Raw genomic sequence first — 56,655 nt, 5'->3', positions numbered from 1 at the left:
CAATATGACTCAGGCCACTCCAAGGGGAGAGAAGCAGGCACGTACTGGGGCACCCGAGGACACTGCCATCAGAGATGTACCAACCACACACCCATGTGACTTATCAGGGCTGATTACTCCAGAGGCGTACTCCTGCGCCTGGGCTCGATGTGCCCAGCTCTTAAGACAGCCCCAGCTGCTGAAAGCCAGTAAGAGCCCTACAAGTGAACATGTCCCTCTTTGACTTGCTCTGAAATGGGTGGGTTTGTTCTTTCTCTCACTATTCCCCCCAGGGGTACACCAGGGCATTGGTTTGTCTTTCTGCTCACCCATTATTATTTCTTTTTTTAAGATTTTATTTATTTATTTTTAGAGAGAGGGGAGGGGAGGGAGAAAGAGAGGGAGAGAAACATCAATGTGCGGTTGCCTCTCACACGCCCACTTCTGGGAACCTGGCTTGCAACCCAGGCATGTGCCCTGACTAGGAATCGGACCAGCAACATTTTGGTTTGAAGGCCGGCACTCAATCCACTGAGCCACACCAGCCAGGCCCATGGTTATTTCTTGAGCTTTTTACTCTGGCCCGGGTGCTCTTCTAATTGTATATGGATTATCTCATTTAATCCTTTCAGTAGCTTTATGATGACCATTTTACAGATGAGGATAACTGAGGCACATGGCAAACCATATACATCCCCCACGGCAGAAAACCCTGAAGCAGAGTGCCCCCCAACTCCACTCCCCACTTAAACAGGGCCAGGAAGCAGCGCAGGATTGTGTGGTGCCTGGAAAATGACCCAGGTGATCGGAGGAAAGGGAGAGATTCAGGCCTGTGTTGGGACTGACCAACATCATCATCATTATCATCATCGGCAGCAGCAGCAGCGTAAGGAGAGGCAGTCCGTGTAGTTAACAGCTCTCGGTGCCTCAGCTCGCTCAGCTGTAAAATGGGGTCAAGAACAGCACTGTAGTGGGCATAAAATGAGTATTTGCAAGGCACGTGGACACAGAATATATACTGAAGTGTTAGGTGACTGCTCTCTCAGAGGCCAGTCTTATCCCTTTGGGGTGCCGGATTTTTCCTGGAAAACTTTGCAGGGGACACTCTCGGCATGTTGACTGACTAAGATAGTCCTTGCTGCTGATGCGGGCAGTAGCACAGGGACTTTACCCGCACACCAGGGGTGGGCCCGAAGAGTGTTAACTAGGATAGACTAAGGCTGCGAACGCCCTGAAGGGGAAACGCAGCCGTTACTGGTCTCGTGGCGACTGAAAGCCACTGGACGTGCAAGGCTGGACGAGAGATCTGCGCCGCGCTGCAGCCGCAGTGAACCCTCGTCCCTGTGCTCCCGGTGGCTTCAGGTTTCCTCTCTCCTCCGCCTTGGGGCTGCTGCCTGTGCTGCTGGGAGTACTACACCTTCCAAGCAGACTCCTCTCCCTCCGAGCCACCCACCGCAGCCAAGAAGCCTGCTCTGACCACTGCAGCCACTCCTTGTCCTCCACCCCTAAAGCCTCATCCTCATTTGCATGAGTTAACACTTAACTATGTGCTGACTGGTTCCCTAAATGTATGAATATATTGGATGTCTTGGCTCCACAAAACATTCATTTCCCACTCCCCCCCCCCCATCACACAGGGCCCCCTGACACATACAGCCACATTTCGAGTTTCCAGCAAACACTTGACTTGCCTCTATGGGGTCTCCCTGTACGCACTCCCAAAGGAGACTCTCAGGGGCCTTCCTGTCACAGAGCCCAGAGATACCAGTAGTGGCGCCTAGTAGGATGCCTGAGTGGCTTCAATTGCCGTTTTGAGCCTTTCCCTAAGCGGGTAGGCTAGGTATAGCCCACCTTTGGAGGCAATGCCTTGGTGCAGAGGAAACCCATCTGCAGGGAAGCCCACTGATATGGAAAAGTTTTCTGAACCCCAACTTCGGTGCAGAGCTCTGTGCTGGGCACCCAGAACACAGAGAGGGGTAGACACAGGGCTCTGGCCCTCATGGGAAGAATCGCGGGAAAATGGAGGAAACGAGATTTAGAGTCAGAAAATTCCACCACACTAGCTGTGTGAGCTTGGGCACACTACGGCACCTCTCTGAGCCTCAGTTTCCTCATCTGCATCTCTGAGGGGATCTGGGGTGGTGTGGGTTAGGGGTGGTCAAAGAATACCACAGACAGATCTATAATGTTTTCACTGCCATGAGAAGAATGTATTCACCTCCTAAGTAATTTAAATTACATTTTCAAGTGATAATCAGGCGATAAAATATGTATGAAAGCTCTCTTTTTTTTTTAACTCAAAGGTGCTCCGCAAAGGTTTCTTACTTTTCCCATTGCTAAAATACGTAACAGGCATTCAGGAAGTGTTTCTTGAGGAGAATGACAAATGTTTCCTGAGTGATGAGGTGAACAGTCAATTTAAGGTGAAAGGATCATATATAACTTGAAAGTCAAGGATACAGGAATGTCATCTGCCAAATGCTTGTCCAGACCACTGAGTTGTCCAGATGGCAAGTGTTGAACAACTTCAGAAGGGAGCAGGCGGAGGGCAGGTGGAGGCTCCATCATGGAGTCCAGCCCTGAAATGAACCTCAAGGACTGGATTGGATTTTGGTTAGCGAGGCATACGAAAGGCCATCTAGTCAGAGGGCATGGCATTGACAGTACAGAGGAAGGAAGGAAGGAAGGAAGGAAGGAAGGAAGGAAGGAAGGAAGGAAGGAAGGAAGGAAGGAAGGAAGGAAGGAAGGAAGGAAGGAAGGAAGGAAGGAAGGAAGGAAGGAAGGAAGGAGGGAAGGAAAAGGAAGGAAGGAAGGAAGGAAGGAAGGAAGGAAGGAAGGAAGGAAGGAAGGAAGGAAGGAAGGAAGGAAGGAAGGAAGGAAGGAAGGAAAGGAGAGGAGGAAGGGTTGGGAACTGCAAATGCTGGAGGGCAGGAACCTCTGCTTTTGCCGACTTGTATCCCCAGTGACTAGTACAGTACTTGGCACATAGTGAGCTATCAGTAACTGTTTATGGAAGGAAGGAAAAAAGGAAGGAGGAAGAGAGGGACGAATTCTGCCAAGTTGAAATCAAAGCTTCCCGCAAGTCATGTGAGTCAGGACAAGTATACAAACAGAAACCAGCGTGCTGATGCTTGAACTGAAAACATGGTCTCCCCCACCAGATTGGAAATTCTAAGAAGGGGGGACAGAGCCATACATGGCTGGTTCACCCCATGTTCTCAGTACCAAGAGTAGTAACCAGCATGCAGAAAAAGGCTCTATGAATGTTCACTGAAGTGAGCGAGTGGATGAATGTGGCAGTTTGTGGAAAAGGCATTTGAGTCCTGCCTCTGCCACTCATTGCCTAGGTGACTGCAGGCAAATTGCCTAACATCTCTGAGACTCGTTTTCCATTCTGATGATAATACCCACCTCACAGGGTTGTCCTGAAGACTCAGTGGTATATGTGTATGAAGTGCCTGCTGCCACCCACAAGGACACTTGGTAGCCACCCTTTGGTTGGAGCAGATTTTTTTAAAAATTTTTTTGATTATGCTGTTACAGTTGTTCTATTCCCCCTTTCATTCCCCTCCACCCTACCCCCCATTCCCACCATTACCCCCCCTTTAGTTTATGATCATGTGTCTCAAGTCCTTTAGATTCTATATTTCCCATGCTATTCTTGCCCCCCCATCTATTTTCAACAAACTCACAGTTATTAACAACCACATCTAAAACAAAAGCAAACTAAAAGGACAGCTAGATCAGGAGTGGAAACATAGAAATGAAGATCTCAAGGAGGGTTAGCAACAGGGGAGTGGGACAAGGAGAAGGGGGGAGAAGGTTCAGAAAAAAAATGGTTGGAGCAGATTTAAAAGGAGTACTTTGTATACCGTAGACCATCAGTAAGTATTTTTGGCTGAGAGGAAGGTTGGGGACCTTGAACTTTTTGCCCTGTAATCAGTGGGAAGCCTCATATGCAAAGTGCGGTGTTGGCTGATTGGCATGGATGTGGTGTGAGGCATGGGCTGCAGGGGAAGAGGGGGGGAGGCGCTGGTGTGGAGGCTGTTGTAATTGTGAGGGGATTAGGATTAGGGTGATGGCAACCGAGATGGAAAGAAAGGGATGTTGGGAAAAGGAGGACCAAGGGGATTTGTTAGTTTGAAAGGAGACGGGCGGCAGATGACTGCAAACTAAAAGGGGAGACAGGTATGAGCTCAGAAAGGTGCAGACAACTGCCAAGTGGGTTTTACTGCCGAAGAGCAAGCAGCTATGCGCTGTCTGGAGACCCAGTCAAAGAGCGGAAGAACCCAGAAGACTCATGAGAGGTTCTATCCCTGGTCAATGAAAGTCACAGTGCCCAATTCCCAGAACCTGAAAGATTTTCAGGCAATGGGTTTTTTTTTGTTTTTTTTTTTGAGGAATGTTAGAGTCAGTGTACTTCCTTTTTCTCTTCTCCCAAAATGTCAGAAAAGCACGGTCCACAAGGGGGCAGTGATATCTGAGTCCAATTTCCATGTAATAATAGTACCTTAAAAGGCAGTCTTCCTTCATTGATGATCCTGCTGTCCAAACAATATTGGTGCCATTCATGTCCCCTGCCTGATTAGCAGGAGCACCACTGCCAGGGGTGTGCAAGTTGTGATGTGGCCATGAGGTGAACACTGTGAAGCCGCAGAGCCCTTGCCTTGACTACATGAGACATTGCTCTTTGCTCAGACTTGGAGCTGTCTTCTGCTTCTAGCTCCTGGCCACCTCAATGTTTGCATCTCCCTAACAGGGCCAGGGAACAGCAGGGACTCATGCCCAGCGGGCCTGATGGTGTGAGCAGAGCTCCTGCAAACTGAGATCAACGGAGCAAGTACCCACGCCAAGCAGAGCCCCGTGCTGGGTGTCAGGAGGTGGAAATTCAGAAGAAATGGAAGATTCCTTTAAGGAACCAAATCTAATGGAAGAGAAAAGACAGATTCATACTGGTTCAGAGAGTGGCTCTGGGATGAGAAAAGCCACTTCTTAGCTCTCTGTCCTAGGTGACGCCTCTGAACCTCCCTGAGCTTCAGTTTCCTCATCCAGAAAATGGGGAGAGTAATAACAGCACCCCTCTCACAGGGTGGCTGTGGGGTTTCAATGAGATAATGTGTAAATGAGATAGTACCTGGCAAACAACATTCAATAAATAGTATCCGAAATCCTTGTTACTGTTAGGAGTCACAATAAAGCAATATGGTATATCTCGAACACAGAAAAAACTTGGAGGACATGGTGGCAGGTGAGTAGGAGGTGAGTTTTAGCCTGAGCCGTTGAAGGTGAAGAGGTAGGAGTCGTGAGGGAAGATTGGGAAGCGCATTCCAGGCGGAGCGAAAGAGGGAGTGTCTTCAGGCCCGGCAGGTGATATCACTCAGCTGGCCCGCAGGGTCTGCATTGTCAAGGACAGAAGCTCCTTCAAGGGGGCTGAACAGCTACAGGTCCTGCAAGGCTAGACAGAAAAGACTGCTTAGCTCCTCCTCTCAGCACTGAGAAGCTAGGGCAGTGATCTGAGGGGGCGAGTATCTCAGGCAACTACTGTCTGAGCAGTCTCTTGGTCTCCAGTCTCAGCATTTTAGAGGAGGAGGGCAAGTCCATGAGAGCAAGTGCATTAATCAAATTTCTCCTTAGAAGCAGAACCAATAGGAGATATGAATGTTTATAGATTTATTATAGGAATTGCCTATGTGATTATGGACACTAACGTCCGCCATCAGCAAGCCGGAGACCCAGGAAAGCTGGTGGTGTAAGTCTGAGCTGAAAGGCCTGAGAGCCCAGAGAGGCCGATGTCCAATGGCAGGAGAAGATAGATGTCCCAACACAAGCAGAAAGAGTAAATTCACCCTTCCTCTGCCTTTTGCTCTATTCGGGCCCTGAGGACATTGGATGACACCCACCACCCACATTGGTGAGAGCGATCTTCTTTACTCAGTCTACCAATTCAAACACTAATTCTTCCAGAGATACCGACACAGATATACCCAGAACAAGGTTTTACCAGTTGTCTGGGCCTCCCTTTCCCTAGTTGCCACGTAAAGTTAACCACCACAGCAAGCTCAGGGAGATAAGAGCCCTAGTGCTCTCTGCAGCTGCAAACCCAGGGGGAATGAACGAAAATACAGCATAAGGAAGTCGGAAAGTTCCTTTGTTCTGGGTCTCACACTGGAATTCCAAGAATTGGAATTCCAAGATGAGACCCAATGGGACCTAGAAGTGAGCTTCTACACACAACACCCTCAGCTACCAGCTGCAAAAAGCTCATCCTCAGGCCAGTGACCTCACCATCCCCCACCCCAGGGCAGTAAACTGGGAGGAGGTTCTTGGTGTTTTTAATCCCAGATCCTGGTCTAAAGTTTTAATTACCCTGCTGATTTTATATGCTTAATTTCCCTGTTAGCAGTTTGTTTTAGGGCTTTGACTCAGGGGCAGCAGAGCTGGGCTTATTTCCTGAATGGTAGGCGCCCATATAACCTTTGGTTATACAGGGCCCTCGGCCCTTGAAGAGAAACCTTGGCATAAATAACCCCAAACAAGAGATAATAGAAAAGCCTTTTATATTTAGCTTCAGGATACTCTAAGTGATTTTATTGGCTGTGCATTTCCCTTATTAGTGTTGGATTAGGCTAATATTAAAATTAACTTTATGAGAGGCAGTCCAGCAGAGCGGTTAAAAGCCCTTTATAGCAACAGTGATTATGGACTCATAACTACACTGGCTTCCAGTCCAGTCACCGCCACTTACTAGCTGTTTCTCAGGCTGAGATAACTAGCTGCAATCTCTCTGAGGCTAAGTTTCTTCATCTGTAAGACAGAGATAGCTAAGGTCCCTTCCTCCTTGGGTGTTTATAAAGCGCTTGGCCCAATGCGTGGCCCCTGGAAGCATTCCATAAAGGGGAGTGATCCTGATTATCGTCACATTGTTAATGATTTTAAAGGAAGTCTGAAGGCAGCCCACAGGGGGAGGCACGTGAGGGCAAGTCAAACCACGATTGAAAAATGTCAGCATACAATCCAGAAAAATCACCTCATGCTAGAAAACTGAGGTGTTTACTTGTTATTCTGCTTTCTCGATTCTTGTTATCAGGCCTGTGCTGTTTCCTCAGCAGGTTTAGGTTAGAGTGAACAGGAGGCTTTGGCCTGTGGCCAGTTGGACCCAAAGCTTGTTGGGGAAACACCTCTCTGTGCTGGGGGCAGGTCTGGCTGGGGACAGGTGTGTGTTTGCAAGGTGAATGGTTGTTACCATGAAGTCACCCTTGTCCATGAAGTGGGGGAGCAGGAGGCCATTGCTGCATTGGGCAGGGCCTACCTGCCTCCACATTCTCGCTAAGTGATCAATTTGTGCATGTGATGGTTTGGAAAAAAAGACTAAAAAATACACAGTGTTTTTTTTCCAGCTAGGACATGGTAAAAGGACCTCTGGGAAGTAAGTGTCATGGCTTTAGCCTCAACTCTGTCCCATGCCAGGAAAACAGATTGGTAAGTTCAGTCTTTATGTCCTGGTTCCTCCATTGTTGTCAAGAACCCTAGCACTGTGAACATGCCCTTGTGAGATTTTTATACTGCTGTTTACATCCCCATCTACACAAGTACATATTTGTCTCTCCCTCTTACCTCATTTGTAATTGTTATGTTTTAATTATCACCAGAGGATATGCTTATTGATTTTTGGGAAAGAGGAACTGGGAGGGAGAGAGAGAGAGATCAATGTGAGAGAGAAACATTAATCAATCACCTGCTGTGTGCACCTCCACTGGTGATTGAACTTGAAACCTAGGTATGTGCCCTGACCAGGAATCAAACCGACAACCTTATAACATACGAGATGATGCTCCAAGCAGTTGAGCCACCCAGCCAGGGCTATGTCATTTATTTTTTGTGTAGGTAATATGTACCTCTGATACCAAATCCACAAAGCCTGAAGGATCTGCTGTGACAATTTAGTCTCCTTACTACTGCTGTCCCCTAACTACCCACAGGTAATGTTAGCACATTCTGCTGCTCCCCTCCAGAGATAATCTATGCATATGCAAACATATATTATGTTAGCACAAATGGTAGCATTCTTATGCATATTGGTATCCCTAGTACCCAGCAGAGTGCCAAAAACATAGGCCTTCAAAAAAAGTTGGGTGGTTGAATGTTTGCTCTCAAGTTTGTGGTTCTCTTTCCAACTCTGCGTGTCTGCACTGTCCAGTTGATATTTCCACAGGTGCGTCAATATGTTACCAGTTTGTACTCGCAGCTCTGGCTTTACTTTCTTAGGACTGAGATTTACAGAGAGGCCACTGGGGCCTTGCTTACTATAAACAATTCATTATCTTTCATAAGACAACTTGCAACGATACCCTGATGCACTCATTTCTTCCCTGCTCTGTTCAGTGTCAACCCAAAGCTTAGCTCTGGCTGTGCTTCAGTGCTGATGTTTGCCTAAACATGTGGTTAAAGAGATGTGGATACCATGGTCATCTTTGAGGAATCTCTAAACACACCCAGCTCAGAATGTTGACTCAGGAAATAAAATGTAGGAATTTCTGAACCACTGCGGTATGCTTCAGCCCCTGCCAGAGCTGCCTTTTCCAGAAGTACCCAAGCATCCAGAAAGTTTCTCTCTCTCTCTCCCTCTCTCTCCCTCTCTCTCTCTCTCTCTCTCTCTCTCTCTCTGCTGCTAAACTGGGAGAAGCACTCACCATCCCCAAAGATGTGTATGCTGTTATGGTAATAGGCCTCAGCCCTTGAGGGAGCTACAGAGCAAGATAAGAGCCTAGAATCCAGGTCCAGTCTCAGCAGTTATTAGAGGTCATTCTGCCAAATCAGCAGGCTGTGCTCCAGACAACAGAGGTGCTCTATGCTCCTCAGAGGGCTGGGTTGTCAGCCCAGCTCTTCCTAGGCCTTCTCTCCAGGCCTCTGCTGTTTCCGCATTATCCTGACACAAGAGCTTGCCTTCCCAAGTGTCCAAGCCCCAGAGAGACTTCCCGAGTCTGCTTACTGAGGCCAAGCGTCTAGCTCTGCCAGGAGATTCTGGGGAGATCCCATGGGAGGAGCCAGAAGCTGTCACCTAGGAGAACTTCAGAGCCTCAGGGTGAGTCCTGGATAGCTCTCGATTGCCCTCAGAGATCACTCAGGTTTTGGCACCTCTCAGTGAGAGGAACCCTAATAACCCTGACCCGTACACCTGCATTCCCTGTGCCATGGGCTCAGGCAAGGCTGGACCCAGCTGTGCCGGAACAGCAAGAGTTCAAAGGGTGCACCACCTGGTTCCCAGGTGTTTCTCATAGAGACTTTAGTGCAATTCTATGGAAGGGGGAAAAGGCATATCCTTAATTAGTATACACCTCCAGACTCATTCAGCAAACCTTTGTTTAGTGCCTGTTATGAACAAAGCCCTGTGCCAAGTACTGAGAGGAGGGGAAGAGGTAGATACAAAGATGAACTAAGTGTGGTCCTTGCCCTTAAGGACTTTGTCCCATACCAGGCAAGCTAGCCATATGTGTAAGTAGCTATAATGAGACTGAACCCATTCACTGATTTGACATTTGCTAAATAAATATTCTGGGTGGGGCATGGCAGGGAGAGAAAAAGTCCTATCCTTAAGGAGCTTATAACCTAATGAGGAAGGCAAAGAAGAAGACAATTACAATATACAGAGACTCCTTGACTTAGAATAAACCCATTGTAAGTTGAAAAGTATTGTAAGTTGAAATGCATTTAATACACCTAACATAGCAAATATGATAGCATAGCATAGTCTACCTTAAACATGCTCAAAATACTTATACTAGCCTGCTGTTGGGCAACTATCTTGAGTTCTATCTCAAGAGTAATTAATTGCCTTCTTTTTATTCTTCTCACCAGAGGCAGAAGACACAGTTCTGTAGACATGACAGCACGTAAAATCACAAAACACAATATCAGAAAAGCACCAGTAAAATACTATCCTATATAGAGTATTGGTTTTTTATCCTCATGACCATGTGGATGACTGGGAGATACAGCTCATTGCCACTGCCCAGTATCATGAGAGGGTATCATACCACATATCACTAACAAGGAAAAAGCAAAATTCAAGATTTGATATATACTTTCTATTGAATGCAAATACTGCTTTCACACCAATGTAAAGTAGAATAGTTGTAAGTCATAGCATCAGAAGTCGGAGACTGTAGTGACAAAGATGCGATAGTTGTCAGCAGACGGAGCTTTGGGAGTGAAGAGCAGGAATACCTAATGGACACTTGGAGGATCTGGAAACGCTTGTGAGAGGAAGTTCTATTTAAACCAAAACTCACAGCTGCCACTTGGCACGGCTACAATGTGAGTAGTGCCCCTGGGAGTGGTGCACTGCGTTTTGTGGCAATTTGCGCTGACGGATGAATAGGAGTTAGCCAAGAGTATTTAGCAGCCCTGGCTGGTGTAGCTCAGTGGATTGAGCACGGGCCTGCGAACCAGACAATCACGGTTCGATTCCCAGTCAGGGCACATGCCGGGGTTGCAGGCCGGTTCCCTGCAGGCCACTTCCCAGCAGGGGATGCGTGAAAGGCAACCATACATTGATGTTTCTCTCCCTCTCTCCTTCCCTTCCCCTCTAAAGATAAATAAATAAAATCTTTAAAAAAAAAGAGTATTTAGCAGATGTGACGAACCAAAGTGGCTCAGAATGGATAGAGTGCAAGGGCCACGTGGTAAATGTAGATGGAGGGAATGTGGGAGTTAAAAACTCATTTTGCGGCAAACAATGTAAACACTAAATTGGACAAGAATTATTTATGGATGCTACGTCTAGGGAAGAGTTTAATGAGAAGTGGTGTATTTGCATGGTCTTCAAGTGTGTCTCCACAGATTGCGTATTATAGGCAAGGGACAAACAGAGTAGGTAGAATAGAGAAATCAGGCACCACTTTAAACTGGTGATCAAAATGAACAACACCAATGAGAGACAGATGTACATTTGAGTGCCTCTAGGTCAGACACTATATTACCCACCTACTGTACATATCTAACGTGATGAAATGTCAGGCAAACACAACATGAGGAGCATTCTGTAAAAAACGGTTAGCAGGAGGGGAAACTATATTCTTAAAAAATAGCAAGGTCACAAAAGCCCCCCCCCCCAAAAAAAAATGCTGTGGAATGCTCTAGATTAAAGAAAGCTAGCCCCAGCTGCTGTGGCTCAGTGGATTGAGTGCTGGCCTGTGAACCATAGGGTTGCTGGTTCAGTTCCCAGTCAGGGCACATACCTGGGTTGCAGGCCAGGTCCCCAGTAGGGGGTGTGCAAGAGGCAGCCACACACTGATACTTCTCTTCCTCTCTTTCTCTCTCCCTTCTGCTTACTAAAATAAATAAATAAAATATTTTTTTTAAAAAAAAGAAAGCTAAATAGCATGAACAATCCAATGCAATGCCTGGCCCTAGATTAGCTCCTATACTGGAGGGGAAGAAATGTTCTGAAGGACATCGGTGTGTCAACTGACGAAAGTGCCTATGGATGGCAGATTAGAAAAAAGTATTGTGACACTGTTAGATTTATGAGACTGAGAGTTACACTGTGGCTGTGGAAGAAAGTACAGACTGATGCAGGGAGAGGTGGGGAGAAAATACGGACAACTGTAACTGAACAGCAATAAAATAATTTCAATTAAAAAGAAAAAAAAAGTACAGACCAAAGTGTAGGGATAAAGGGTCATGATGTATACAACTTACTCTCAAATATCTCAGAAAAAGACTGTGTGTGTGTGTACAAAACAGATAAACATTAAACAATTAAAATAGGTAAACATAATGTGTATGTAGTTAATATATATATAATGTGTGCAAATATGTGTATGTGTGTGAGTATATATGTGTATCTATCTATCTATATATATATATATCTAGTCCTCACTATATGGATACAAAGCTATATTGCCATGTGCAGTGTGTGTGTGCATTAGAGAGAGAACCCAAAGGATAAAAGAAATAGGATAAAATGTCAATAATAGGTGAATCTGGGTAAAGGGTACACAAGTGTCTCTTGTACTATTATTTTTGCACTGCTTTATAAATTTGAAACTAGTTCCAAATAAATACTTTAAAAACTTATGACCAAGTGTCAGGTACAAAGGGTTGGAAGGTGGAGGAATGGGCAGACCTCCCCCCCCCAGTTTTAATGAGATATAATTGACATATAACATTGTGTACGTTTTTAAAGTTTTTATTTATTTATTTATTTTAGAGAGAAGGAATGGAGGGACAGAACATTGATTGGTTGCCTCTCACACACCCCCATCCAGGGACCTGGCCTGCAACCCAGGCATCTGCCCTGACTGGGAAGCAAACCAGTGACCTTTCAGTTTACAGGCTGATGTGTAATCCACTGAGCCATACCAGCCAGGGCAACATTGTGTAAGTTTTAGATATACAACGTGATCGTTAGGGTGGTCAGTGACGTGGGCTGTGAAAGAATTCACAAAGGAAAAAAAAAGAATGCACAAAGAGAAGAAAATGTAGAGAATAAAGTTTTCATTTGCTCTCCAAGAAAAGGAGGGGCATGGTGTGGAGAGATACACCAGCATTGAGAGGTGGGGGCTTAGAGCTTTTATTAGATCACGATTGGATTAAAAATGGGTGGGGGGTTGCTGCTGTGGGGCCCCTGGGCTGTGTGAGCATTGTAACGTGAGGCTGCAGTTTGTTCTGATGTTATCTTCTGCCTGTGGCTACAGGGAGTGGTTAGTTCTGTTCTTGCTTCCAGTAATTTCCATTCCTGGGGACGTAAACTCAGAAGAGTAAAAGGGCAGTCATATTTAACAAGGTCACAGGCCTGCTAGGCAAATAATGCCATGATAGCAAATAGGGCTGGTTGTGTCCTTTCAGTGATGATTTGATGCACTTACGTGTTGCAAAATGATTACCACTGTATGTGAGCTAACACCTTCATCACATGACATAATTATTTCTTTTTTGTGCTGAGAATAGAGAGGCACTGTTAGCAACTTGTAAGTATATAACACAGTATTATTAATCGTAATCACCAGGCTGTACATCAGGTACCCAGAATGTCTCATCTTATAACTGGAAGTCTGTTCCCTTTGACCAACATCTCCACATTTCCCAGCAACCAGATCTTGAAGAGACTTGCATATCATGGTTGGAATCTGAACTTTATTCTGAGGGTGAGGTATATGCAATAGAAATACTTAGGAAAAAAAGAACTTGCACCACAGTGTTGACTCATGTTTTGTTTCCTAATTTGTACCTTCTGGTAGTTCACATGTTTGAGACCATCACCACATGCAGTGCATTACATAGCCAGAAGGGGGCAGCAAAAGGACAAAGTGCAAGGACAAAGAAAAGATTGCCACGTTGCAGACCAAGCAGAGAGAGGTGTAGGGGTCATTTTCTCAGTGCCTGTCAAACTTAGCGGGCACTTCACACTGGGGATACAAAGATAAATGAGATAAAGTAGTCTCTTCCCGAGAAATCTGGTGGCGTGACTGTCCTGGAGGACTAGTGGGATGGTGTCTGGGATTTGTCAGGGGCAGCCATGAGGGTTTGGGCTTCCACCTGGCCTTGTGGAACTGTGGAGCTGAAGCTGGCAGGACTCTAGCTACAGGGGGGCTCTCTTTCAGCTGGACTAGAGGATGGGGTTAGGGGAGAAAGACTTATGTTTTGTAAAGAATGACCACATAAAGGAAAAACTCTCCTTCAGGCTCTGAGGAGGATCGGAATGCACCCACCCACCCAGGGCAGAAATATGGGGCTCTGTCATTTCTTTAGGTCAGAGGCCTCAGGTGAGAAGAAACGAGGCTGGTTCTCCAGCCTCACCAATTTCCTCTCCCCCGTTTCTCCCTTCCTTCTGGAAGGAAGCCCAGACCTCATTTTGGAAGATCTTAGCACTCTCCTTGTGGGAAACCTTCGCCGGGAGGGAATTACAGTCGCCTAGGCATCAGCTAAGCTGGCTGGCTGAGACCTCCTCTCCCTTCCCCAGAGCTTTGCCTTCCTCAGTGCAGTCTTTTCTGGGCGGTCCCTTCAGGATACAGTCCACTCCTTTTCTGGAAGCCACTTCCTCCAATTCCTGGGAATCCCCTCTGGCCCTGTAGACACACCCATTACCCTACTCAGGGCCTTCCCCAGACTTCCTCATGAGAATCAAAACTTCCTTTTCACTTTACATTCCTTCCCTTCTGCCAAGGAAAATTCAATGCCAATAGCATAAATCAGATAAGCTAGGTTCTGCTTAAAGGTGAGCTAACTAACCTACTAGCACACTTCCCCAGAATTGACCAAAATAAGGGGAACTTCAGGCACCTACAAACTGGGGAGAAAGACATGTTGGGTCAGGCAGGCCTTCTTCCTGCTGCCTGGGTCAGCATCATTCAGGACTGGTTTATGGACAGGGTGGAGAAGGGAGTGGGAGTGGGGTAGGGATGATGGGGGAATTGCAGGCAAGAAAGCTCATCACGAGGCTCTTGCTGTACTTCAAGAAGACAGCAGTCTGAACTAATCTTGACAGGGTATGCAGGGCCAGGCTGACGAAGTGAAAATATGTAGGATAGAATGGGTCTGAACAGGTGACTGAACATATGGAGATGTGGGGTAAGGGACTGCCCAGGTTTCCTGCTTGTCTTAAGTAGGTGAGTGGTAGTGCCATTAATTGAGAAAGAGATCATTCAGCAGGGCAGACTGTGGGTTTGAGAAGGAAGGAAAAGATGATAAACGTAGTTGGGTATATTCATTTGAGTCACTTGTGGGACATCCAAGTGGGGCTGTCCAAGAGGCACTTGGATGGGAGTGGAGGTACGGAGCACAGGAGCAAAGTCTGGCCTGGAAACAGAAAGTTTTAATATTGTACCACACAGACACACACACACACACACACACACACACACACACACACACACACACAGGTAGGAGACCATTCTGTGTACTGTGGGCCCAGTTCCCACTGGGAGATTCAGAGGACCTGTGCCCACGGAGAGATTTTCCCGTGGGGAATCAGGCCTGCATTGTACCTAGACTGCTGTGAGACTTGCTTTTGCTAAAACTCCCTCACCCTGAATTGAGACAGCAACTGCTTACTGTAACTTCCTAAAAATCCATGCTAGAACTCCCCAGTATGGAGTGTCACCAGTTCGACCACTTTTCCCTTTGCATTTGCAAATATCCTTCTGTGCTGTGATTAGCAGCAGCATCTCCTTTGTCTTCTGTAAAAGGTAACCACCTAAAGTGAACCCGTGCGTAGTACATAAAGACCATCATGTAATGTGCCCAGAAAAAAAATAAAGGCCCATAGAGTCGGGGGCCGAGGCTTTTTCTCCTCGTGAGAGAAAAGCCATGCTGTCCCTTTTACTCCACAGGACTTGGTAGTCCATGTGAATTGCTCGTGCCTCATACACAATGTGGCAAACCCCACGAGCTGAGGTCCACATCGCACACAGACATCAAAACTTATTCCCTCACAGGGTCATTCAGCTCAGGGCATGTTGGCAAAAGAAGGCGTGCACATCTTCCTTGGAGATGAGAGTGTAGAGTTCCTGCACCGTGGTTTCACAATCCCTCCTTAACAGTCACCATGCATAATCATAAGGATGACAGTCACGAGCTGATTGACTATTGAACCTCCAAGAGTCATGCTTCCATGCAGACTTCATAGTAGGCCTCCCTTCCCTTCCAAGCCTGTATGAAGACTGTTGTTAGAGGCATTTGCTAGAGGATGTGTGGGATGTTGGTATGTGCATTGGGTTGGCAGGGGTGGGCAGGGGCGGGCAGGGGCGGCAGGGGGGCGGCGCTTGGCAGAGAGTGGAACACTTGTAAATCTGTAGAGTGTGATCCTGCCCTTTTCAGAGTGGATTGAGCCCTTAGTGTCTGTGCCCTCACCCTGGTCAGTCCCCATCCTGTGTACTAACAGGAGGGCGGCACCACACTCTCAGCCTCACAGGATGTCCTCAGGCTCATGTCAGGAGCAAATCAGTCCCAGTCACCACTTCCGGCAGCCTTATAGGCACCAGGTGGAGCAGTGTGCGTGGCGGTGGGGGCCAGAGGTGACTTTTCTCGTAGGTTGGAAGAAAAACAACTGCTGTCTGAACTTCCTAGTTACAGAACATCTGACTAGTAAAAACCTGCACGTGCATGGGGTGGAGACCAGGGAGTGCCCCTCCCCTGAGTGTTATCAATACTAAAGGACACTCCTCTTACAAGATGACTAGAGAGGAGAGCTCTCAGACAGGACTCCACACTGGGCTTCTGTTTCACCACGAAGAAATCCTGAGTGTCGGCCAGGCCTGTATTCATTGATTCATTCAGTCACTGAGGACTTGGTTTTTGTATTTAATGCTGGGTGGGGCAAGGCTGAAGACTGTGCCCTTGGAGTGCTGCCAGCCTAGGTGCTCACTTGTGCAGTGACATCAGAGCAGTGTATCCCAACAAGGCCCCAACCGGATCAGAGCAGTTGTGCCAGATAACTTTCCCGGGGTGACCCAGTGAGTGCAGACAAGTGCAAGTGGCTGGGAAGGGTTCATTCAAAGCCTATATGCAGAGGATGGCCCAGAATGGTGGACAGGCTTTCCACCAGAACGGGGTATATTCCAAAGCAGAGTAATTCAGTCAGCAAGAGGGCCAACCACAGACCCAAAGTCCTACTGCCACTCTATCCTGCAGAAAAGGAAATGGGGCACAAAATGCAGGCTCCAAGGGTGGACACCAGGCCACCCCGAGGAGTAGCTTCCAGGGCTCCAGCTCACATCTGAGAGGCAAGAGATGAGGGTCTGGCCACTCTCCTTAACCTATAGTCTCCAGTGTCACCAGCCTTTCTGATGACAATAAATGACAGCTTAGCCAGGATCACTGCCAAGTAGACAGAGGGCTTGAGCCAGAGCTCCCCTCCCCTCACTTGTTCGCCCTCTTCCACTCAGGCCTGAGTGATTGCCTAATGCGCCTTCCAGAGTTGCTACGATTATCCCTGGCTCTCTGCCACCTCTGCTTTTTTTCTTTTCTTTCTTTTTTCTTTTGGCAGAGGGAGGCCACCAACTCATGGAAAAGCATTGCCAATCTCTCCCCAGTGCCCTCATTCAAGGTGGCAGCTAGGGCTGGTTCTGGAGTTCCCATCCATGGTGGTGGGCTGGGGGTCCCGAATTAACAAAGGAGAGCGGGAGCAGAGATGAGGGTTGTTCAGGACCTGGAAATACACTCAGGCCCAAGGGTGTGCTGGGGCTGGCTAATTCCGGCACCTGAGAGCCAAATGCTACATGTTCAGAAATGCTGCAAGCTGGTTGTTAAAGACAACATCTGTTTAAAAATATACATGGTTGCGATGAACTAAATTCTATTAAAAATGAAGGCAGTAAAGACCTCAAAAACTGTCACTTCCTAATCACTTTACTGTATTTTACTATTATCTGTGCACTTGACATTATTTATTTCCTATGATACCTGTATGGTTGAAATACTGTATAATTGCTTGCAATTGGCAACTATAGTTTGCAAGCTGCCAATCTCAAGTATTCTCCTAAGATTGGCAGCTTGAAATCAGCCACATGGGAGAATTTACAACTCAGAAATCAGTAAATGCTGCAAATCAGGGCTTGGTTTGTTTTGTTGATTACCTGAACCTAAGAAAGTGCTGGGAAAAATGTTAATAATGCAGATTAAAGTCACCTGTGTGCCGCCATGTAACTGTTACATTGTGGATCATACCAAAAAAAATGAGGAAATAATCTTCTAGTGTTTGAAAACCACTATCTTATTCAGCAGTCACTTACATTTCTGAAGAATTAATGAATGTTCTGACATGTCTTTGTTGTTTCACACAGAAATTAAAATATCAACCCACATTCATGTTAAAACATTTGTTCATCCATTGTAAACCACAGATCAGCTACAAACACAAGACTCTGGCAAAAATCAATGGAAGCACTCTGTGAGAACCAGTTGGTTAGTGAGTAATAAATAATATTAACATTTGTAATATTATTTATTCATGTTAATGATGATAATATTATCATACTAATATTGTCTGTTTTGTTATGTTTAATTGGTGTGCTATGCATCCTTTATATCAGTAAAATTCATAGTTAACTTCTGTACATGTATGCATTCATACACTTTCTCCCAGAGAATCAGTTGTTAAACATTTACCATCACACTGCTGGCTAAGCCCAAGGTTCAGTACTCCTTTGGCACCACAAACACAAGGTTCAAAAGTCCATAAGGTACTGCAATCCTGAACAAAATCGGGTACAGGACAGACACGTGAATGAAAAAGTCTATGTCTTTTTTTTTAATCCTCACTCAAGGATATGTTTATTGCTTTGAGAGACAGAGAGAGAGAGAGAGAGAGAGAGAGAGGAATATCCATGTGAGAGAGAAACATCAATCAGTTGCTTCCCCTTTGCACCCCAACAAGAGATTGACTTCAAAACCTACATATGTGCCCTGACCAGTAATTGAACATGCAACCTTTTTAAAAAAGATTTATTTAGTTAGTTAGTTTGAGAGAGAGAGAAGGGAGGGAGAAAGAAAGGGGGAGAAACATTGATGTGCAAGAGATACATCAGTGAGTTGCCTCTCATATGCCCCCAAGCAGAGACCTGGCCCGCAACCCAGCCATGTGCTATGACTGGCTGGCACTCAGTCCACTGAGCCACACCAGCCTGGGCACAGCATTTTGGTGTAGGGGATGACACTCCAACCAGCTGAGACACCAGGCCAAGGCTATGTCTAAAAAAAACAAACAAATAGAAACCTTCAAAAAATTCTCACTAACTCCACAAAACTAGAGACTTTGCCTCTTTCAGTTCATAGTGATATCCTTGGCACTTAGTCAGTACCTGGCACGTAAAAGGTGTCCAATCAATTCTTCTAAAGAAATGAATGGTTCTTCTATGTCAACTAAGTCTGATCTAGCTTCTTCTTAATACCACCCAGAGACGGCCATGACTGGAGAGCCAGGCCTGTACGCCTTACCCTAGAAATTCCCCTATCCACAGGTTCCTTGCTTCACCCTCAGTCTGGCTCTGAGAGGACTCCCCCTCCAGCATGTCACATTGGTGCCTGACAGGAAGTCCACTGTTCTACTTCCTGCATGCTGGCTCTCTAGAAGTTGGCCTGGACTAGCCTAGTGCCTCCACACCTAATAAACCACTTTGGTCTAGCTGTCCACTGTGCCTATATACGTGCTGGAAGGAGGGCACCGCTTGGAGCTTGGGAGAGATGTGCTTTTAAGAAAAGAATTTATCTTCAGGAGGAAGCAGAAGCGTGTGGAAAATAGGCTGAAAACAAACACTGCAGCTTCCAAAAGGCTTAGGTCAATTCATGGCTGATAGTTCACTAGACTCAAGGACCACATTTGGGTGTTACTATGCCCTGACGCCCTTGCCTGAGTCAGAGGAATCAAGGCCTCACCCACGTATTAAAATGTGACATTTTTATTCTCTTGGCTTTTCGTGTCCTTCAAATGCCCCGGCTCAAGTCCTCGCCACCACCGCTGCTGCTGCTGCTGCATATGCATGCCCACACCTTTTTCCCACATCCTGAGACCGATGGCCAAAGAGAGGCAAAGTGATCTGCAAAATACAGTCTGGCAGCTTCCAGGGAGTAAACAGGAGGCTTCTTCTCAATTCTTCCTCCCCCATGTTGCATCCTATCCCCAGCTACAATGTCGGCTCAAGCCCCGATCAGTGTCAGCCCTTGACCTCTTGTTCTGACTGCATTTTCCGATACTTAGAAAACACTGTGGAAACAGTAAGGTCGGCATTTTCCAGTCCTGCCTCCACAGTGCATCAGATATGAGTGGAGCCTTCCCTAACAGTGCTTTCCTCCTGCGAATCTTCTGTTCCCAGTGCCTTCAAGTGCCTGCTATTTTTGCATGTAAATTCAGGGCCTGACATTCAAAGAGAAGTTATTAACTTGGCACTTCCTTTGTGCCAGGCATTGAATCTAAGCCTTATATGCCAGAACGTATGTACTGGAAAGTCCAGGATGGGCCCTCTGCTATTTGTAAAATGAATAAGTGACTAACAACCCTTTTGAGAGCAACCCCGAAAAGCAGGCATTAATATTCCCCATTCTACCAATTGGGAGACTAAGGCTTAGGGGAGTTAAGTAACTTGCCCAAGGTCATGGTTAATAAGAGAAAGAGTCAGGGTTCAAACCCAGGTCTGTCAGAATCTAAAATTAATTTTGGAGATGCTATGTAGTGTATATGTCTCAAGTCTCCCCCATCCTCAACCTCCCTCACCCAGGAAGGTTCTGGATTAGCAGACACAGTCCTGTGATATTTTTGGTTCCAGTTATTCGTGCAGCTATGGCTGCAGCCCTCCAGGCAGAGGGCATATATGCGGGCTTCCCCATCTACAGGGGACTGCATGCCTCAACTGACTCATACTCCAAAGATTGGCCATATAATAAGGTGGCTGCCCCTGGAAACTTCCACAGCCTTACTGGGAGGAGCTCACCCTTGGCCAGTCACCACCTCTGGTACATCAGTGGAGGAGGCACTTCCTGAAAGTTCTAGTGGTGGAGGATTTCCTTTTAGGGACCTGCTGTGCCGACAGGAACCACTGCTGCTATCACCAAGGGCAGGACGGCTCCACCGGTTCCACCTTAGCTCCACCTTAGCTCCACCTTCCACAGCGTGGGCTGCTTCTAAGAACCCTGCTCTGTTCCTGTGGCACTTACTGACCTCTAGTGGGCAGAGTGGAAATGCACTGAGGCTGGACAGCCTGCGAGGGCTTGGGCCTCCCTCAGCCTGAGGTCCTTCCAAGAGCTGTGCTCCCACATTTTACTGTTCATTGGAAGCCACCCAACTCCTATCCAGTTTGATCTGTCTCTGACTCCTCTAGAGGACAGGTCTCCACCTTGTCGCACTTCCATTTCTTCATCTGTAAAACAGGGGTAAACAATACTCCCTACCATATCCTAAAACCTGAGAAAAAGCTTTAACTGGGGGAGAAATGTGTAAGTAGATTCAAGATGCTAAGGCTCCAGGGCAGTGCTCATGAAATTCTTGAGACCTGACCAGAATTCTTGGATATAAATGAACAACGTTAATTAACTTTTTTTACATCACAGCACACGCAGAAAATATTTGTCTAGCACACTGGGGTAAAAGGAAGTGGTCAGCGCTGTCTCAGACTTGGCCCAACTACCCCAAAGGTCAAGGGCATGACATCTCAGCCTGCCTAGAATCCTTTAAAAGGACTATTTCAAAGTACTCACAGAAGCAGTGGTGAGCCACACGAGGATTCTCTTTCCCTCTTTCATATAAGTCAGCCAGCAAAGGGTTCAGGTGAGTGGTCTTGCCTCTCAGAGACCTGCAGTGACCATAGACACAGGTGGGGATTGTCACTGAGCAGCAGGTCAGGGTCATATATGCCTGCCCTGGCCACGCGGCAGAGTTCTGCCATCTTGGACTCATTTGTGCTCCTTGCTTAATGCAGAAAGGTGGGGACATTGATCACAGCCACCCCACAGACCTCCGGGCAAAAGCATGTTGCATTTTAGGACAGTCTCAGTCTGTTGAACACCAAAGACAGAGTGTCTATCCAAAACAAAATTGTGAAACAGGCACATGGGTCTTCTGTCTGCCTTTGAGCCATTTGTTCCCTTTTCTCCTCCTGTTACCCACTTAAGCCTCATTGATGCACTCATTTAACAAGCCTTTGAAGAGTGGAGACCAATTGCCAAAGTCCATGCCAGGTACTGGGATTACCAGTTGAACCCATTGGCTTCAAGGAACTCAGTCTTGTAGAAAGAAAGACACAAAAACAGAGAAGCCGGCCCTGGCTGGTGTGACTCAGTGGACTGAACACGGGCCTGCAAACCAAAGGGTTGCCAGTTCCATTTCCAGTCAGGGCACATGCCTGGGTTGCAGGCCGCGTCCCCGGTGCAGGGTGAGCAAGAGGCAACACACATTGCTGTTTCTCTCCCCCTCTCTCCAACCTTTCCCCTCTGTCTAAAAATAAATACATAAAATCTTTTAAAAAGAGAGAGAGAGAGAGAGAGAGAGAGAGGACCCATGTAGGTGTGTGATTAGTCCAGTGGTGTCCATAAAGAGGAGGGAAAGTGCAAGGGCCTAAGGCAAGCTCAGAGTCAGGAAAGTTTGCAAAGACACTTGAAGAACAAAGAGGGGTTGGGGGAGGAAGGAGTAACTGGGACGTGACAAGGCAGCTGTCCAGAGGGGACAGGTACAAAGGAAGCATGAGACGTGGGAGGATGAAGGATGTTCGAAGTACTTCAAGTTGTTGCTCAGTTGTGCTAGAATATAATGTGCTAGATGGGAGTGGGCAGGGGGTGATGAAGCCAGGCAGGCAGCAGGCATATTCTAGAGCTGCCAGTTAGATGAGCTTTTGCAAGCAGGTTGTCCAAACTTTTGGCATCTCTGGGCCACACTGGAAGAAGAAGAGGTGTCTTGGCCACGCATTAAATACATTGCAACACAGAATCACACAAAAAAAAACAACTCATAATGTTTTAAGTAAATTTACATTTTGTGTTGGGCCGCATTCACAGCTATCCTGACCTGCATGCGGCCCACAGGCCACAGGTTGGACACCCCTGTATCTAAAGGCAACAGCAGGTCACCGGGGCATTTTGAACAGGCGAGCGCCATATCCAAATAACTTTTAAGAAATATTGCTCTGGTGGCAGAGAGAAGGACAGGTTTTCAAGGCAGGGAGACCAGTGAGGAGGCTGTTGCTGTCATTTCAGTTATATAAATTCAAAGCCCAAACTAGGATATCGTCGGGGGGGGGCAGGATTCAACAGTAAAGGAGGGATTTGAGAATCCTTAAATGAACAGGATCAACAGAATGTGGTGGTTGATGGGAAGCAGGTGATCACAGAGAGAAGTCGTGCCAAGGGAAGTGCCAGTTTTCTGGCTTGAGTAACTGGGCACATAATTGTGCCACTCAGTGAGTTCCAGATCACAGGGAGGACCTGGGCTGGGGCCAGGATTGGAGACGAAGGTCAGTGTGGATGTGTTGGGTTTGGGGAGCCTGTGGGACACAGGTGTGGATGTCTAATAGCTGCCTGTATATAAAAGTGTTATCACTCAGCGGCAGAGGGCTGGGGCTCGTCGAAGCTGCAGCTATGAACAAGATGATGTATAAGAAGAGAAGAGGGCAAAGAGTGGAACTCTGAAGTGCACACGCATCTAAGGAATGTAAAAAAAGTGGGAGAGAGACAGGTGTCCTAGAAATGAAGGTAAGAGAGAATGGCCATCAGGGCCAGATGCATAAGAGAAGCCATATAAGTTAGGGTTGGACAAGGAGTTGCACTATTTCAGCAGAGGAGGCAGAATCCAGACTGCAGTGGGCTGGTTGCAGAAGTTTAGACTGTGGAGGGGAAGAAACAATGAAAGCTAGGAGGGGGCTCTGTGTCAAAGGCTTCTGTTGCATGTATTGGTTTATATTTCCACATGGAGGAGAAGAGAGCGGGGCGGGGGGGGGGCGGGGGAGGTTGAAGTTACAGGGAACAGAGAGGACAGAAGTGAGGGAACAATAAGCAATATGGTTCCTGGGAAAGCCCCGAGGGGAGGGGAGGGGAACGGGACCTAAGCACACAGAGGAAGAGGGTCTCAGTCATGGGCAGGAGGAGAAAGCTTGGGGGTAGAAGAAGAGGATGCTGCAGATTGGGTTTGCTGAGAAGCCAACTATGAGATGAAGATCGGCTTGCAGGATGTTTATTAGAGAGAGGTCATGGGTTCACCCACCATGAAAGAGAAGGAATTGGAGGAGGGAGATGCTGAGCTGCAATGCAGGTTTGACAAAGACCTCAGCCAGCACCATGGGACCTCTGAAGGAAGCTACAAGTTGAGATTAAGGGGGCCTGGGCTTTATACCCCACATCAGTCATTCTCTGGATGTAGACTGCCCTGGGAAGGGGGTATGACCTTGGGCAAAGCAGCTCTCTTCATCTGAGGCAAACCTCAAAGGGGTCTGACAGCTAAAGGATGTCTGCGGCAGGCCTGAGTCCTTCAGCCCTGAAGGGGTTCAGGGAAGCACGTACGATGTCCACTACAGAAAGGAAGGGGGCGCTATTGCATTTGAGTTGAATCTGTGGGCCGCTTAGTAATAGAGGCTGAAGGAGTTCGGATTTCATACCGTCAGCCTGAATTTTTGCTCTGTGGAAATGGAAACGAGCCCTTCTGCTGAAAAGGGGCACTGATCAGGGCTGGGGGCTGAAGTAAAGTGAAATGGCTGTGGTATGGCTGCGTCAGGACACTGAGGACGAGCCGACTAGGGATATATCATAGGATTGCCAAGTGATGTTGGGGTCTGAATTGAAACCAGAGAAGGAACCATTTTGGCAGGCCCCAATAGTGTTTAGATTCCAAGGTTTTAGTTAGTTTGTATCAGGTGGCGTCTATATTCTTTAGAGAAGAACATATTAAGACACTGTGTTCCTTTCTACCTTTCAAAGACTTTAAAAAATGTTTATTGATTTTAGACAAAGAGGAAGTGGAGAGAGAAACATCGATGTGACACAGAAGCATCCATTGGTTGCCTTGCATGCACACGTGCCCTGACTGCGTGCGGATCAGCTGGCAACCCAGGTGTGTGCCCTGACCAGGAATGGAGCCCCTGACCTTTTGGTGTATAGGATGATGCTCCAAGCAACTAAACCACACCAGCAAGGGCTACCTTGTGCCAACTTTTTGTCTATTTCCTAAATTCACAAACTTTTTACCTAAAGTAATTCCTAAACAAGACCTACATACAAGGACTTCAGTAGATAACTATTGTTTTCGTTACAATAATAGTTACTTATGCTTATGACAACGATCTGGCTAAAGACAAATAAAACTATATAGATATAAAAATATTATAGACCAATCAGAAAATGTATTTCAGAGTTGACAATAAAGAAAAGAAACACTTGTGTATGAGCAGACAAAAATGACAGGAGTCAGGATCAAACCTAATTAGCAGACAAATACAAAATGTAGAAAATTACAAAGGAAAACTAATTTTGAACTACAAAGAAAAAACCACTGCTATAATGGTGAAATATAGAACAGGTTGACCCACCAGGTACTCAAGTGACAAAAGATAAGTATACTGGCCACCTAAAAGGGCTTTTAAAATTCACCCGGTAATTACAAGAGTAATCATTCAAAAAACGGTGCCTTGCTGTTCTGAGAAGAAAGGGTCCCCGCATGGGGGAGAATGGTTAGAATAGGAACTCACTCAGCTCAAAGCACGGGCTAGGTAGCCCACTATGATTACCTCAACTTATCATCTATGAGTAACTATGATCGAGTAGCAGCACCTTTTATTAAAAATTGATTTGAGAGAGAGAGAGAGGAAAGGGAGGAAAGAGAGACATAGATTTGTCGTTCCACATATTTATGCATTCATTGGTTGATTCTTGTATGTGCCCTCACTGGGAATCAAACTCACAACCTAGATAAATCGGGATGACGCTCTAACCAACTGTCCTAGATGGCCAGGGCAGCACCGACTTTTATAACTGGCAGTAGTAAAATGGTTCTTAGGGGGAAAAAGAAATATCCAATTTGAGAACAAAGTCAGCCTCTGTGATGGGGCCCCACCCTGCTTCCCTGCACAGAGTTGCCAGTGAGCATTCATTTTAACGAGGACTTTGTTGCCTAAGCTATGACTCTATGTGTGGAAATTTTAGGACACAGAGAAAAGCAAACCTATAGAGTTGCTATTTAGGAGGTATTACCTTGATACACCCAAAGTTATTCCAAATAACAAGGTGAGTCGCTTCTGCTTCCAGCTCTACCTTAGAGGAGAGATAGGGCTCCTCACAGGCTCCAGGGGCTGATCACTCCCAGGAACTATCATCTTATAGCTCTTTCCACTCACCTGCCTGACCAGTTGGCACGATTTCTGGGAACTCCAATTACTGTTTCCCATGCCCTCCTCCCTAGTCTTAGAACACACATGCACACACATAAAGTACAGATGGTCTTAAATTTTTAAAAATTTTTCAATGACAGTTTACATTTAATGTAATTTTGTATTCGTTTCTCATTTGTATGAGTTTCATTTTGTATTAATTGTATTAATTGTATTAATTTTGTATTAGTTTCAGTCATACAGCATAGTGGTTAGACAACCATAAACATCATAGATGGAGTGCCAGACAATAAAATCTGGCACAAAAATATATAGGGCTTTAGGGGGAAGCAAGGAAGGAAGATAGGAGGTGTGGGTAGGTGATACCAAATTTGGATAGAATGGATAGCAAAGAAGTTTCTGAGGGAATGACATTTACCATATTTTGGACCATAAGACGCACCTAGGTTTTAGAGGCGGAAAATTTTTTTTTGAGCAAAAAATGTGGTAAAATATTTAATAACATAAAGAACATAATATTTCACCAATGTAAATGTAAACAGAACTCAACATCAGCATTAATAACCATTCTTCGTCCCAAATTTTGGGGGGGGGAAGTGTGCCTAATAGCTTGAAAAAATAAGTAAAGACCTGAAGCAGGTGAGGGAGCAGGGCACATAGATATCTGAGGGAAGAGTGTTCTCAGGAGAGGGAACAGCAAATGCAAAGGCCACAGTGTTGGGAGTGTGCCTGGCATGTTTGAGGGCCTGGGAAGAGACTCCTGGAGCTGGAGGGGAGTGAGCTGGGGAAAACCGTAGTAGGGGTTGAGGTCAGAATGAATGTATAAGTAGTAGACACTTTGGTGCCTGGGAGCAGGGGAACTAGGCTGGTCCCCAAATGGGAAGCCTGCCCGGGCTGGTGTGGCTCAGTGGACTGAGTGTCTACGTGTGAACCAAAAGCTCTCCAGCTTGTCAGGGCACATGCCTGGGTGTCCACCTGGGGCCCCACCCAGTTGGGGGCACATGAGAGGCAACTGATTGATGGATCCCTCTCACATTGATGTTTCTCTTTCTCCCTTTCTTCCCTTCTCTCTAAAAATAAACACATAAAATGTTTTTAAAAAATGGGAAGCCCTCCAAATCTTGCTGGGACTCAGGAGGGAGAGGGAAGGCCCCACAGGAATGCCTATTAATAACTCACTGTCTCCAGCTCCATTCCAAAGGCATGACTGGATCCTCATGACTAAACTCCCTACACCACTCCCAACCCTCAGCCACCCGAGGGGATAGGCGGGGCTTCCTTGAGTCTCCTCCTCCTATGCTTAGAGCTAAACCTGCAGGAGCAGACTGAGATTATGAATTGACCTTTAGCATTTCAACGATCCATCCTTTTACTTGCAGAGACTACTCATTTGTCCTTTGAGATAATGAAAGCATGATGGCATTGTGGCCACTTATTTCCTCCAGTGCTTCTGACAGAAAATAAAAAAACTCCCAAGTAGGGTCTTTAGACAGCAAATTCTTTCAAAGTCCCACTTTCCCACCTGCATCCCTCACATTGGCTCTACCTTGGAAGGGAAAAAGAGAAATAAGTGGCCCTCCCCTCCTTCTGGGATCCGTATGCCTGAGTCCTATGGCTTGCAGTGTTCCTGAGAGTCTAAGGTCTAACCATCTATTATCTGAAAGATGATTTCTAGTTATTTAGATATTTGGATATGGGCTTTATACTTTTCTATATTACAAATATCTTTACCCACTCTGGCTTGCTTTTTCACTCTCTTATTAGTGCTTTTTTTTTAATGTTACTTTATTTTTTTAAAGATTTTATTTATTTATCTTTAGAGGGGAAGGGGGAAAGGAGAGAGGGAGAGAAACATCAATGTATGGTTGTCTTTTGTGCATCCCCTGCTGGGAACTGGCCTGCAGGGAACCGGCCTGCAACCCAGGCATGTGCCCTGACTGGGAATCGAACCGCGATCCTGTGGTTCGCAGGCCCGAGCTCAATCCTTATTAGTGCTTTTTGATTACCAGAAATTCTTAATTTTAATGTAGTGAAATGTATCCATCTTTTCTTTTATATTAGTGCTTTTCTTGTTTTACGAGATCTTCAATGAAACTATTTTGCCATATTGTATTTTCTAGAAGTATTATTATCTTACCTTGCACATTTAGATCTATGATTTGCCTGGAATGAGTTTTGTGGATGATATTAGGTGGTGGTCAAGTTTTCTTTTTGCCATATGGATAGACAATTGTCCTAGAAAAAAATCATTGAAAAAAATCCTTTCTCTGCTGAAGAGCAGTGGCACCTTTGCCGTATATCTGTTATATCTGTGTGGGTCTGTTTCTGGGCTGTCCGTTGTGGTCCATTGGTCTATTGTTGATCATTGGGCCAATATTACATTGTTTTCATTACTTTCACTGTATAAGAGGACAACATCTAATAGGACAAGACTTCCCACCTAGTTCTTCAAGAATGCCTTGGCTATTCTTGGACTTTTTCATTTCCATATAATTTAGTCAAATCTCCTCCAGATGCACACACACACACAACTGTTGGGACTGTAATGGGGTCTCATTGAGTCTATAAGTCAGTTTGTGGAGAATGGACACCTTAAAGCTACCAAGTCTTCCAATCCATAAACATGGTATATCACTCCATTTATTTAAGTGGTAATTTTTCTCAAGAATCTTTTATCATTTTCTATGTAAAGGCCTCGCACATGTTTTCCTATATTTATCCTTAGGTATTTTTAGGTTATTGTAATGACTTAATACTTATTTTTTAAGTTTTCAACTGCTTGTTGTTTATATACAGAAAACAATCAATTTTCAATATTGACCACATGCCCAGCAACCTTTCTAAGTTTACTTGTTATTTCAAATGTTTACCCTTCAATTCTTTTGGGTATTCTACATACACATTTGTGGGGTTTTTTGTTTTTTTTAAATATATATTTTATTGATTTTGCTATTATAGTTGACTCAAATTTTCCCCTTTTTGCCCCCTCTGCCAAGTACCCACCTTCCCTCCTACAATCCTCCCCTTAGTTCATGTCCATTGGTCATGCATATAAGTTATTTGGCTTCTCCATGGCCTATACTACACCCCCCTGTATATTTTGTACCTTCAAATTATGCTTCTTTTTTGAAAAGATTTCATTTATTTATCTTTAGAGGGGAAGGAGAGAGGGAGAGAAACATCAATGTATGGTTGCCTTTTGTGCATCCCCTGCTGGGAACTGGCCTGCAGGGAACCTGCCTGCAACCCAGGCATGTGCCCTGACTGGGAATCGAACCGCGATTGTCTGGTTCTTAGGCCCACACATTAGTGTTTTTTTACAAAGATGGCAGTGTTATTTCTTTTCTCCAAATCTTCAAACTTTCTTTAAAAAACATTATATTTATTTATTTTTAGAGAGTGAGGAAGGGAGGGAGAAGGAGAGGAAGAGAAGCATCAATGTGAGAAACACTGATCGGTTCCTTGACCAGGAATCGGTTCCTTGAACCCACAACCCAGGCATATGTTCTGACCAGGAATCAAACTGGTGATGTTTTGCTTTGCAGGACAACACCCAACCAACTGAGCCACACCAGCCAGGGCACAATGCTGTTTTGATTACTGTAGCCTTTAGTATAGTTTGACATCAGGTAGCATGGTACCTCCAACTTTGTCCTTCTTTCTCAGACCAGAACAAGGTAGACACGCCAACTCACCTCACATGCACATTTTTGGGATGAGGGAGGAAACCAGAGTACCCACAGCAAATCCACACCATCCTGGAGAGAATGTGCAAACTCCACAGACAGTGGCCCTGGCTGGGAATCTATTTTTTTCTCATCAAAATTATAATCAAATGACATTGAACGAAACAACATTATTCAAGGACCTGCTGTATCTAGCACATAATAAATACTTAATACGTATCAGTCAATTGAATAAAAGATAGCAGGTTAACTTTGACCAGGAATAGGGTCCACTTCTTCCTGTGAGAGTGAAAGGAGAAAAGGATGGGAGCTGATACAAATAAGCATGCCTCTATGTTCTTGGTACTTTGGGGAGGAAAGTCATCCACTGAGAGAGAGTTTGTAGGCAGAGAGATTTGAAGAAAGTGGTGGGTGAAGGCTCGAAGTTGTTTCTGAGTGAAACAGGAGACTTGCTGACACATAGTAAAAGGGTTGACTAGCTGTAGGAAGAACCCATCTGATACTGGAACCATAAATTCACAATGTCAAACTCCACTCATCTGCAAGATATGGACACTCATCCACTTGGGTAGAAGATCAGAGAAAGGAGATTGTAGGACTGATTCTAAATAGGGAGCTTTATTTTTTTCAATTAAGGATGGCTGCTGTGATAGAATCAGGTCGGTGTCGATCAAAATATTTAATAATTGGGAATGATTGCCAGCGGCTTAAAATATTCAGGCAGAAGATTATTACCCTACATACTTGAATAAATTTTTAAAAAAGATTTTACCTCACTGGTGTAGCTCAGTGGATTAAGTGCAGGCTTGCGAACCAAACGATCACAGTTCAATTCCCAGTCAGGGCACATGCCTGGGTTGCAGGCCAGTTCCCAGCAGGGGACGCATGAGAGGCAACCACACATTGATATTTCTCTCCCTCTCTCCTTCCCTTCCCCTCTAAAGATAAATAAATAAATAAATAAATAAATAAATAAATAAATAAATAAATAAATAAATAAAAAGAATCACTTAAAAAAAGATTTTAAAAAGATTTAAGACCTGGCCTGTGTATACCTCGCTCTAATTGTTGTCACTATAACAAAGCATTGCTGCCTCTCACCCACTTCCCAGACCTGTTGCAATTCCAAACTGGTTTACCTAGAGACCTTTGAATCAAGAAATAGTGCATGCCCTTGACGCTGCCGTAAGTATGTAACATAAAATTTCTTTATGACTTTCTCCCAAAGGTCCTGCAGTCATTATCCAGAGTTCTGTCAACTAGAAAGGGGCACTACCCAGACAGTGGCTCTGGAGAGTCAGAATACCGCTGTGTGACACATCAGACTGGGAGCTTAGGGCTCGGGGTGGGGAGATCGATGGAATTTCAGCTTGAGTTCATATCACAATAGGCCTAGTGAGTTTGAGAATACACCGTGAGTTTATTTCCTTGTTTAAAAAGGGGTAAGGTGCCCTGGCTGGTGTAGCTCTGTGGATTGTGCACAGGCCTGCGAACCAAAAGATCGCGGTTCGATTCCCCGTCAGGGCACATGCCTGGGTTGCAGGCCAGTTCCCAGGAGGGGCCAGTTCCCAGCAGGGGACTCATAAGAGGCAACCATACACTGACATTTCTCTCCCTCTCCCCTTCCCTTCCCCTCTAAAGATAAATAAATAAATAATTAAAAAGAAAACCACAATAAAAAAAAGGGGTAAGGCAAGGTTTACAATAGCAGCAGAAAAAATGAAGTACTTAGGTATAAATGTAAGCAAAATATTTGTAGGATCTGTACATTGAAAAGTATAAGATACTGATGAAAGCAATCAAAGATCTAAATAAATGGGGGTATAGTGTATTCATGGGATAGAAGACACAATTTTATTAACATGTTAATTATCTACAACTTGATCTTTAGATTTTACAAAATTCCAATCAATTCCAGCAAGAATTTTGGAGATACCAATAAGCTGATTCTAAAATTTATATGGAAAGTCAAAGGAACTAGAATAAGCCAAAAATTCTTACAAAGAAAAAAATTAGGAGACTCATACAACCTCATTTCAAGACTTACTATAGCCCTGACTGGTATGGCTCACTGGGTTGGGCATCGTTCCTCAAACGAACAGGTCATTGGTTTGATTCCCAGTCAGGACACATGCCTGGGTAATGGGTCAGGTGCCCGGTTGGGGGCGTGCATTAGATAACTGATCGATGTTTCTCTTCCTCTCTTTCTCCCTCCTTTTTCCTCTCTCTAAAAATAAATAAAACCTTTTAAAAAAGACTTATTATAAAGTATAATAATTAAATCAAGATAGTGTGGTATTTGTGCAAAAATAGACGACAGACAGAAGAAAAAGCCCCAAAATACAGTCAACTGATTTTTGACAAAGGTACAAAGGCAACTGAATGGAGAAAAGAAAGTCTTTTTAACAAATACTGCTGGAAAGCTGGACATCTATATACAAGAAAAGAACCTTTACACATGCCTCCAACCTTTTGCAAAAATTAAAGTGAATTATATATCCAATTATAAAGTATATGATAGAAGAAAATCTGCATAATCTGGCATCATAAAGGTATCACACTATTAAGAGAATAAAAAAGACAACTCACAGACTGGGAGATGTTGCAAATCACATATGTGATAAAAGACATAACCAGAGTAGAGTTCTTACAACACATCAGTTTTTTTTAAAGTTTAAAGGCAAAAGATCTCAACAAACTCTTCACAAAGAAGTTATACAAAAGTTAGCAAATATGTTCACAATAAAACAATCAAATAACCCAATTAAAAATAGGTAAAGGATTTGAATAGACATTTCTCCAAAGAAAATATACAAATGGACAACAAATATATAAAAAGTTGCCCAATGTCACTTAATCGTTAGAGAAATGTGTGTCAAAACCATAAAATATCACCTCACACTTATTTGGAAACTGTCATAGATGAGAAAAGACTTAAAGAGACATGACAGCTAAATGCAATATGGAATCCTGAAACAGAAAGAGGACATAGCAGATCAACTGATGAAATCCAAATGAAGTCTGTAGTTTAATGTTATTGTACCAATGTTCATTTCTTAGTTTTGACCAATATAATACGGCTTTTTACAGGGTGAGGCAAAAGTAGGTTTATAGCTGTGAGTGTACAAAAGTTTATTCTTGTATTATTGTTTATTTCAGTATTATTTTCCAAATAAACAACTGTAAACTTCCTCTTGCCCTACCATACATATATTAGTCTGCTAGGGCTGCTATAACAAAGTACCACAGACTGGGTGGCTCAAACAATAGACATCTATTTCTCACAGTTCTGGATACTGGGGAGTCCAAGATTAAGGTGCTGGCTGATTTGGTGAGAGCTCTCTTCTGAGAGAGAGAGAGAGACAGACACACACACGCAGAGAGAGAATGGTTGAGAGAGTCAGACACAGAGAGACACAGACATACAGAGCTAGAGACAGAAAAGGAGAGACAGGGACACAGACAATGCCCTCTTATGAAGGTGCTATTCCCGTCATGAGGGTACCACCCTCATCACATCTAAACCTAACAACTCCCAAAGGCCCGTCACCAAATACTGTTACAGTGGGGGTTATGGCTTCAACATATGAATTATGAAAGGGGGTACAATTCAGCCCATAGCACTATATAAGACGTTAATGTTAGGGGAACTGGAGTGAAGAATATACAGGAACTTGCTGTACTATCTTTGGAGCTTTTCTATAAATCTAAAATTATTCAAAGGTTGTTTTAAGTGAAAAAAATCAAGGTAAGAAGACTTAAAGGTGCTGGTGAGGATACTTCAGATCATCAATCACAGGATAAAGCTGGGTTAAAAGGGAGATGATGCCTGGCTGGTGTAGCTCAGTGGATTGAGCGTGGGCCTGAGAACCAAAGGACCATGGGTTTGATTCCCAGTCAGGGCACATGCCTGAGTTGCAGGCCAGTTCCCAGCAGGGGACACACGAGAGGCAACCACACATTGATGTTTCTCTCCCACTCTCCTTCCCTTCCCCTCTAAAGATAAATAAATAAATCTTTTTTAAAAAGGGAGATGGTGATGGAATTGCAATGCTGGGAAAAACAGGATCAAGGTTCAATGAAGCTTAAAAACAGGTTTAGTTCACCATCAGTGATATTTTTATTTCCCTTAAGGAATATAGAATATTAAAAGCTTAAGTACAATGGAGTGTCCTTCGTTAAAATTGAGTAAAGAAGAGGAGTAGTCTGGTGAGGAAGTAGAATAAAATGTCAGAGGAGTAAAAAAGGGAAGATTTTTCCTTGAGAAAGGGAGGTGGTCCAACGCTAGTGGTCGACACCAGCTAGTTTTTTCAAAGCTTCTCAATTTCTCTTAAACAATAAAATTATACTCCCAAATGTCAGTAGAAACATTTTATAACATTTTATTAGTCAGTCATTTAAAAGCCAAAAAATAGAATAAGACTGAAATTTCTATGTGTCTTTATACTAACATGAAGCACTGTAATTGCTGCCAAAATACAAAATACAAGCAAATAAAGACAACAGAGAAACCATGTCGTGTTATTTTAATAACGATTTCAATAGGAAGAAAACATAATGAAGAACACATGTCTCCTTGCAATTGTCTTTACATTGCACTTTACTTGGTTTCTCAAAATGAATGGCAATCTGTTCTCAATAACATATTTACATTTTAAATCCCACATGAGAAGTAGTTCAGCATACTTGCATAGTTGGATTTCTGGCTTTGTCACTTGCTGGCTATGGGAACTTGGGAAACTCAAACTCTCAGGGCCTCAAAGTACACATTTATAACATTATAATGATGGACAGTACAGTAGCCCTCCCCCTCCCCAGCCTTTATCTGTGCTTTTGCTTTCTGTGGCTTCAGTTACCCACGGTCAACCATAGTCTGAAAATATTAAATGGAAAATTCCAGAAATAAAGAATTCAAAAGTCTTACATTGCATGCTGTGCTGAGTAGTGCCCTATGATCTTATGTCTGGGATGTGAACCAACCCTTTGTCTATCCACAGTGTAAATACTCCTCACCTATCAGTCTCTTTGTAGCTGTCTCAGTTATCACGTCGACTGGCAGGGTATCACAGTGCTTATGTTCAAGTAACCCTTATTTTACTTACTAATTGCCCCAAAACACGAGAGTAGTGATGATGAAAATTTGGATATGGAAATACAAGCCAAAAAGTGTATGTATGCACAGGAAAAGACATAGCGTGTGTGTGTGTGTGTGTGTGTGTGTGTGTGTGTGTGTGTGTGTAGTGCAGACATACACTGGGGATCTTGGAATATGTCCCCGACAGATAAGGAGTACAGCTACTATACTTAACCTCTCTTATGAGATTATCTTCATGTTTAAATTAAAGTAATACCCATAAGAGTGCTTTCCATGGCACCTGACACATAGTAAGTACTCGATAAAAAATAGCTAGTATTAGTATCATTAGTACTATTTTTTATTATTACTACTAATAAAATAATCAAGATAATTACCCTTCAAATCTAAAAACAAACCAGTTTTAGCAGAAGTGGGAGTACCAGACTAGCAATGATAGCAGGCTGAGGGGAAAGAATAGAGCACTGTATTTCAGAGGCGGCTAAGATGAAACCCAGCCTGTGGGCATGGCACTTTGTGGCTAAAGTGGCGTGAAGGTGAAGGTCATTGTTGGCAATTGAGGTCAAGAAATTGTGCAGAGGTTACTGTTGGTTATTAGGCACGTGATGCCTAATTATCTCTTAGAATGAGGACAGAAACTGAGGTGGGTGACTCAGTTGCAGAGATATGACTAGATGCAGGCGATACCTGGTAATATGGGTGAACAGATGAAATCTGGATACAAACACTACATATTGATATTGCTGAAGCGGTGTAATATTAAATATTTATATCTATAAGATTATTCCACAAATAGCAAATGTGAAATAAAATACCCAACATATACTGTTTTCAACCTCAGCATCAATCTCACTCTATAATTTCTCCCTCCCACATGCCACTGCCCCCACACATGGCAGCAGTACTCTTAGCTACTTGACAGGATGGTAGCTCCCCTGGGTTGCTTACTGAGATTCCATTTTTTAAATGTATTTTATTGATTATGCCATTATAGTTGTCCTATTCCCCCCTTCATTTCCCTCCCCCACCATTCCCCCCTTTAGTTTATGTCCATGTGTCACAAGTTCTTTAGATTCTATATTTCCCATACTATTCTTGCCCTCTCCCCTATTTTCTACCTACTGTCTATACTGCTTATTCTCTGTACCTTCTCCCCCCTTCTCCTCCTCCCACTCCCCTGTTGCTAACCCTCCATGTGCTCTCCATTTCTATGGTTCTGCTCCTGATCTAGCTGTCCTCTTAGTTTGCTTTTGTTTTAGGTGTGGTTGTCAATAACTGATTTTGCTGTCCTTTCACTGTTCATCTTTTTCATCTTCTTTTTCTTAGGTAAGTCCCTTTAACATTTCATATAATAAGGGCTTGGTGATGATGAACTCCTTGAATTTGACCTTATCTGAAAAGCATTTCATCTGCCCTCCCATTCTAAATGAAAGCTTTGCTGGATAGAGCAATCTTGGATGTAGGTCTTTGGATTTCATGACTTGGAATACTTCTTTCCAGCCACTTCTGGCCTCTTTTGAGAAATCTGCTGACAGTCTGATGGGAACTCCTTTGTAGGTGACTGTCCCCTTAGCTCTTGCTGCTTCTAGGATTCTCTCCTTCATTTTCATCTTGGCTAATGTAATTATGATGTGCCTTGGTGTGTTTCTTCTTGGGTCCAACTTCTTTGGGACTCTCTGAGCTTCCTGGATTTCCTGGAAGTCTATTTCCTTTGCCAGAATGGGGAAGTTCTCCTTTATTATTTGTTCAAATAAGGTTTCCACTTGTTCTTCCTCTTCCCCTTCTGGTACCCCTATGATTCAGAGATGTTAGAACATTTAAAGAGGTCCTGGAGGTTCCTAAGCCTCTCCTCATTTTTTGGAATTCTTGTTTCTTCATTCTTTTCTATTTGGTCTTTTTTTTCTTCCTTCTGGTCCACTCCATTGACTTAAGTCCCAGTTTCCTTTCCATCACTATTGGTTTCCTGTGCATTTCCCTTCATTTCACTTAATGTAGCCTTCATTTGTTCCTCTAATTTGTGACTAAAATCAACCAGTTCTGTGAGCATCCTGATCACCAGCGTTTTGAACTGTGCATTTGGTAGGTTGGCTATCCTTTGGTGGCTTAGAAGTATTGGTTCTGGAGCTGTTCTTGAGCCATAATGTTTTGGTCTGTTCCCGCCTGTTACATATGAGGGGCGGAGCCTTAAGTGTTCACCAGGGTGGGGCGACCCAGTCACTGGATTGTGACACTATATGTGGAGGTGGGGTCAGAGAGGAGCAATGGCGCTAGTTCCACACTGCCAGATTTTGGTCCCCTCTGCTGCTTCCCCCAAGCAAATTGGGCCCTTCTGGTGTTGGTTCCTGGGTGTGTGGGCCTGTGCACCCTCCAAGATCCTGTGGGTCTCTCCAACAAACTCTCTGTGAGCCTGGGAGCCTCTCCCGGCACCTCGACCCAAAAGTCCTTCCAATTGGTGTTTTCAGGCTCTAATTCCTATCACTGGGGCCCTAGCCTGAGCAGTCTGTCTCACTGCTCGCTCCTTAGCTTGGTTTATCTGCACTCGAATGTGTGACTGCAGTCAGCCAGCCGTCTTGCGCCCTCAGTGGGTCCACCCGTTGCCACCTGGGCTCCTGGGTCAGTCCGGCTGCTTTTTCCTGCCCGACCCCACTCTGCTACTGGCTCCGCCCCTCTTACTGGTCTGGCTGAACGGTTCATTGTTGTTGGACTTCCATACAGTTCAATTTTCTGTGTTTTGGTTGCGTTTTTGTTACTAAAACTTTGTTGTCTTTAAACTTGGTTGTGTGAGGAGGCACAATGTTTCCACCTACGCATCCATCTTGGCCAGAAGTCCTCCATTTGCATTCAGATCTCAGCTACCCTAACCCCTCATGCAATCTGGCTTTTGCTTCTTTAAGTGCAAAGTCTGATAAGGGATGGCTCACTTACAGCTTTCATATTTGAAGTAAAGGAAGCTTTATACAGAGTCTGACTTTTATCGATTTTCTGTGATAGAATAAGAGATTCAAACCATAGCTGATACCTGCCAAGACCTCAAGGGATCTGACTGGCTGTGCTTTTAAATCTAATTACACGCCACTTTTTTCTATGGCAACTTATAATTTTTTTTCAAAAATCTTTGAACATATTATTAAAGACCAGCTACTTTAAAAATTAGAGATAGTTAAGCACTGATCTATTCATAGAGTTCCTATACAGCTAAGAATGTTTATATCAAATGAAAAAAAAAAAACAGTACAGAAGAGCCATATATAGAAAGATTAAAAAAACCCAACTCTAGAAAGCAGGTCAGATGGACTCAAAGACCTCAATGAATGTAGGAGCAACATAAAGCCTTCTGCTGGGGAGCAAAGGTAGGAAGCAGTGCACGCCGTCAAGAACAAGGTCTTTTGCCGTCTGGCCTAAATGCTTGCCTCTAGTCTGGGTTCAGAGAAAGGTCCTGATCATTTGAACTGGTTGTCAATCAAAGTCCCTTTCATTTTTGCCTTCTTGGCTTCCAGTTCAGCCTGGGGAGGAAGAAAAGGTGTATGTCATGATACATGATATGAAATTCTTGTTTTCCTTCTTTATCACTACCTGCCCAAACACTCTCCGTCCATGCCCATTTAGTATACAAACTAGAATAGTAGTTCTACGCTCCTTATGAATCTCTAGCAACTGCTTTCTGACCTTTCTGCTGGTACGGCACACAGAAAATGATGACGCACAAGGCTGCGGTCAACGGTGGTCAGCACAGGCATCCCCCAGCCCCACGACTCCCAGAGGGCTGACATAATCAGTTGATATCACGGTGTACCAGTATCTTATTGTTGGTACAACAGGAAGAAAAACACTGTTCTAGAACAGCGCTACTTAGAGTTGTGTGGCCCAAGACCTGCTTCTTACTGGTGCATGCAAAATCCACACAAACATGGACAGTCAATATTCAGAGACTTTTACAGCCATTTGACAGAGTAATAATAAAATAAAATAATTTAATAAAAATAACTGAGACAAATCCATTTCATTGTATTTGATAAATTACAAATCTGCTCTTACAAATTGGAAATTAAAAAAATAATAATAAAGCACTAACCTTCACCTCAGAAAACTTGAGAAGCACTGCTCTAAAAACCACCACGGCAAAGTGAAGCGGCTCCCAAGACCTACCAGCTGTCACCGAAAAATCCTCCACAGTCACTGGGGCAGATTGGTATAGCTTTTAATAAGGCACTAACAAAATGCTGTCTAATTTTACAGAAATATCATAAGTAAATTATTATCAAGAAAACAAACATGTAGACACCATCACCTATGGGTGTGCACACTCTATGAGGAGCCCATGAAAAATGCAGGAACGGGTGGTGGAGTCAGGGCTTTAAGGAGCAACAAGCAGCCCCAGTGCTGGGCCTACCCATGGAGCACCGTGGTGTGCCATCACACCCTGGGAAAGAGCCCATAAACTTTGATCTGTAACTCCTGACCAAAAGTAGCAGATGAAAATAGCATTCTAGTTAGGACTGGCTAACAAGTACCATCATTTAGGGGCTGGATCCTGTGGTAACTACTCCAAAGCATGGTACGCCAAGAGTCACAGCCCAGGGCTAAACACCTGGCAGCTAAATATACTGGTAACCCCTGATGGATGTCCTAAAGATGTCCCTGACTACTGGAGGATCTTTCAGACCAAGCAATCCAAACAGTCCAGCCCAGCACCTTGCTACCACATGCCACTCACCAGCTCTTGCAGCCGCCTTTTGCTCATGCCTTTGCGCTCCAACTGTTTTTCAATTACTTTGGCATTCTGTGCATACGAGTCAGCAACTTCCCTCTGAGGGGAAAAAAGAAGTGTCATTAAACCAGCAGTCACACCAATGGGTAACAACAGAGACCGTAAGTACCAATTTGTACCAGTTAAATTATGAAATTATTACTAAAACGGCAGGGCTGTTCCCTTTCAACTCTGCAGCTTTTCAGTAATCCAGGAGAGGTCAGGTTTCAACTGAAATCATTTTAAAAGTCACAGATAACAGCCCTGGCTAGTGCGACTCAGTGGACTGAGTGTGGACTGCAACCCAAAGGGTCACCATTTCCATTCCCAGTCAGGGCACATGCCTGGGTTGCAGGCCAGGTCCTCAGTGAGAGGCATGCAAGAGGCAACCACACATTGATGTTTCTCTCCCTCTCTTTCTCCTCCCTTCCCTTCTCTAAAAATAAATAAAATGTTTAAAAACTAACCGATAACAGCTCTGTCAACATTATTATACTGAAGAACCATAAACATAATTGCCGCTACTGCTTAGGGCAGATTCATAAACCATCAGAGCCAGACAGGAAGGGACCTGAAATCGTTGAGCCCAGGAGTATTTAAACTAAAGAGGGATGAGGGATTTGACCCCTAAGATCTCTCAAAAACACAGAGTGACAGAAATAGCACTGATGAAGTGAAACTCCCTGGTTCTCATTTTATAGATGGTCCTGCGATTCGGGGACACAGGAACTAGCCAGTCTCATAGTTTCTTACCGGCAGAGCAAGGTTTACAAGCAGTCTCTGATTATTCCGCTGCTTGGATGCTCTCATTCTAGAGCCTTGTTCCTTTCACACCAACTCCCCCCCCCCACAGTTCAATTCCCTTGAGAGCAGAAGCACTTACAGCCTCAATCTCCTCTTCCTCTTCATCAATAGTTGACACAGTGACAGAGCTGAACTTGCCCATGTCTTTAGTCCGTTTGGTCATCATCACCTGGAGTCGCAGAAGAGGAGGAATCAGTCTAGACACAGCAAGAGGCTCTGTGAGCCCTGTGTGCATGTGAGCAGGTGCGCACATGCCTGGGTGCTGGGAAAGGTAGCCGTTGGGGGTGGACAGCCACCTCTTTGGGATAGGCTGGCCTATCTAAAAGTGCTAATACTTTTATTTGCTTTAGATTGTCCTAACATTGTCCATTAAGGTTTTTTAAAGTACATCTGAAAATTAGCCTGATTCATTCCATTTTAAATCTGGAAAAAGAAGAAATTTGAAAGGAAGTAAATGTGAATAAAAACCATACATTTCCGCCCTGGTGGGTGTGGCTCAGTGATTGAGCACTGGCTTGCAAACCAAAGGGTTACCCATTCCATTCCCAGTCAGGGCACACTCCTGGGTTGCGGGCCAGGTCCCCAGTAGCAGGTGCGTAAGAGGCAACCACACATAGATGTTTATCTCCCTCTCTTTCTCCCTCCCTTCCCTTCTCTATAAAAATAAGTAAACTCTTCAAAAAATACAGTTTCTAACTTTACTCATAGGGAAGCTGGAAGAAAGAAAAAACCAACACATTATTACATAAAAATGACATTCTCTTAATAAAGAATGTATTTATTCATAAAGGACAGTTTCTTATGCACTATAATCTTATTTTAAAATTTAGGGCAACATCTGTAGGTGTATTAACCAGTCTGTCTCTTTCAATGACAATTACCTTCTTAGGAGGCTCTTGCTTCTGAGTATATATATTCGTTTTTCCGAAACCCTGCCCAAACTTGACTACTGCTCCATCCACAATGAAGGTCACAGGAGCATTCTTCGGCTGGGACTGGTAGAAGAGTGGCAATCCACACCTGAGAAGCAGCAGCGTGAGTCACTGGGAAGTCTCAGAATGTAGATCCCCTAAGCGGGGATTTGTCAAATGTGCTGAGATTCCAGGAATATTTTTCTGTGTGGCATAAACTAAGGATGTGTTCCTTCCAATGTCTCCCCAAACTACTCAGTAAGAATCACTGAGGGTGCTTGTTCAAACTACTGATCAGATGCCTTCGCCCCACCCCCAGAAGGTCCTGATTCAGCAAATCTGGGGCGGAGGCGGGTAGCCTTAGTCTCTGTCATTTTCCTCAGCATCTCAAGTGATTCTTACCATCAGACAGATTTGGTAAATGCTGGCTCCTGCTACTGACTGCTTCCTGGTCAAAACTGCTGCCATTCTTCCCAGGTGCCTGGGTGACTAGTTTGCGGGTTTCATCTCGTTCTGTTTTGTTTCCACAGTGCTAAGAGGGAGTGTAAAGGCTCCGCTGCAGTGGTTGGCGCACAAATTCCTGTAGTAATCGTCCTACTTTCTTTGGCTGGTCATTCTTATACTTTTTCAGCTAAATGCGGGAGACTCGTAAGATCAGATAAAACCAATTTAATGAATCCAGTGTGGCTGTGAACTAAAAATACCTTCTTGGCCCTCTCCCTGCTTTACCCCTCCTTCTCTGAGTCTTCTGAGAGCCAAGATGTAACTGTTAATTATTGAAACAAGATTAAACTTACTATTGTTTAATATTCTATTAATCTAAAGCTAGAATATGTGTGTGTGTGTGTATTGCATTAAATAAACTTTCAGGTTTTATAAGTGGGCCTAGATTAAATTACACTATGTTACATTTACCATATGACCCAGTAACCTCACTCCAAGAGAAAACACATGTTCCCATCAAGATTTATACCAGAATGTTCATAGCAGCTCTATTTGTAATAGCCAAAACCATCAACAACTCAACTGCCCTTCAACGAGTGAATGCTGAACAAACTGGTGGAGCAGTATGCTTCTCAGCAATAGGGAGGAAGAAATTACTGATACACACAATAACTTGGATGATTCCCAAAAGCATTATGCTAAGTGAAAGAAACCAGATGTAACAGATTCAGGCTGTACAATATATAGTAAAACACATTTTGTAGAACTTACATAAAATTTTATAAAAGGCAAAACCACAGTTAACAGAAGGCAGATCAGTGATTGCCAGGGGAGGGGGTGAGGCAGGGGAGTAACCGCCAAGAGCTCATGGGGTACTAAGGATGTTCTGTATCACGGTAGTGGTGCTATTACATGACTGCAAGCTTTTGTCAAGACCCATCAAATGGTACACCGAAGAAGGGCAAATTTAGTTACGTATAAATTACACCTCGACTTTCAAAACTAATACTATATTTAAAACCCTATTTTTCTAGCCAGCTGGTCAGAGATGTTAACTTTGACTTGTCTCTTCCAGAAGCATATTGTTATTTGTGTAGAGATTATAAGGATAAAGATACAACAAAGGCCCTGGCTGGTGTGGCTCAGTGACTTGAGCACCAGCCTGAGAACCAAAGGGTCACCAGTTTGATTCCCAGTCAGGGCATGTACCTGAGTTACAGGCCAGGTCCCCAGTAGGGGGCATGCAAGAGGCAACTGATTGATGTTTCTTTCCCTCTCTTTCTCCCTCTCTTCCCCTCTGTTTAAAACTAAATAAATAAAATCTTTTTTAAAAAAGATACAACAGAGAATTGTATCCAAATAATTCTATTCCTGACACATTCTTGCCTCTAGTTGCTTACGTGCAGAGAAACCCACACTGTTCATACTTACTTTGCACACTTCTTCCTGTACTGTCGTTCGATGCCTTCAGGCCTGCACCCAAAACAACAGAAGTTAAAGCAAAAAGATATGAGCAAATCTCATAACCTACTAACATCACTATTTCATTTCTTCAAACGCTAAAAGTGTCTTTCGAAATTTGTCATCTGCTAGATCAACTGCTTATTAAACCCGTATTCATTTTAAAGCACCCGTTCCCTCTCCCAAACACTGACTAAGCCCCTAACAGGGGTCAGGCATCTCCCTGGCAAAGGAAGAGGAGGCGCAGTATTACAGTCCTAGCAGCCACCTTAGTTGCAGTAACAACAATAACAACAACAATAGAGGTAACTGATTATACAGCTTTTACTACGTGCCAGCAATTGTTCTAAAGTGTACATGTATTAACTCTGTTAATCGTTACAACAACCCTGTGAGGTAGGTCATGTCATCACTCCCATTTTACAGATGAGGGCTCCTAAGCACAAAGCAAATAAATGATTTGCCCAAGCTCACACAATGAGGAACTAGAATAGGTTGAATTCAAGCCCAGGCTATCAGATGCAGCAGCTCACAGAACACTGCCTTAGAGTGCTCCTTATCTAGGAGTTTCTTAGATAACCAACTCTTCCACCCATCCAGTTACTTAACAGAAACCCGGGACACATCCTGGATTCTGCACTTTCCCTTATCTCCCACACCCCTGCATGTGCAAATCCTGTGGCTTTTATCTCCAAATTAAAAAAAAAAAACCCTTAAACCAACAAGTTCTCCACCTTTCTTTCAGCACCTCAGCCCAGACCACCAGTATCTGTTCCCAGGACTATGGTCACAGCTTTCTGACTGGTCTCCCCACTTCCCCCACACATTGGTTTAAATATTTTTAAAAGCATTTATTTATTTTTAGAGAGAGGGGGATAGAGAAAGAGGAAGAGAGAAATGATGTGTGAAGATCAGTTGCCTCTCTCATGGCCCCCACTGGGAACCTGGCCCACAACCCGGGCCTGTGCCCTGACTGGGAATTGAATCAGTGACCCTTTGGTTCACAGGCCAGCGCTCAATCTATTGAGCCAGAGCAGCCAGGGCTATTTAAATTTCTTTCTTTTTTTTTATTTTTAGAGAGAGGGGAAGGGAAGGAGAGAGGGAAAGAAACATCAATGTGTGGTTGCCTCTCACACCCCGCTGCTGGGGACCTGGCCCACAACCCAGGTATGTGCCCTGACTGGGGATTGAACCAGTGATGCTTTGGTTCACAGGCCCATGCTCAATCCACTGAACTACACCAGCCAGGGCTAAATTTCTTAATAGACAATATGTGCACATGGTCTATACAGAGTATAAAATGAGAAGTAAATCTCCACCCACCCAGTTTTATTCCCCAGAAGTAAATACTGTTTCTGGTTTCTTCCATTGCTCTCAGAGATAGTGGATGATACAAACAAAGAATCCTCATTGACACATAGAGAAAATAGTTTTCTTTTGCTTTTTGGACAAGTGTAGCATACCTTATACTATCCTCTACCTCTTTGTTCAGTTAAAAATGTATCTTGGGCCCTGGCTGGTGTGGCTCAGTGGACTGAGTGCCAGCCTGTGAACCCAAGGCTTGCCAGTTTGGTCTGCAGTCAGGGCACACGCCTGGGTTGTGGGCTGGGTCCCCCAGTAGGGGGCACGTGAGAATCAACCACACATTGATGTTTCTCTCCCTCTCTTTCTCCCTCCCTTCCCCTCTCTCTAAAAGTGAATAAAATCTTTAAAAATGTATCTTGCCTAAAAAATATACACGTGATCCTTCCCCATCATTGATAAAGAACTGCTTCATTCTTTATAAGGTCTGTACTGTATTCCTTTGTATGGATGAACCAAATGTCTTTTACTTGTTGGATAAATTCCTAGAAGTGTATCCACTTTAAATTCTGATAGACACCACCAAATTACTCTGTAGAGAAGCTGAACCATTCACACTCCCGTCACCAATGTGAGACTTCCTGTGTCCCCACAGTCAACACAGTATGTTATTAAAGTACACTACTGCCAATCTTGCATGTGAAAAATGTGATCTCGTAACTTGTAATTCTTTGTTTTAAAAGAATGAAACAAGGCATTTTTCATATACTTGATAGGCATTTGTATTTTCTTTTTTGGGGGGTGAACTGTCAGGTCCTACCCTTTGTCTGTTGAGTCGTCTTTTTATTGTATATTAAGGAGACGTGCAAATGTTAAGGGGCTTTGCAAACATTTCTTCCCCAGTTTGTATTTGTCTTTGATTTTTTCCCCCCACGTGGAAATTTTAGATTTTTGTGTGATCAAAGAGATAGTGTGTGTATGTATGTTTGTATGTGTGTGTGTATGAGAGTGAGAGAGAGACAGAGACAGACAGACAGACAGTTAGGCCTTCCCTACTCTAAATTCATATCTAAAATAAAAATTCTGACTGCTTATTCTAGAATCTGCTTCCACTACTGTCTCACTCCAAATCATTCTGTAAATAAAGTCAACAGTGGCTTCCCTGCCCCGGTCAGGTGGCTCAGTTGGTTGGAGCATCGTTCCACACACCAAAAGGTCACGGGTTTGATTCCAGTCAGGGCACGTACCTAGGTCGTGGGCTGGTCGAGGCAGGTGTGGGAGGCAACTGATCAATGTTTCTCCCTTACCTTGATGTTTCTCTCTGTCTCTCTCCCTTCTCCTCTCTCTAAAATCACTGGGTGAGGATTTTTAAAAAAATTAAAGAGTGACATCCCGAGACACCCAGAATAAAATCCCAACTCCTTACCATGGCCTAGCAGACAGCAACTGAGCCCATAATCAGGCCCCTGCCTCATCTCATACATTCCCTCTCTCTCTTCCTATTGCACTAGCCACACAAGTCTTCCTTTTGTTCTTTAAAGCAACAGTGCTTTCCCACATCTCACCTTTCACACAGGCCCTTCTCTCTGCCTGGAGTGCTCTTCTTGCCATGCACTACAGCTGTGCCATTCTCATCTTTTTTGGTCTCAGTTCAGGTATCACCTACCCATAGAGGCTTTCTCTGACCACCTTTTCTAAGGGGTTCTCATGTGATTCTAGGTATGAGCCCTTTGTTTCATTCATATGACCTTTCATAATCATAATTACTCTATCTTTCCATCATCCCATTACATTGTAAGGTCCATGAGATAAAGAAATCAGTGGAGACCTTGCCTGTCTGTCTCACCGCTCTATCCCCAGAGCAGAACAAAGTACTGGAAACAAAATAGACATGCAGTAAATAATGGTTGAATTAATTATTTTAAGAATTCAGTTTAGTGAGGAAAAATATAATCATGGAAGTTCTTAAATAGAGGAATGCACGCAGTGTAATGGGGACACAGAGGTCGGAGCTGCCAATCTGTCCGAGGTAAGCATGGAAGGCTTCTTGAGGAGGTGATGTGTAAGCTGCCAGTCCTGATAGAATGTGGTGTTTTAGGCAAAACAGCACAGAATATTCAGAGAATTACAGTCTGTTACTAGCCCTTAAAAAAGGTGAAAGGAGTACTACATACCTCAAAGACAAAAAGATTTCAAGATTACAGTATGAACAACTGTACACCAACTAATTACATAACTGAGATGAAATGGACAAATCCTAGAACAGGATGACACAAACTACCAAAACTCACAGAGAAAGAAACAGAAAATCTAAATAAAACACAAGCAATCATAGAATAGATAAATGGCACCTGATTAAAATAAAAAACATTTGTGTTTCCAGGAATACTGTGAAGAAAGTGAAAAAGCAACCCCCAGAATGAGAAAAGATACAGTGGTGCTGCTTGGGGTATAACTGCGATGCTGCTGATCCCCACCATCTTTTTTTTTTTTTAAGATTTTATTTATTTATCTTTAGAGGGGAAGGGAAGGAGAGAGGGAGAGAAACATCAATGTATGGTTGCCTTTCATGCGTCCCCTGCTGGGAACTGGCCTGCAGGGAACTGGTCTGCAACCCAGGCATGTGCCCTGACTGGGAATCGAACCGCGATTGTCTGGTTCGCAGGCCTGTGCTCAATCCACTGAGCTACACCATGATCCCCACCATCTTTAACACTTTGCCCCTCTGCTGACAAGTATTACTTATGTTGCGTGTGCTCCCATTTGCTGACATCACTGGACTAGGGCACTAGCAATATTTTTCATTTTGTGTACCCCACCTGGTTCCCACTGGCATTCTAAACTCAACCTCAGCCTGAAGGAAAAGAGTCAGCATGTAACTGACTTCTAGAACCCTAAAGGCAGCCAATCTTGTAAGCTGGAGCTTTCAAAGCACAGGAATATCAAAGGGGGCCGGACATTTCTCAGTGAGTTGATCTTCAAGCACCTATGACGAATGGGATGTTGTCAAATTCATAAAAATTGATCAAGTATAAGGCAGGTTCTTGCTCTCAAAAAATTCAACTTTTTGATATATATTGAGGCTCTAATGTAAATGAGACAAGGCTTTTAAGTGCTATGATTATTAAAAAGTGATTAATGAGCCAAATATTTAAACTAATTGTCCTTGGTTGTCTTTCTTACCTTTCATCACTAGGAATATATGCAATAGGGAAGGCCAAAAACAAAACCAAATGTTCTTCCTGGTTGTGGTAGACAACCTCTAGGTTGGCCCCCAATGACCTTTGCACCCTGGTATTGCTACCCTTGTAGTTTCTTCCCACAATGAACTGGGCTGATGTGTGAACCAATAGGACACTGCAGAAATCATAGTGTCTGAGTTCTGAGTCTTAGACATAAAAGACACTGCAGTTTCTGCCGTGCTCTCACTTAGATTACTCACACTGTGGGAAGCCAGCTGCTGTGTCATGAGGATGCTCAAGCTGCCCTCTCTGGAAGATCCCTGTGGTGAGGAACTGAGGCTTTGCCCCAAATGTTAGCACTCAGCTGCCAATCACGCCAGGGAGCCACCGAGGAAGTGGAAACTCCAAGCACCAATGAAAACTTCAAATGACGGCACCCATCGTCAATCTTTCAACCACAGCCTCAGGAGAGACCAGAACTATCCCCCTAAGCTGCTCCTGAATTCCTGACCCGCAGAAACTATACGAGATGACAAATGATTTTCAGTTGTTTAAAAAAAAAAATCAAGCGCATACCAGGAAATAAGAACAAAGAGGCAGGCCAAGGCTAGATCATAGAGAGCCTTCAGGCTTAGATTTTATCCTGCTAACCAGGATTTTTTTTTTCAAGTTGTGCTCTGCAATAATGATCCCTAAATGAAACTGGATAGGGGAAGGGAAGGAGTCCTTAATGAGTTGGGCTGAAATCTTCTCCAATCAGAGTGGCATCCTGCTTATTTACACTTTTGGGTATGAATTGCATCTGAAGAAAGGATTCAATGTCTAAAAAATGTTTGAGAGGCACCGCTGTGGGTCATGAAGAGTCACTGAAAGATCTGAAGCAGGAGATTGGCATAATGTGCGTTTGAGATCATTCAGGCAGAACGAGGGTAAAACCAAAGACAAAAGACCAGGTAAAGAGTCCACTTCAACAGCCCAAGCAAGCGATGATGGGAACTGGAACGATGGTAGTGTAGCGGGGGTGGGCGGGAGGCAGCAGCCAAGAGATTAGAAGGTAGAACTGACAGTACGCGGTGAGTGGGTGTGTGCCGGGGATTGAAGTGGTGCAGGGATGGGTGAGAGGAACACAGGACAAGCTCCCAGACTTCTGCCTCGGGCCACTGCATGAAAGGCGGCATCATCACAGGAGGAGGAAACAGAAGGAATTGTGTGGGGCTGATAGTTACAGAGACCTGACTGCAGTGGCTTCAACACAACAGTTTGTTCTCATGTGAAAGAAGTCTGGTCCTGGCAGGGGTCCAGAGCCCAGAATAGCATGGCAAAAGCTTTGCGATTCTTGTGGCCTTTCCTTCCCAGTCCTAAATGGCTGCCAGTGCTCCAATGATCAAGCCTGTTTTTCAAAAAGCAGGAAGAAATAAGAGTAAAAAAGGTTTTCCTTGGAAGCCCCATCCAACAACTTCTACTTCCATCCCTTTTACTTGGACAAAGCTAAGTCACATTGAGAATCTTAAGAGGTTTTTTTGGGGTGTGGACTGGAATATGTACCCTAACTTTATAGACACTAGCATATAGGACGGTATGAGAGAAGATCTGGAGTGGAGCTGAGTGAACCGATCTGCAATATTTTCCGCTTTAAAGAAATGATGAGTTTGGCCTTTGTTAGGGTGGATCTGAGGTAGAACATCAGGCGAGGAGGTAGAGTGGGCAGTTAGATATACAGTTTTAGGCACAGGACAAAAACATAGGCAGATCTAGATTTTGTGAGTCATCAGCATATACGTGTAACTGATGCCATGAAAGGTGGTGAGAATGTCCAAAGACAGTATCAAGAGAGAGAAAGAGAGAAAAAAATCAAGGCCAGAGCCCTGGAGAAGACCAACATTTAACAGGCAGGCAGAAAAATCCAGAAGACCGAGAAAGCCAAAGTATAAGGAGAATCACAAGAGCAAGTTCACAGAAATCAAGGACGGAGAAAGCATCAAGGGAGGGGCATGGGCAACAAAGACACAGACAGAAACTCACCCACTGATTTGCACCTGGGGGAGTGGCAAATGATGAAAAGAGAGGACTAGGGAACAACAGTGTCAAAGAAGAGGTACTTTTTAAAAAATTATTTCTTTATTTTAGACAGAGGGGAAAAGAGGGAGAGAAACATTGATTAGCTGCCTCTCGCATGCACCCCGACCCAACCTGCAACCCAGATTTGTGCCCTGACCAGGAATCGAAGCAGTGACCTTTCCCTTTGCAGAACAATGTCCAACCAACTGAGCCACACTGGCCAAGGCAAAGAAGAGGTACTTTGGAATGGAGAGACTTGGAGGTGGAAAGTGATGGGTTCCAGGACCTGTGTTGGGCAGACTGCTATATTTTCAGTAACTGGTACTCCCACACTCAGCAGGCTACAGAAGAAGGGTAAGGAGCAGGCCGAAATTCCACCCTGGCCAGCTGGGGAGCACACTAGACTGGTCATGACTAGAGCAGGAACCCTATCCACCAAGGAGGAGTTTACCATGCCTTGTCGGTAAACTCTAAGAACTCTATGGCTCAACAGAGTCACTTGGCCAGAAGCCTCAGGCCTGGGACGTACCCAACACTAAAGCTGGGCCTGAAGCTGGCTCACTTCCAGGACCAGGCTGACTGGATTCCAGGGTTTGTACGTCAGCCAAGGACCACACAATTTTCTGGCCTAAAACTGGGGACATCCGTGTTACAGTGTCATAGGAATCTGTGGCCTAGTTGCATTATAGATTACTTTCTGTACTAACTAAATAATATATATTCTTTCTATATATAATATATATACTACTATTATGTAGTAGTATATATAATATACAACATATGTAATATGTCATGGAAATACATAATTAATCATTTATTTTTTTTATTAAATTTTATTTAGTTACTTTTCAAGTACATTTTTTTTTAATCTATTTCTCCCATCCCACCCCACCCCCCTGCCCGGTCTCCCCCCTCCCTCTCATTTCCCCCCCCCCCAGTCCTCATCTCTGTGTCTTTCATACTTGTTCCTCCAAATCCCTCCCCCCTTTTCCCCTTAAGTTCCCTTCCCTCTCCCCTCTTGATCCTAAATATAGTTAATAATTTTCAGAATTAGAAACCGAAATAAAGATTAATAGAGGGAGAAAAAGCACGAGAAGGAATTAGCTTTAGATAGGGCATGTCATTTATAAACCTTTCTATGCACCATAACGAAGTGTTCCTCTGATATTGCCTGTGAATATCATAAGTTTCCTTACAATTTGTGCCCCTGGGTGTATCTGGTATATAACCAAAATCATCTTCAACTGCACAATTCTGGAAGCCCAGTTGTCACACTAGTGCTTGATTTCCTACTGAATGTCCCCTAGCAGTGGTTAATAACTTTTTTCATTAGTGTGGGCTGATACCAGTTTGGTTTCTTAAATAAACATCGATAGATACCAGCCTGTAGCTTTCTCTAGTTTGACACTCAAATGTAAGCTTCACAAGGGCAGGGTCCTTGCTTGTTTACTGGTTGTACTGGGTTGGACAGTGACCCTTTAAAAAGGAATATCCTTGCCCTGGCTGGTGTAGCTCAGTGGATTGAGCGCGGGCCTGCGAACCAGACAATTGCGGTTCAATTCCCAGTCAGGGCACATACCGGGGTTGCAGACCAGTTCCCAGCAGGCCAGTTCTCAGCAAGGGACGCAGGAAAGGCAACCATACATTGATGTTTCTCTCCCTCTCTCCTTCCCTTCCCCTTTAAAGATAAATAAATAAAAATCTTTAAAAAAAAAGGAATATCCTTCCAGGACCCTCAGGATGTGGCCCCATTTGAAAAAAGGGTTGTTGAAGATGTAATTAATTAAGATGAGGTCATGCAGATGAGTAGAATGTGCCCTACTCCGATATGACTGGTGCCCTTAGGAGAACAGAAGAAGCAGAGACAGAGACCCAGAGGGAAGCCCGTATGATGATGCAGACGGGTATCACAGTGATGTATCTACAAGCCAAGAAATGCCAAGGATGGCTAGAAAACACCAGAAGCTAGGAAGGGGCAAGGAAGGATTCTGCCCTAGAACCTTCAGAGAGTGAGCATGGCTCTGCTGACACCTTAATTTCAGACTTCGAGCCACCAGAACTGCAAAACAATTAATTTGTATTGTTTTAAGCCACCCAGTTTAGCAAACTAATCTACTAGAATATCCCAAGTTTCTAGGGCAGTACATGGCACTTGGTAGGTAAGAGATAAAAAAAAATGAAATATTTGATGAATGAATGGCTAGATGGACGGACTTTTTTTTTAAAGATTTTATTTATTTATCTTTAGAGGGGAAGGGAAGGAGAGAGGGAGAGAAATATCAATGTATGGTTGCCTCTCGTGTGTCCCCTAATGGGAACCGGCCTGCAACTCAGGCATGTGCCCTGACTGGGAATCGAACTGTGATCCTTTGATTTGCAGGCCCACACTCAATCCACTGAGCTATACCAGCCAGGGGGATGGACTTTTAAATTCTCTAGAATTAACCTCTCTCTGGCATCCAGCACCTGTTGATGGCCATGCACACGCACTTCTTAAAACTCTGTCCTCTCCTGTTTTCCACACCACCAGGTTCTGCTGGTTCTGTTCCAGTTACTCTGTCTGGTTTTTAAATGCGAGTGCTTCCCAGGATTGTATCTTCAATCCTCTCTTTTTTTTTTCCTCCACAATCTTTCCATGTAATTTTATCCCTTCCCAGGCTTCAATTCTCCACATACACCAAGGACTCCCAAATCTACAAGAGATCTACCCATATCACTCCTCTGATTTAAAAAAGGAGATGGTTATTGCCTACAGATCTGAACTGGCCCACTTCAGCATTTTATTGTCCTCACCCCAGGATTCCAGTAGGGTGCCCTGGGTTCTAGTGGAAAAAAAAAACCCTACTCAAATTTCCAAAGCATACATATTTGATGCATTTAACGTTTCCATATTCCCTCCATCTGGAATGCTTCTCATTCCCCTCATCTACTTTGTGAAATCCTAGTTCAAGGCCAAACACAAAGTCACCATCTATTTCTACTTCTCCTGACCACCATTCAGGCAGGGTGAGCCACTCCTATCTGTTTTCCCATAGTCTTTTGTTCAGTACACCAGTATTTCATCATATCATTAAAGGTAGCCTGTTCCCTCACTGAGCCATGCACTATTTAATGGTAAGGATGGCACTTTATTCATCTTCGCAGATGCAGTCCCTAAATCAGTGCCTGTACATAACATGCTCCAAGACATTACAGGTTGAATGACCTCATTCTACTTGAAAAAAAAATCCCCCAAATTACAGCTCTCAAATGGCAATAGAATCGCATCCCAGCACCATTTCAACAAAACACAACAAAGATACTGCTGCATTAACAGAAGTTAGAGATCTACCGCGAACATCACTGTTTTGGGCCCAAATGGATAACCTTTTTGACACTAGATAGAGTATTTATAGTCTCAGAACTAGGCCCAAACACAATAAGAAAATCCCATACAGAGAATATCAACCTCTTACCTGCGAAGATACATAGTTTCCTCGTCTTCTGTGTTACAGAACTTGTGGGCATGTTTGGCAGCATCAATCACCCGGGACCGATCCCGGGGCCTCATCGGCAATTTCTCTAACTGACAGTCTGAAGTAATGGAGAAAGATTTGATTATTAGAGTCACTGAAAATTACCCTGAGGCAATCAGAAGTTTTTGGGGGTGGGGGGCCTAGCACCAAAATTTTTACTATAATAACTATACTTATTGAAACCTATCGTTGAATTTTCCAACTAAAAGTGACTTTGTGTCAGGAGACCTGGATTTTAGTCCCAGCTCTGTTACATACACCCTGTAGAATGGTATTTAAAGCTTGGGAATGGATGAGATCACTTAGGGAGTGAGTACAGATTGAGAACAGGTGACAGGACTGAGTCCTAGGGCCTTGCAAGGCCTAAGTTTGAGACAGAAAAAGGAACCAGACACTGAGAAGGGGCAAAATGGAGGTAGGAGAAAATCAAGAGAGCGGGGAGTCATGGAAGCAAACGAAAAAACTGTTTCAAGAAGGATGGAGTGCTCATCTCTGTCAAATGCTGCTGAGAATGGGGACTAAAATGACCACTGGAACTGGTAATATGTTCAGTTATTAACGTTGACAAATGTGGTTTAGATGGCGAGGTGGGAAGGAAGGCCTGTCTCAAGTGAGGTCAAGTGGCAAGTGAGGATGCAGAAACAGCCAATACAGGCAAGCCTTTTTAGAAGTTTGCTATTTATTTATTTATTTATTTATTATTTATTTTTAGAGAGAGGGGAAGGGAAGGAGAAAGAGTGGGAGAGAAACATCAATGTGTGGTTGCCTCTCATGTGTCCCCTACTGGGGACCTGGCGGGCAACCCAGGCATGTGCCCTGATTGGGAATCGAACACACAGGCCTGTGCTCAATCCACTGAGCTACACCAGCCAGGGCGAAAAGTTTGCTATTTTTTAAAAAGCAAAGAAATGGGGTTATAGTTGGAGGAGAACGTAGGATCAAGGAAGGATTTTATTTTCATTGACGATAAGAGCTACTGGGGTATCCGGAAGCGGAGTGAGAGGAGGGGAAATAAGGTGTACTGTTTCTGAAAGAGAAATTAGTTTTAAGGAGGGGGGTCTGGATATAGAGTTACAAGGTTAACAGACGTGTAGGGAGGATGTTGATGCAGAGGGAAAGCCCACTAATCTTCAAATAGATGTGGCTCCCAGATCACACAGCCTGAGAAAAACTGTACTGAAGAACCGGAAGTTTGCTCCTTGCAGCGCCCTGGGCCGCCCACCAGCTCCCCACTACATACCCAGCACGAGAACCATCTGGCCGCACAAACAGTAGTAGACGTGGAGGGGCTTCTCGCCGTCGTCATACTCCTCCCGGTCCCGAGTGTCGGAACAGACAACTGACCGGGACACAACTTTAGGCATGGTTCACAGGTGACACCTAGAAAACGCCAAACGCCAAAACTGAGGGTCGCGCAGAAGTGACGTCACAGACGCGCGTCGAACCTATCCCCTACTGTAACAGCTAAGCTGCTGTCAGTAGCTGTCACGCGGACTTCCGGGCTGTCTCATTAGGCTAATAAGTTCGGGGGCGTCCAGAGCCTCCCAGAACCTCCTTTGCCTTGGCCGTTAACTGTGACGGTTTTACTTGGAACACCTTTAACCTTATTTAAATTATTTCTATTTCTTTCCATGTATGCGTATGTATATGCCTATATATTTGTATATAAAATCGGATAAAATAAAGAACTATATTTAACCAATAGGCTTAATACAGATTTTAGGTGTGCCTCTGTGATTTTAATGGCTGTATTCAGGATGAGTACCTAATGAAGTTGAGACATCTTTTTTAAGCTGAGATATAATTCGCATAATGTAAAATATAAAGTGTGCGATTCAGTGGGTTTCTTTTCTTTTTTCTTTTTTAGTATATTCACAAATAGTACAATCATCACTGTTATCTAATTTCAGAAATTTTCATCATCCCAAAAAGAAATCCCATTTGATTAGCAGTCACTCCACACCTCTTTCCAGGACCCCGGCAACCCTCATTTACTTTTGGTTTCTATGGGTTTGCCTCTTGTGGACATTTCATGTGAATGAAATAATACAATATGTGGCTGTTGGAGTCTGGCTTCTTTCACTTAATATACTGTAATGCTTTCAGTAAAAAGTAGTGATGAATCAATAAAATGGAATTTCATTCCTTTTTATAGCTGAATAATATTTTGTTGTATGAATATACCACATTTTGTTTCTTCATTCATCAGTTGATGGACATTTGCACTGTTGCTAGTTTTTGCATATGACTGACGCTGCTATGAACACTGGTGTACAAGTTTTTGTAAGGACATATGCTTTTAGTTCTCTTTGGTATATACTTAGGAGTGGAATTGCTGGGTCATATAGTAACTTGATGTTTAACCTTTTGAGGAACTGCCAAGAGTGTTTTCCAAAGTAGCTTTACCATGCCTACCAGGAATGTATCTATAGGGGGCTTCTGATTTCTTCACTTCTTCACCAATAATTATTTATGTCTGTCTTTCTGATCATGGCCATCCTGGTGGGTGTGAAGTGGTAGCTCATTGTGGTTTTGATTTCCCTTTCCCTGATGCCTAGGGACGTTGAGTACTTTTGATGTGTATTTATCATTTATATATCTTCTTTGAAGAAATGTCTATTCAAATCCTTTGCCCGTTTTTAATTGGGTTATTTCTCATTTTGTTGTTGAATTGCATAAGTTGTTATATATCTTGGATACTAGACTCTAGTCATATAAATGATTTGCAAGCAGACATATCTTAATGATACTGTTTGCCACAGGTATAAGGGAACGTCTTCCGTCTTTCCTTTCCCCAACCCAGAAACTCTCTCAGAATACTTTTTGTGGAGGACAGAATCCTGGAGCCATCCAGAATAAGGACAGTGAGACAGTTTACATTGAATGCCTTCAATAATCCAAGTGATGATGACAAAATAGTGGATTTTTAAGAGAATTTACTGAAGATAGCAGGAGCTTACTACTAGAAAATTAACTGGTTGGCTGGAAGAAGTTTTGTGTTCAAGATACAGAAGATGTAAATGGATGGGAATTTAAAGCGATCTGCTAGCCCTCAAACAAACATGAGTTAAATAAAGTATAAAAGACATATCAATGCATGTCTTAAAGAATCACAGTATTTACTCCTACATCTTAGTCCAATGTCATCCCTATGATTCTATGTTATTCAGTATTTATTGATCTTCTACTGTAGTCATCAATTATAAATAGTCTCACTCACTCATGTGGCTTAGTCTAGTGCAGAAGTGGGTAAACTTTTCCTGAAAAGGGATAGAGAATAAATGTTTTGGGTTTTTAGGGCCAAGAGGTAACATCAAGAACATTAGGTAGGTACTAGTATAACAAGGGAGAAAACATAGTTCCACAAATATTTATTGATGAAATTCAAAATATAATAATCAAGTATATATATATATATATATATATATATATATATATATGTAATACAGGTCTACTAATGAGAAGAATGGCATTGTTTGATGGAGGGATAACATCTCACTTAACTAGGGTTCAAAGTGAATGTTCCCTATCATCAAAATCAGCTACAATCTCAATACACCTTCAATGACTTTAAAATTGTTTTATATAGGATTAATTTGACATTTTTAAGAACCTCATTATTACTTTGTAATAAGTTTACAACTTGATTTTTTAAAGTCAAATGCATGTACC

General features: G+C 43.9%; 1 protein-coding gene across 1 annotated transcript; it reads right to left on the bottom strand.

Annotated features, from left to right (window-relative positions):
• Nucleotides 1-33,820: 33,820 nt before the first annotated feature.
• Nucleotides 33,821-54,390, bottom strand: STEEP1 (STING1 ER exit protein 1). Its single transcript, XM_053669754.1, has 8 exons — nucleotides 54,224-54,390; nucleotides 52,924-53,041; nucleotides 42,897-42,938; nucleotides 40,992-41,130; nucleotides 40,190-40,279; nucleotides 39,274-39,366; nucleotides 37,993-38,062; nucleotides 33,821-37,940 (listed from the first exon to the last, which is right to left on the bottom strand). Exons 1-7 carry the CDS (start codon nucleotides 54,345-54,347, stop codon nucleotides 38,000-38,002), a joined length of 669 nt encoding a protein of 222 aa, XP_053525729.1. The 5' UTR covers nucleotides 54,348-54,390; the 3' UTR covers nucleotides 33,821-37,940; nucleotides 37,993-37,999.
• Between the last annotated feature and the right edge of the window lie 2,265 nt (nucleotides 54,391-56,655).

Source organism: Artibeus jamaicensis, unplaced genomic scaffold (genome assembly GCF_021234435.1).
Source record: "Artibeus jamaicensis isolate MK-2021 breed Jamaican fruit bat unplaced genomic scaffold, CSHL_Jam_final contig_1686, whole genome shotgun sequence".
Taxonomy (NCBI): Eukaryota; Metazoa; Chordata; class Mammalia; order Chiroptera; family Phyllostomidae; genus Artibeus; species Artibeus jamaicensis.
This window is presented reverse-complemented; position numbering and strand designations above follow the sequence as displayed.

Excerpts from the sequence above, each read along its gene's own strand:
- STEEP1 (XM_053669754.1), bottom strand. The coding sequence starts at position 54,347 with ATGCCTAAAGTTGTGTCCCGGTCAGTTGTCTGTTCCGACACTCGGGAC. Across the intron at positions 53,042-54,223 it reads CCAGATGGTTCTCGTGCTGG|ACTGTCAGTTAGAGAAATTG; the intron begins GTATGTAGTGGG and ends CCATTACTTCAG. Across the intron at positions 41,131-42,896 it reads TACAGGAAGAAGTGTGCAAA|GTGTGGATTGCCACTCTTCT; the intron begins GTAAGTATGAAC and ends GCTGCTTCTCAG.